The sequence below is a fragment of the Ranitomeya variabilis genome, chromosome 1, assembly GCF_051348905.1.
Source record: "Ranitomeya variabilis isolate aRanVar5 chromosome 1, aRanVar5.hap1, whole genome shotgun sequence".
NCBI classification, from domain to species: domain Eukaryota; kingdom Metazoa; phylum Chordata; class Amphibia; order Anura; family Dendrobatidae; genus Ranitomeya; species Ranitomeya variabilis.
Window position 1 is genome coordinate 736,363,730 of NC_135232.1, and position 72,089 is coordinate 736,435,818.

The window sequence follows — 72,089 nt, forward strand, 5'->3', positions numbered from 1 at the left end:
CCCAGAGCTTCCAGCTAGCAAGGGAATATCATGATAGCAAGCTGGACTAGAAATTAGCAGTACTAAGAAATATATTCAGGAAGCAGTAACAACAAATGAACTAGCAAAGACTTAGCTTCTGCTGGAGTAGACAGGTCCTCAGAGAAGTCCAAGAGAGATCTGAACCAATACTGAAACATTGACAGCTGGCATGAAGTAACGATCTGAGTGGAGTTAAATAGGGAAGCCAGCATAGCAATAAACGAGAGCAGCTGACAAAGCCAACCTCAGTGACCAGCAGTTCCGCTCAAAGCCACCAGAGGGAGTCCAAGAGCAGAACTAACCAAAGTACCATTCATGACCACAGGAGGGAGTCCGAGAACGGAATTCACAACACACCCCGTGTTTCAGGTCGTCCCCTTTATTTGGCTGGAGTCTGAATGAAGGACGCTGGCTGGAATTGCTTGGTTACATGGGCGCATATAAAAGATCACTGCTTCTCCACGTATTTCCAGTGTGACAACCCTTTACTCACAGGACACAGAATATATATCACACAGATACAGAGGGCAGGCCAATTGAAAAGCAGCAGGCCAGACATACATTACAATAGCCGCAGGTGGCCGGAGCCTACCGATATTTACTGTGGGAATTACAAAGTTGGGGGAGGTCAGAAGGGGGATATCTTGTCCCGTCTGCCCAGGGCGCAGCCTGTGGACTGATGCATCTCACATGGAACCTATTATACATACATATAACTGCACAACATATTCTGGGTGCTGGGGGGTTCCGTAACAAAGTGCTTCTTTGCTGCTCTTCTTGACACCGGGCTACCTCCTTAAGCTTTTACCTCACTTTGCATACAGATGCACTGACAACTGCCTGCTGCCATCGCTGAGCAAGGTTTGCACTGGTGAAGAACCGATCCCATAACTAAATCCTCTTTGGGAAACCTTCCAGACCATTTCTGCACATTCTTGGGTCCCTTGAAGACTTCTTCACCTCTTGTTTTGAAGTTCTTGTTGATGCAATTAATGGTTCATTTAAGGACAATCTTACAGGCAGCAATGTACTTGACTGTAAAGCCCTTTTGATGGAAAACAATGATGAATGCAGGTGTTTCCTTGGAAGTAACTATGGTAAACAGAAGACAATGATTTTAAGTACCAACCTCTTTTCAAAGCAACCAGTCTGCTCTTATAATTCGATGACCATGACAGAGTGATATCAGCAGCCTTGTCCTTGTTAACACTTTCTCCTGAGCTAATAAGATCACTGGAATGATGTAAGCAGATCATTTTGTGGTAGGGTTGAAATTTAGTAGAAATTAGGTTTGTATGATTAAGTTATAATAATAATAATGTTATTTCTATGGTGCCAACATATTTCATAGCACTTTACATTACAGAGTAACAATTCAACAGATACCAAAAGGAGCGAGTGCCCTGCTGCTCATAAGCTGCAATCTGTGAGGAAATAGAGAAGACATGAAAGGTGGATGGTAAAAGGAACTTGAATTGTACAGTCCGGCCATCAATATAATCAATAGGCTACTCACATAATGCTACATGAATCGTCACCAGCAAGTATGTGTGCAATTACAGATACAGAGGGCTATTAAGTGCATGGAGGGTGTGTAAATAAATGTCATGAGGGTCCTGATTTGGAATAAAATTTTGTTAGGACAAAATGGGACTAGTTCTGTAAGTGAGATGAGGCGGTAGACTAGTCTAAAGATATTTGTTTTTAGGCCACGCTTAAGATTGTTGGTATTGTAAATTGTCTTGGGTAGTGCATTGCAGAGTTGTGCAGCATGTGAAAAGTCTTGGAGATGGGAATGGAAGGTTCGGATTATTGAGGATGTTAATCTTGAGTAATTAATAGAACAGAAGGCACGTGTAGAGTGATAGAAATGAAGGAGGAGTTATATGGTGGTGCATAACTGTGGTGGACTTTGTAGATGAGAGTGATAAGTTTATATTGGACTCTATAACAGATGGTTAACCAGTACAATGTTTGGCACAGGGTAGAGGCATCAGTGAACTGTCTGGATAGAAATATATTCCTGGCTGCTGCTTTCAGGATGGATTGGAGAGCGGTTAGTTTGGTAAGAGGGAGACTGATCAGTAGAGAGTTGCAATAGTCCAGATGAGAATAAATAAGAGCAACAGTAAAGGCCCCGTCACACACAGCGACGCTGCAGCGATACAGACAACGATGCTGATCGCTGCAGCGTCGCTGTTTTGTCGCTGTGTGGTCGCTGGGGAGCTGTCACACAGACCGCTCTCCAGCGACCAACGATCAGGGGAACGACTTCGGCATCGTTGAAACTGTCTTCAACGATGCCGAAGTCCCCCTGCAGCACCCGGGTAACCAGGGTAAACATCGGGTTACTAAGCGCAGGGCCGCGCTTAGTAACCCGATGTTTACCCTGGTTACCAAAAAAAACAAACAGTACATACTCGCCTTTCGGTGTCCGTCAGGTCCCTTGCCGTCTGCTTCCTGCTCTGACTGAGCCGCCGTACAGTGAGAGCAGAGCGCAGCGGTGACGTCACTGCTGTGCTGCGCTCTCACTGTACGGCCGGATCTCAGTCAGAGCAGGAAGCAGACGGCAAGGGACCTGACGGACATCAGATGGTGAGTATGTACTGTTTGTTTTTTTCTACATTTACGCTGGTAACCAGGGTAAACATCGGGTTACTAAGCGCGGCCCTGCGCTTAGTAACCCGATGTTTACCCTGGTTACCAGTGAAGACATCGCTGGATCGGTGTCACACACACCGATTCAGCGATGTCAGCGGGACCTCAACGACCAAAAAAAGGTCCAGGCCATTCCGACACGACCAGCGATCTCGCAGCAGGGGCCTGATCGCTGGTACGTGTCACACATAGCGAGATCGCTACTGAGGTCGCTGTTGCGTCGCAAAACTTGTGACTCAGCAGCGATCTCGCTAGCGATCTCGCTATGTGAGACGGGTCCTTAAGAGTTTTACAGAGTGAGGAAGGGTCGAATTCTAGAGATATTTTTGAGGTGTGACATGAGCGTGCTAGTGATCGGCTGTGGTGGGTGAATGAAAGATCTGAATCGAATATGACCCAAAGACAGTGAGCGTGCTCCAGGGGAGTAATGGTAGAACTGTAAGTCATGTACCAGGTTTTGTTCTTCAGGATACAGCAAAGTCACGGACAAGAAAACCGACTCCTACACAGTTCACTCACCGTAATTATTTTACTTAGTTGTATGGATGAGTCATCCTGAAAATAGAAAACATTCAAAACATTATATAGACATTCAGCCAGAAGGCAGAAATGCTTATGCTGTACAGCACCCAAACAATCTGTACCTACTATACTTTCTATCAGGGGTATACGTAGAAACCATGGGGCCCCATAGCAAGTTTCCTGAATGAGACCCACCTTCCCTCTCAGCGGAGTAGGCGGGGTCACAGCACACAGGAAGAGTCACAAAATGGCATACCTAAACTTTAAAAGATAGTGAGAAAGACATGTATTGCAGCACATACAGTAATTTTGCTCCTGTTTTCACCCACTACAATATACCTTCTGTGGACCAATGCAGTATAATGTCTCTAAAAATGCATCTAACACACTGCATGTTACCATCACAGTAAATTCCCTGGCATGCACAGTATGATGCCCCAACAGTACATACCCCTGCATAGCATGATCCCCTCACACACAATGAGACACCCAGTATAATGGCCCCACCAGTACAATTCCCCCAAATACTGTATGAGCGCTCCCACAATGGTCTCCATCGCTTCAGAGTATGATGGCCCTATAAGTACTGATGGATAAAGGAAAATTATCACTCATCCGGCCACATTCCACTGTGTAGAGTTTGGTCTGAGGCTCAGTGCAGCAGGCTCCATCTTGTGACGTTATTGCGCCTGCTGTGCTGAGACTTAGGGTACTGTCACACAGTGGCACTTTGATCGCTACGACGGTACGATCCGTGACGTTCCAGCGATATCCATACGATATCGCTGTGTCTGACACGCAGCAGCGATCAGGGACCCTGCTGAGAATCGTACATCGTAGCAGATCGTTTGGAACTTTCTTTCGTCGCTGGATCTCCCGCTGTCATCGCTGGATCGTTGTGTGTGACAGCGATTCAGCGATTCGTTCGCTTGTAACCAGGGTACACATCAGCAGGACTGCGCTTAGTAACCCGATGTTTACCGTGGTTACCAGCGTAAAGGTAAAAAAAACAAAAAAATGTACATACTCACATTCCGGTGTCCTTCAAGTCCCTTGCCGTCTGCTTCCTGCTCTGACTGACTGCCGCCGTACAGTGAGAGCAGAGCGCAGCGGTGACGTCACCGCTGTGATCTGCTTTCACTTTACGGCGGCACTCAGTCAGAGCGGAAAGCAGACGGCAAGGGACCTGAAGGACACCGAAATGTGAGTATGTACGTTTTTTTTTTTTTTTACTTTTACGCTGGTAACCACGGTAAACATCGGGTTACTAAGCGCGGCCCTGCGCTTAGTAACCTGATGTTTACCCTGGTTACCCGTGGACTTCGGCATCGTTGGTCGCTGGAGAGCAGTCTGTGTGACAGCTCCCCAGCGACCACACAACGACTTTCCAACGATCACAGCCAGGTCGTATCGCTGGTCGTGATCGTTGGAAAGTTGCAGAGTGTGACAGTACCCTTAGTGTTAGGTGTCGAGTTCCTGCCGCTGCACAGGGGGAATTTCGAACCATGTCCGCTGCGGTCTCTCATTCTTCTCCAGCCACAGTGGAAACTGCTCATCAGAGACATCGGTCCCAGCGCCTGGCTCGGACAGATACTGCACATTTGGTTACTGCTGCCCTTCCAGGTTCAGCCATTATAACCAGTACTGTTCGGCGGCAAGCAGGCACTCCTGGGACTAAGTCCTGCTTTTCTCCTTCTGAGCATGCCCAAGGGAAGACCTCTCATTGGAGGTCAGGGGTCACATGCTCAGGTCCTGTAGCAGCTCCTATTGGTCCACTAGGAAGGTCCTGGAGAGCTACAACTATAAAAGGTTTGCATGGCCGCATGGCTATGCGCTAGTATCATTTGTGTTTGGCTGTTGCCAGTGGATACTCTACCACTCAGTTCATATGTGGTGTGAGTCTGTTTAGCTTTGGGGCTGTGCACTCAGGCAGGCAGCTTGCATCAGTGGGGGCAATTAGCCTTGGCTTAGCATCTGGTTCCTTCATGTGTGCGGTTAGCACAGAAGAGTTCCAGAGCAAGCACAACCCTAGTTAGGGTATTATTCCATGTGTACAGCGCGACAATGTGAGGCAACAGAACTCGCTTTCATTTCACATGGGGTGAAGTTTAACCCACGTGTGAGCTCAGTGTCCATCCGCCATTACTTTGCAGCAGGTATCTCTGCACAGTGGACCCCAGGCTACAAACACACATCATATCAACCTCTCTATTACTTGGTGCGTTCCGCTAGCCCTAACACTTAGGCTGCCGTCACACTCGCAGTATTTGGTCAGTATTTTACATCAGTATTTGCAAGGCAGAACCAGGAGTGGGTGATAAATACAGAAGTGGTGCATAGGTTTCTATTATACTTTTCCTCGATTTGTCCCACTCCTGGTTTTGGCTTACAAATACTGATGTAAAATACTGACCAAATACTGCTAGTGTGACGGCAGCCATAGACATACAAACTGAATGGGGGAGAAAGGATCAGACAGATGCCTGTTCTACCATTGCATTCATTGTCGGACTGGGGTATATAGGGCCCACAAGCAACATCGATTCTTAGAGCTCACATTTGACCTACATTGACTACAGTGCCCTGTAAGTGTAAAGCAAAGTACAGATCGCTCTAAGCTTCTGATCATACAGATCATTGTAGGTCAGGAAGTAGAAAAGACCTTTGCAGCTATTCGCTCCCGCCATGATGGGATGCAAGCATGTATGTATGGTGTTCAGCTTCTCCTGCTGCCTTACACTGATCATGCAGATCAGAGCCAGGAAGGAGAGATTTGTGCAAATATGAACATCTGAGGAGTAAATGACAGGCAGAATGCACTTTGCCCAATCATTAATGGATGGCAATGCTGTGCACAGGAACTATAAGCTGCACACTTTCAAACAACAGTTTTTTTCTTGCTAAAATGATTTCTTATAGCCATAAAAGTAGATAGTATAGAAAAAAACTATAATAGGGTTGTCCGAAATAATGAAAAGGATGCACGTAGGATGCAATATACTGTATACTCACCCTTACAGTTTGCAGATCTCCAGTGTCATGTCTCCAACGCTTCTATTTACATGGGCGGCAGATGGAACAACATGGACACCCAGGTGGCTTGTCAGTGGTATAGGGCTCAGGATCCTGAAGCAAGGGATCACATGGAGATGTCACATGGGTCATCTGGGCTGAGACGTCTGTAGCCAATGTAGACAGAAGCATCAGGAAATTTGACATTAAAGCCACCAAGAGTTAGGAAGAGGAGTATTTATATGTTTATTAAAGGGATGTCCAGGAAAAAGGTGCTCATTACCAGGAGGCCATACTCTGTAAAAATAACAAAATAAATCCCACTGACCTGCTGTCAACCTCCTGGACCCAGTGCAGGCCGCCCTATGGTCTGAGCCAACATCAATTATGTCACCGTTCCACCAGACACAAGACTTGTGATGAATGTAGTTCAAGTGAAGTTATCTGACCACTGCAGCCCATCACAAGCTGGTCCTGTGTCTGGTAGAATGGTTACATTCTTGCTGCTGGTGCAAATCACAGTCAGTGTGCACTGGACCCAGGAGGGTGACTGCACGTGAGTGGGATTTTTTCTTTTTACAAAATCTAACCCCCATGAGATCCTTTTACCAGATGTATTACTGTCAGTGTGCAGAACTTTCATTATTTAGCAAAATGCGTTTAAAGGGAACCTGAAAGCTGATACCCATCATTCACGGACAGAAAGTGTCCGGCAACGGCTGTATGATCTCAGCCAGGTATGTGAGACTCGATCCTTGTGGAATTTCACAGAATAACATACTTTAAAAGCTGTTGGAGACGGAGTCACAAAGTGAATAAATCGGACAGACGTGACCCGACGGCTTCTCCCACACGGTGACAGTGTCTGACAAGTCTATAGCATTACTGCATGTGTGATTTGAGAGAGAGATCTGTCAGCCAATAGCAGCAGGTGGGAGAAGCCACCGGGTCATGTCTGTCCAAATAGTCCACCATGCGGCTCACTGGAACTCTGCCTTGTTTCGAGCAAGGTGTGTCATCTCTCGGTCACTTTAGGCAGCACTATATCACAGGTGGGTACAGAACATGGACAGATTCGACAGAGGACATACAAAAAACAACCTAAAACACTCAGTATACCTATCTATCTAACTAAAGGCTCTGTTTCAGCCTTGAGTTTTTTTAGCGCCAGAATGTAGTGAGGAGGACACACGGTTATCCACTGCAGTGGCGCAGTGGGCATTAGTTTTCTTACCGACCTGGGTCTGCTTGGTGTATATGGGAAGATGAGGGGCCCTTCCAGCAGGTGAATGGTATAATTAATGCCTGTGGCTTAACGCCACAAGCTAGGTCCAGGCCTTTTGTTTCTCTCAGCAGTGTTCCTGGCAGAAATCTCTTCACATCTGGACAGGTTCTGATTACAGACATGATTAGCTCCAATCCGCCGCTTCCACAAGATGATGTCATTGGATTCCCCTCCACACATCCTCTACCTGTTCTCATTAGCTGCAGACAGCTCTTAGGATAGCGGCACTTCCTCTTCCTGTGTTTCACATCATTCAGATCGTAGCTCCACCTCTGCCATTTTAAAAGTCTCACAGTCTTTCAGCTATGCTTAGGCAACAGTGACATCTTGTGACTAGTGTTGAGCGATACCTTCCGATATTCAAAAGTATCGGTATCGGATTGGATCGGCCGATACCGGCAAAATATCGGATCTCGCCGATACCCGATACCAATACAAGTCAATGGGACACAAATATCGGAAGGTATCCTGGATGGTTCCCAGGGTCTGAAGGAGAGTAAACTCTCCTTCAGGCCCTGGGATCCATATTCATGTAAAAAATAAAGAATAAAAATAAAAAATATGGATATACTCACCCTCGGACGGCCCCTGGCTGTCACCGCTGCAAGCGTCTGCCTCCGTTCCTAAGAATGCAGAGTGAAGGACCTTCGATGACGTCGCGGCTTGTGATTGGTCGCGTGACCGCTCATGTGACCGCTCACGCGACCAATCACAAGCCGCGACGTCATCGCAGGTCCTACACTCACTGCATTCTTAGGAACAGAGGCTGCCGGTTACACCGCTAAGGTCCAGGGTCCGCCGGAGGGGTGAGTATATCCATATTTTTTATTTTTATTCTTTATTTTTTACATGAATATGTATCCTGGGACCTGAAGGAGAGTCTCCTCTCCTCCAGACCCTGGGAACCACACACTGGGAACTTCCGATTCCGATTTCCGATATCACAAAAATATCGGAACTCGGTATCGGAATTCCGATACAGCGAATATCGGCCGATACCCGATATTCGCTGTATCGGAATGCTCAACACTACTTGTGACTGAATAACAACATTACTACAAAGAATAAAATCTATTTACAACAGGTACAGTATTATACTGGTGAGTCGACACACATCTCACAAAACAACACAAGGATATGACAAAATGGGGTTTGGATAGGTTAGTGGAGAGAAGAAACAAGTACCGTTTTTGACAGATTCAGCTTTTGATTGATGGAGGGCATTATTAACCCCTTTGAGACGAAGCCTGTTTTCACCTAAATGACCGGGCCAATTTTTACAATTCTGATCACTGTCACTTTATGTTGTTACAACTCTAGAACCCTTCAGCGTATCTCACTGATTCTGAGATTGTTTTCTCATGACATATTGTACTTTATGATAGCGGTAAAATTTCTTTGATATGACTTGCGTTTATTTGTGATAAAAAAAACAGAAATTTGGTGAAAATTTTGAAAATGTTCAAACTTTTAATTTTCATGCCCTTAAATCAGAGTCATTGTTAGGCGCCGAGTTCCCACCACTGCACAGGGGGAATCTCAAGCCATGTCCTCTGCCGTCTCCCATTTTTCTTCAGCTGCAGAGAAGCCTGTTCAGCAGAGATGTTGGTCCCAGTGTCTTGCTCAGGCTAATGCTGTGCATCTGGTTGCTGCTGCAGTTTCAGGTCCAGCTATAGCAACCAGCATTGGTCAGCGGCGAGCAGACGCTCCTGGGACTAAGTCCTGCTTTTTGCCATCTGCACAAGCCCGTGAGATAACCGCTCATTGGTGGTCGGAGGTCACATGCTCACGTCCTCAAGCGGCTCGGATTGGGCCATCTGCAAGGTCCCGGAGGGCTGTGGCTATAAAAGGATCCCACATCCGCACAGCTGTGCACTAGTATATTCCAGTATGGTGTGTGTGTGCAAGGGTGTATGTATCTGATGACTGCTCCTAATCATTCTCTACCCTCATGTTGTGTCTGAGTCCGGGTGTTTGGAGCTAAGACACAGCGCCTAGTTGTGGCATTGCCAGCACAACACATGTTGGTCAGAGTCCGTTAGTGGCATACGCCTGTGCGACACCACGCGCTCTCCATGCGCTAAATACTTAGTCAGTTTGGTTAGTGGCATTTGCCAGTGCAACATTGCGCTCACTCAGTGCGCTAAATCTATTACTTTAGTGCTCATTCAGGCATTGCTAGCGCAAAGCCGAGCGTCTAGTGGGTCTAGAGAGACTCATACCCCTACGTCCTTGGGGGCAGAGTGATGTGACCTAACACTAGTGCTAATGCCACTTTTCCCTGTGATGGCTAACAGGGTACGGTATCTGTATTCTGCGGTTAAGTAGCTCTGTGAGGTAACAGAGTTTATCGCAACTACACACCGGGTGGCTTTTAACCCACGTGTGTTCAGTGCGTTACCGCCACTTATGTCCGCCATTACCGAGCAGCAGTTACCATCTCTGCACAGTGGACCCAGGGCTGCGAACGTACCTTATTATTATCTTTTTATTTATTTGGTGCGTTCCACCAGCCCTAACAGTCATATCGCACAAAATAGTTAATAAATAACATTTCCCACATGTCTACTTTACATCAGCACAATTTTAGAAATGAAATTATTTTTTGATAGGAAGTTATAAGGGTTAAAAGTTGACCAGCGATCTTATTTTTACGACAAAATTTGCAAAACCATTTTTTTAGGGACCACCTCACATTTGAAGTGACTTTGAGGAGACTATATGACAGGAAATGCTAAAAAATTACACCATTCTAAAAACTGCAGCCCTCAAGGTGCTCAAAACCACATTCAAGAAGTTTATTAACCCTTCAGGTGCTTCACAGGAATTTTTGGAAAGTGGAAGGAAAAAATAAACATTTACTTTTCTTTCACAAAAATTTTCATTTAGAACTAATTTTTTTTTACTTTCGCAAGGGTAACAAGAGAAAATGAACCATAGATTTTGTTGTGCAATTACTCCTGAGCATGCAGATACCCCATATGTGGGGGAAATATACTATTTGGGCGTACGGCAGTACTTGGAAGGGAAAGAGCGCCATTTGATTTTTTGAATGTAAAATATGCTGGAATAATTAGTGGTGGTCATGTCGCGTTTGGAGAGCCCCTGATGTGCCCAAACAGTGGAAACCCCCAACAAGTGACACCATTTTGGAAACTAGACTCCTTTGGGACTGTATCTAGATGTGTATTGAGCACCTTGAACCTACAGCTGTTTCACGGAAGTTTATAGCGTAGAACCGTGGAAATAAAAGAATACATTTTTTCCCAAATAAATCTTTGTAAGCTCCATATTTTGCATTTTCTTAACCCCTTTCTGACCTCGGACGGGATAGTACGTCCGAGGTCAGAAGCCCCGCTTTGATGTGGGCTCTGGCGGTGAGCCCGCATCAAAGCCGGGACATGTCAGCTGTTTTGAACAGCTGACATGTGCCCGTAATAGGCGCGGGCAGAATCACGATCTTCCCGCGCCTATTAACTAGTTAAATGCCACTGTCAAATGCAGACAGCGGCATTTAACCGGCGCTTCCGGCTGCGCGGCCGGAAATGAGCACATCGCCGACCCCCGTCACATGATCGGAGGTCGGCCGAAGCTTCTACATTGTAACCATAGAAGTCCTTGAGAACTCTATGGTTACTGATCCCGGATAGCTGTGAGCGCCACTGTGTGACCACTGGAGGGGGTCTGTAATAAGGTCTGCTCTGGTGGTCAAGGCGAGATGAAGCATAAAAAAAGTCCGTGTGGCATATATGGAGCTTGAATGAGTTATTCCGTTTGAAATAATATTTTCTTTATAGTAATATAATAATAGACTAATTGGCGGTATAAACGCATATATATGTGCAAATTCCGCTGTTTGTAGCTTTATCTTGTGGTAATATCTAAAAAATTAGGAAGTTCCACAACCAAGATGGCGATAATGAATTGATGTGTAGTTGTCACACACAACATGGCGCTTTTAGACGCTACAGCGCATGCGCCGGATGCAAAATACCGCCCTTTGCATCCGATTGGCCCCTAGCCGTTCACATGGCCGTGATGTATGAGGAAATACTGGGACATGCGCAGTGTGCAAGGTAGAACGCTGATGTCCCCCATTACCAGCATGTCTCCTCGTGGGTAAGCAGAAGTGACTGCAGATAAGAACAATAAATCACTGAATATTAGTATGAACACCTAAGCACAGTAGCACTTTATATGAGAATGTATGTTAACATAAGTATAATATGGCACTTTAATTGGATGATGAGAATATCCCTATATATATGCACTAAGATGTAACACTCACTGCTTGAGAAAGGCTCAGTTGAGCCGAAACGTCGCTGAGACATGTGGGTTTATTAAAAGTCCTGCATTTTTTCTGAGAACGGAGTGCTGCCTGCTTTTTTTGTATATTGATTGGAAGACGACCGGTGGACGGGTGGTCTATGGGCATTGCACCCGAAGCTAAGTATAAGAAGTTGTGCTGTTCCATTTTTTGGGGTATTATTATTATGTGAGCGCCACCCTGTCGTCGGCGCTCACAGCACACCTGCATTTCTGCTACACAGCAGCGAACATCAGATCGCTGCTATGTAGCAGAGGCGATCGCGTTGTGCCTGCTTCTAGCCTCCCATGGAGGCTATAGAAGCATGGCAAAAGTAAAAAAAAAAGTAAAAAAAAATGAAAAAAATAAAAAAAATATAAAAGTTTAAATCACCCCCCTTTCGCCCCAATCAAAATAAATCAATTAAAAAAAATCAAACCTACACATATTTGGTATCGCCGCGTTTAGAATCGCCTGATTTATCAATAAAAAAAAGCATTAACCTGATTGCTAAACGGCGTAGCGAGAAAAAAATTCTGAACGCCAGAATTACGTTTTTTTGGTCGCTGCAACATTGCATTAAAATGCAATAACGGGCGATCAAAAGAACATATCGGCACCAAAATGGTATCATTAAAAACGCCAGCTTGGCATGCAAAAAATAAGCCCTCACCTGACCCCAGATCATGAAAAATGGAGATGCTACGAGTATCGGAAAATGGCGCAATTTTTTATTTTTTTTTAGCAAAGTTTGGAATTTTTTTTCACCACTTAGCTAAAAAATAACCTAGTCATGTTAGGTGTCTATGAACTCGTACTGACCTGGAGACTCATAATGGCAGGTCAGTTTTAGCATTTAGTGAACCTAGCAAAAAAGCCAAGCAAAAAACAAGTGTGGGACTGCACTTTTTTTGCAAATTCACCGCACTTGGAATTTTTTTCCCGTTTTCTAGTACACGACATGGTAAAACCAATGATGTCGTTCAAAAGTACAACTCGTTCCGCAAAAAATAAGCCCTCACATGGCTAAATTAAATTGAAAAATAAAAAAGTTATGGCTCTGGGAAGGAGGGGAGCGAAAAACAAACACGGAAAAATGGAAAATCCCAAGGTCATGAAGGGGTTAAGGTTAACAGGAGAAATTGCTCCATACAATCTGTTGTGCCATTTCTCCTGAGTACGCTCATACCTGATATGTGGGGTAAAACCACTGTTTGGGGGCACAGCAGGGCTTGGAAGGGAAGGAGCGCCATTTGACTTTTTGAATGCAAAATTTGATGGAATAATTAGTGGACACCATGTCCTGTTTGAAGAGCTCCTGATGTGCCTAAACAGTAGAAACCCCACACAAGTGACACCATTTTGGAAACCAGACCCCTTTGGTTCCTTATTTAGATGTGTATTGAGCACCTTGAAGCCCCAGGTGCTTCACAGAAGTTTATAGCGTTAAGCCGTAAAAATAAAAAAAATCACATTTTTCCCACAAAAATCTTTTTAGCTACAAATTTTGTATTTTCGCAAGGGTAGAAGAAGAAAATGGCCTAACAAATTTGTTGTGCAATTTCTTCTGAGTTCACCGATACCCTGTATGTGGTCAAAAACTACTTTTGAGGCACAGTGCAAAGCTCAGAAGGGAAGTAGCGCCATATTACAGTGCAGATGTACCCCCAATAAGGGACCCCATTTTGGAAATTATAACCCTTTGGGAATTTATCTACAGATGTAGTGACGATTTTGACTCCTTGGGTGTTTTCCAGAAACAGGCAGCAGTGGATGTTAGAAAGAAGGAATATAAGCCAGCTCACCAGTGGCGTAACTACAAAGTTATGGGCCCCGATGCGAACTTCCAAATGGGCCCCCCCCCGCCATAAAATTCAATGTAACCCCCATAGAATACAATGCAGCCCCCATCATAGTATAATGCAGCCCCTCCATTCAGGGGCAGTGAGAAAGACACGAGCAAATGGTGACGAGGGGGCAGGGGAGAGGGCACAAGGGGGCAAGGAAGACAGACACATGGGGGCTAGGAGGCAGGGGAGAAGGTTACAAGGGGACTAGTGGGCAAGGGAGACTGACACAAGGGGACAATGGAGACTGACACAAGGGGCACACGGGGACAAGTGGGCAAGGGAGACTGACACAAAGGGCACACAGGGACTAGTGGACAAGGGAGACTGGCACACGGGGACACAGGGACTAGTGGGCAAGGGAGACTGACACACGGGGAATAGTGGGCAAGGGAGACTGATACAAGGGGACTAGTGGGCAATGGAGACTGACACAAGGGGACACACGGGGACAAGGGACAAGCACAAGGGGACAAGGGAGACAGGCACAAGGGGACACACAGGGACTAGTGGGCAAGAGACCGACACAAGGGGACAAGGGATACAAGCACAAGGGGACACACAGGGACAAGTGGGAAAGGGAGACTGACACACAGGGACTAGTGGGCAAAGGAGACTGACACAAGCACAAGGGGACAAAGGAGACTGACACAAGCACAAGGGGACATAGGAGACAGGCACATGGGGACACACAGTGACTAATGGGCAAGGGAGACTGGCACACGAGGACACAAGCATAAGGGAGACAGGCTCAAGGGGACACACGGCCCCCTGACCTGCCAGAGCCGCTTGCAGCTGCGACCGTGGTAGTTACGCTGCTGCCTCACACACACACATACTACAGATATCACACACACACACACACACACACACACACATCATACTACAGATATCACACACACATCAGTTATCACACACACACACACACACATATACTACAGATATCTCACACACACACACTACAGATATCACACACATCATATTACAGATATCACACACACACTACAGATATCACACACACACACACACAGACATACTACAGATATCACACACACACTACAGATATCACACACACACATCATACTACAGATATCACACACACATACTACAGTTATCACACACACACTACAGATATCACACACACACACACACATACTACAGATATCACACACACACACCAGAGATACCAGCTCATATACACAACTCACAATCTCCTCTCTGGTACAGGGGTGGCTAATGTAAACCGGCTGCAGCTCCTCAGCTTCTCCTGACTAAAGCGGCTCTGTCCCGCACCTCCCCCCTGCTCTCGCCTTCTGTCCCGGGGTTATTTTGGCTTTCTCTTAAATACGATCTCATTCAGACGTACATGAGATGTATGAGGGGGGAAAAATACAGACTGAGAAGCTGTCTCATCGTGATGACTGGAGCTGCTTCCTGTCTCTCACCTGCCCCGGCTGCCCCCTTCCCCTAGATACACCTCGGACTGTTGCCGTGCAGGAGGAATCTCCTGCACTGCAACATGGTGTTGGGTGCCAGCACAGCCCGCACAGTGGTCTATCCAGCACAGCCCGCACAGTGGTCTATCCAGCACAGCCCGCACAGTGGTCTATCCAGCACAGCCCGCACAGTGGTCTATCCAGCACAGCCCGCACAGTGGTCTATCCAGCACAGCCCGCACAGTGGTCTATCCAGCACAGCCCGCACAGTGGTCTATCCAGCACAGCCCGCACAGTGGTCTATCCCGCACAGCCCGCACAGTGGTCTATCCAGCACAGCCCGCACAGTGGTCTATCCAGCACAGCCCGCACAGTGGTCTATCCAGCACAGCCCGCACAGTGGTATATCCAGCACAGCCCGCACAGTGGTATATACAGCACAGCCCGCATCTCTCGCCCCCCCCCCACTCTCCTTACCTTTCCTCTTGCCAGCGTTGCTTCCTGCTCCAGTCTCAGGCTCGGCTGCAGTCTGCCCAGGATCGCGCACCCGCAGTGTCAGAGGCAGAGCGTGGAATGATGGGAGAGGGAGCGTCTGTAGACGCTCTCTCCTCCGTCATTGCATTCAACTCTACCGGAGTCATAGACGCCGGTATAGTTGAATGCGACGGCAGGGGGGGTGAGTCGACGGTGGCGGGGGGAGGCGGATCGAGCAGCCCATGACTGGCACCGGCTCTTCTGGCATTGGCCAGTCCGGCCCTGCTCTGACCTGCCGGCCCCGGGCCCCTGACCTGCTGGGCCCGGTTGCAATGGTGATCGCTGCAACCGTGGTAGTTACGCCCCTGTCCATACTGTACAATGGCCACACATAGTGCTCCATACTGTACAATGGCCACACATAGTGCTCCATACTGTACAATGGCCACACATGATATTGCCTACAGTATAATGGCCACACAGTTACTCCTACACATGCGGCTGAGCTTCGTACACATTCCACATGCGGCTCCCCTCCGTACACCTCGTACACACACGGCTACGCTCCGTACACCTCGTACACACACGGCTCCGCTCCGTACACCTCGTACACACACGGCTCCGCTCCGTACACCTCGTACACACCCGGCTCCGCTCCGTACACCTCGTACACACACGGCTCCCCTCCGTACACCTCGTACACACACGGCTACGCTCCGTACACCTCGTACACACACGGCTACGCTCCGTACACCTCGTACACACACGGCTCTGCTCCGTACACCTCGTACACACACGGCTCCGCTCCGTACACCTCGTACACACACGGCTCCGCTCCGTACACCTCGTACACACACGGCTCCGCTCCGTACACCTCGTACACACACGGCTCCGCTCCGTACACCTCGTACACACACGGCTCCGCTCCGTACACCTCGTACACACACGGCTCCGCTCCGTACACCTCGTACACACATGGCTCCGCTCCGTACACCTCGTACACACACGGCTCCGCTCCGTACACCTCGTACACACATGGCTCCGCTCCGTACACCTCGTACACACACGGCTCCGCTCCGTACACCTCATACACACACGGCTCCGCCTTGTACACCTCATACACACACGGCTCCGCTCTGTACACCTCATACACACACGGCTCCGCTCCGTACACCTCGTACACACACGGCTCTGCTCCATATACCTCATACACACCCGGCTCCGCCTTGTACACCTCATACACACACGGCTCCGCTCTGTACACCTCGTACACACACGGCTCCGCTCCGTACACCTCATACACACACGGCTCCGCTCCGTACACCTCATACACACACGGCTCCGCTCTGTACACCTCATACACACACTGCTCTGCTACATCCACACAAACCCCTCCTGACCTCACACAAAAGCTTACCCTCCTCCAGCACGATGACGACCAGCACTGCACTACTGTCCTGCACTACACGGAAGCCCTTGATCATGTGACTCCGACTCCTCCCCTCCTGTGACCTCATCAAAGGTCCTGTGCGCACAGAGCAGTGGCAGCTATAGTAGTGGTGTGCGGTTCTCTGCGGTGGAGGGGCTCTGCTGCGGGACAAGTGCAGTCCCACCCGTGATCGCGCATCCACTGAGAGAGTGCACGCGCACCAGGGCCTGTAAAGAAGGTTTATTTAAAGGGCCGCCGGCCCATTTTGTAACTCAGAGTCGGGGCCCCTAAGCACTGTGGGCCCCGTCGCAATTGCGACCCCTGCGACCGCGGTAGTTACGCCCCTGCAGCTCACCCGTGATGCATAAACCAATCCTCGGAGCACGGACCCGCTGTGTCCAGGCGTATAAAGTCCAAAAAAGAAAAGAATGTCCAGCTTCACCGAATCCATGAAAAAGAGTTTTCTTTATTCACAAACTTTAAACATAGAGGATACAGACTTCAGCACGAACCATATGGGTAAGAATCTCGCCCGGGCATAGTTCACCATCTTTCGGGTCCTATCGCGCACGCTCGTGCTCCACCTCCCCGACGGAGCGGGCGAGGCGGGCCGGTGGTGCGTCCGCCGTGTCAACCCCCCGGAGCGGCAGCGGGACCCCACCTCGGTAGGAAGTAGCGCCATATTACAGTGCAGATGTACCCCCAATAAGGGACCCTATTTTGGAAATTATAACCCTTTGGGAATTTATCTACAGATGTAGTGACGATTTTGACTCCATGGGTGTTTTCCAGAAACAGGCAGCAGTGGATGTTGCTGAGTGAAAATTGCAAACTGCCGTTGTAGTGACCAGTACATTGTAGTGACCAGTACATTATGCCCAGCTCATGCTTCTGGAGACAAGCACCTGTAAATTAGGCTGGCTCTCAACAATACAGAAATGCCAAACATGTAGGCACTAAATATTGTTTAGGCACACTGGGGCTCAGAAGGGAGGGGAGCATTTGGATTTGGGAGCCAAGAATTTGCTAAATTTCTTTTGGAGGGTCAGGAGCCATTTCGCTTTTCCAGAGCCTTTGTACTACTAGCAACGTGGAAGCCGCCTACATTTCAATTAACAGATGACAGGTCTGAGTGAGGGCTTGCTTTTTTGTGGATTGAGTGGAAGCTTTTATTGGGAACATTTTACATAACGTTAGGGATCACATTTATCCGGCACTCTACGCTGAGCACTTACTTTGCGGTTTCCATCTAAATCTCTAAGTGACGTGATTCAGATGAAACTCCCGAGGGATACATTCACTATAATGAGGCAGCAGAGTTACTCCGTACTCCATCTGGTCTCTGTTCCGTGGTTTTCTTTTTTTTCAGAAGTGCACAAAACTGTGGCCGATGGCACTTTTATGCAACCCTAAAAGATGGACACCGCCGGATCGCAGGTCCTATGGTGCCCACAAGTACTTCCATCTGCCTCATTATAGGGAATCTTCCGCCAGAGGTTCTGTCTGAATCATGTATTTCAGAGATTTACACGGAAACCCCGGTTTAAGCGCTCAGCACAGAGCGCAGGATAAATGTGCACCATTTATAAGAGGACCCTTCTTTATACCTCTAACTTTTAATAAATGAGATTGAACATGATGGAACTGATGAAAATGCCTCACCAAAGGTTTTAGCTTAGATTAAAACAATACCGGTCCGTCTTATATTCCCTGTCCCGTCACACATTTATTTTGATACTGTTGTTTTTTATGTCATCAATTTTTTAATAATAAAGGATTCTTTGTAATTTTTTCCTGTAAGAAAAGATTTTTCCTTTTTTTATTTTGTGTAATCATGTATTAATAATCCTTATATATTATTTCTAAGCACTCTTTTTCAGTGATTACGTTGTATCTCCGTTCATACTGCACCCACGCACACAAATGATACACCATTTGAAAGGTAAACTTGCCTCCTTCAGCAAGAAAATAGCCAAACAAACCACACATCCACGATGTGATCACAAAATACAGTTTAAACATTAATTTTCATAAATCTGCAGTAAGAAAAAATGACCTGCTGGTGGCACCACACTACGCCAAAGCATATTGCCACAAAGCTGCTTACAAACATCACAAACAAATCCTAACATTTGCCTTGGGGGCTTTCCAGCTTGCCGAACTCCATGCCCAGCATTGGAGGATTGCACACTTCCCTGCAGGTGAGTCACATATGCAAACACATTTGTAAACATGCACTGCCTATTCAATTGCACACTTGCTCCATTTATACTCCACCGACACACAAATGATACACCTTTTCAAAGGTCAAATTACCTGCATGTGGCATTTGCCCTGGGGTCTTTCCAGCTTGCCGAAGTGCTTGCCCAGCCTATTTCAGACAAATTTGAGGATTGCACACTTCACTGCAGGTGAGTCACAGATAAAAAAACACATTTGTAAACAAGCACTGCTTTTTTGGTGATTACTTTGCCCCACACACACAAATAATACACCATTTGAAAGGTAAATTTTCCCCCTTCAGCAAGAAAAGACACAAACAAACCACACATTCACGATTTGATGAATACATACAGTTTAAACATTAATTTTCAGAAACCTGCAGAAAAAAACAATAACCTGCAGGTGGCACCACAACCTCAAGTTTCTCCGTTTATACTCCTGACATGCACAAATGATACACTATTTCAAATGTCAAATTACCTGCAGGTGGCATTTGCCTTGGGGTCTTTCCAGCTTGCCAAAGTGCTTGCCCAGCCTATTTCAGGCAAATTCCAGGATTGCACACTTCACTGCAGGTGACTCACATTTGTGTTGTGAATTCTGCTCTTGGGCTCCCTCCGGTGGTTGTAAGTGGTAGCGCTGCTGTCTCTGAATCACAGCATTTATCAGGTGTGTTCACTTTTTGCAATTTGGACTGGGCTATTTAGTCTTGCTTCACCCTTTAGTTAGTGCCAGTTGTCCATTGTTCCTGGAGGATTCACATCCCTGCCTGGTCTCTTCTGCTTTGCAGTTCTTTTCAACAAAGATAAGTTCTGGCCTTGATTTTGCTGTCCACATGCTGTGGTCTTATTGTTCAGTTCTTTTCTATGTTTTGTCTTGTCAAGCTTGGTCTGTATAAGGATTTTTTTAGCCAAGCTGGTATCTCTGGAGATGCAGATATACCCTCCATATCTTTAGTTAGCTGTGGAGATTTTGTATTTTCTGTGGTGGATGTTTTCTAGTGTTTTAATACTGACCACATAGTGCTCTGTCCTATCCTTTCTATTTAGCTAGAAGTGGCCTCCTTTGCTAAATTCTCATTTCAGTCTGTGTATGGTTTTTTCCCTCTCCTCTCACAGTCAATATTTGTGGGGGGCTGCCTATCCTTTGGGGATTTTCTCTGAGGCAAGATAGTTTTCCCCTTTTCTATCTCTAGGGGTATTTAGTCCTCCGGCTGTGTCGAGATGTCTAGGGAGCGCTAGGTACATTCCACGGCTACTTCTAGTTGCGGTGTTAGTTCAGGGTCTGCGGTCAGTACAGGTACCACCTTCTCCAGAGTACGTCTCATGCTGCTCTTAGGCCACCGGATCATAACACATTTGTAAACATGCACTGTTTTTCAGTGATTACTTCGCCCCCACACACAAATGGTGAGTCACATATGCAAACACATTTGTAAACATGCACTGCTTTTTCGGCAATTATTTTACCCTCCCATACAAATAATACACCAATTGAAAGGTAAACTTGCCCCCTTCAGCAAGAAAAGACACAAACAAACCACACATTCATGATATTATCAATTAATACAGTTTAAACATTAATTTTCAGAGACCTGCAGAAAAAAACAATAACCTGCAGGTGGCACCACAACCTCAAGACATTTTTTTAGCCTCTACTTATCAAACCAGTTTATAGTATTACCAATCTACATATATAAATACCTCTCTGTGTTCATCATCTCATTAAATACATTAACATTTGACCAACTTGATTCTGAAATTGCCTGTGTCCCCGACAACCAATGTGTGAAAATTATGCACAGGCCAACTAGTTGTTAATAAAGTAATAATAGTTTTTACTCTGAATACTTTTTTGGGGGTGATACATTATGTTTGGTATTCTTAGTTTTTTATGATCAATATATGTATGGTATTTCATTTCTATATAGGTGTTTTGTTTAAATTTCATTGAAGGGGTTAACTAGTAGGATAGTTTTATAGAGCAGGTCGTTACGGATGCGGTGATACCAAATATGTGTACTTTTATTGTTTTTTTAATTTACATAAATAAATGTATTTTTTGGAAAAATATTTCTTTATTTTTTCTTTATTTGGGGATTTAAAAAAATATATTTTTACACATTATAATTTTTTTAACTTTATTATATTACTATATTACATCAGATCGCTGATCTGACACTTTGCACAGCCCAGTGTCAGATCAGTGATCTGACAGGCAGGCAGGGAGGCATGCATGCTCACAAGCCACCTTTCGCTGAGGACCCGGAAGAACCCCGCGGCCATCTTGATGGCGGGGGTCTCCATGTAAACCATCAGAGTAATGCGATCACATTGCGTTATTCTGATGGAAGCATGCAGGGAGCCCCCTTCCTGTGCGATGCTTCTCTATGCCGCTGGGACTACTGACAGCGGTATCAGAGGGGTTAAATGCCGTGGCACTCAGCGTGAAGCCACAGCGATCGCTGCACCGTACTAGTACTGCTCTGCGGGAGCTGCATTTGTGCCATGAGCAGTACCAGTACGGTGCCACGATCACCGCGACCTCACGCTGAGCGCCGCGGCGATCGTGTGCGAGTGTCGCGAAGGGTTTCATTTCCATGGCCTGGAATGACAAATTGTTGCTATTCATCTGATCGCTCTTCATAACATTCTAAAGCTAATGCAAATTGCTATAAAAACCGATGCAGAAAACTTAGTGAACAAAACAATTTGTATTCCAAAAGTTTTGACATTGACTGAATATCTTTATGGATATCTACATGTTACATGTGCAGGCTCATGGATTTACCACTATTCCCATAAAAGTAATTTCAAGATTGCAAAGTGCAACATTATATTTTATCTGTAAGAAATACATCAGTTTAGTATTTTTTGACCAGGATCTTGCTTTACATAGGTGAACTTTACAGAGGGATTTTGGTAAAAAGTAGATAGAATAGATGAATTACATACAGTAAATACACATAGAATAGATAGATATACCGATGTCAGTGACATATACAATTAGCACAATGTGTGTGCAGCTTACTGTACATGTATTTGATTATTAAAAAATGATATTTCTGAAAAAAAGGGGGGGTTCTCACATAATTTTCTTAATCAGCAGAGGGAACGCCGATGGCTGTGGCACATGTTTATAGCCTGGGAAGGGGGTAATACCCATGGAGCTTCCCAGGCTATTAATATCAGCTCACAGCTGTATGCTTAGCCTTTACAAGCTATTAAAATGGGGGACCCTGCATCATTCCTTATAATTAATAACCAGCAAAGGCTAGGCAGACAGCTGCGGGCTGATATAAATAGAATAAGAAGGGGGCATGGATATTAGCCCGCTTCAAGCTAAAAACATCAGTTCTCAGCCGCCCAAGAAAAGGCATATATATAAATCTATCATGTGTCTATTCTCTGTCATCTATCTATTCGCTATTATCTATTTATCTATCTATCTATCTATCTATCTATCTATCTATCTATCTATCTATCTATCTATCCATCCATTATCTATTTATCTCATATCTATTATCTATCTATGTATCTATATATATTATCTATCTATCCAATTATGTGCTAAGAGTCTCCATTTTTTATTATTATCTAGAGCAGTAATGCTATTCATAGTTCATATATTTCATATTTACAGGCTTTAGCACTACAGAGTGCAATTTTATTTGACCCTTGTGTATAATGTCACTGGGGTATAATGATAGTTATTTGGTCACCATGTAGTGGTATTATCTATCTATGTAGTGGTAATCTATCTATTATCTATCTATCGATCTATTTATCTATCTATCTGTCTATTGTCTTTCTATCTATTATCTGTCTTTCCAACCTCCTTTCGACTGCTCGATTTCATTTATATTTGTATTGATAGATGTACTGTATATGAGAATGTAATCTTTGTTGCATATTAGAGTTTACTCTCCCAAAATATCAAGAAGAAACAAAATAGTTTTGTCCCAGCGCCATAACGTAAGATAAGGTAAAGTAATGTAAGAGCGCCACTTCCTCCTTCATTCGAGTCTGAGAATCCTGCCGTCGCCATTCATAGCACATGTGCCCCATTATCCATTGACCAAACAGTAAACTAGATGCATTATTATCTCAGGAATTTCTTTCTGGCACTCTCTACAACTTCCCTAGTATCATTATCACATTTTGCGCTCTACAATATATTTTCAGCTGTCTGCAAAGTACATCCAAAGTACATGTAATCTTTTAAAATAGCAAGATCCGTCTGGTGTAATATCGGCTGAGTACTTTTTAATCAAATGTGCTCTACAGCAATCGAGAGGACATAAATTCACCATTTGGAATAAAATATGAAAATGTTTGAATTTGATAAGTAGTAACATCGCTCTTTCAAGTACTAGCAGCGCCCGGACGATCTATAAAGTCTGCATGTGATTGGCAGATGATCTAACTTTTAATAAAGGTTTCCTTGAGCCTGAAGTTGGATCTGAAGAGGATGATTTGGAGCTCAGCTGCTTTCCGGATTTTCAGACTGATATTATTACATACTTTTGGTGACTTATCTGGGTAATTACCACCATTCTCATAATTTCTGCTGTGCCTCCAGTTGGTAATGATCAACAAAGTAATATTACAAGACTGTGTGCACCTGTTCCTGCAACACCTCCTAGCGCTGCCCGGCACCTCATTGACTTTATGGGCAGCAGTGACAGCTGGAGCGGCAGTGGTGACATCATGGCCAGCAACCAGGCGCTCCGCTAACAGCTCCTCAGAAAAGGAAACTGTGCTTATAACAGCCATAAATACTAATGCATCTAAACATCTTAAAGGGAATGTCCAGGACTTAGATTTTGATGTTTACTCCATAGCATAGGTAACAAATAGAAGATGGATAAGGGTCCGACAACCAACGCCTTTATCGACCAGCTGCTGCCAGGTCCCATGGCTGCCATCAGGGGGTACAGAGCAAGTTCAGCACAGTGCCATACACTGACTCGTGTCCGTTCTTGGGTACTGCATCTGCATTCCCCTTGAAGTGAATGCACCCTGAGTTCCCAGTAGCTACAGGACTTGGTAAGAGTTGATCTTGGGACTACCTCTTCCAATCTGATATTAATGACCAATGAAATAACGTAGCCTTGGGTAACTTTATTAAAAAAATAATCTGTCTGCCAATCACTATGGCAAGGCAATGGACCAATAAGAGGGTTAGCTGGGCAGCCATTGGCCGCACACCATCCCTATTTAATTCCTTATTGCAGTTATTGCAAAGTATTGCTTACTAGCGCTAGTTCACTCATTGGATTGAGTCAGTCTAATGTTTTGACCCAACTTTTTCCTCGTGCCTCTATTGTTTGATCCCTTGGATGTCCTTCAGCTTATGATGCTGGACTGTCCGTTTAGTCTTCTGCCTGACATTTTGGACCTAATTCCTGACTACATAACCTTTAGACAATTCAATAATGGTCCCTTATCCTTTGGGTCTGACCCAGCCTACTGGTACATCTGTCTTCCTTTAAAAAAATAAGTTGAGCAGCAGCCTCTCATAGACACAACGTGGGGGCCCCTGTGCAAAGGCCAGATCTCTACAGAAAGGAGATAGGTTGAAAACGAGAGCGTTCTTTAGCACTTTCTTAGCAAAATCGCTTGTATCAATTCTGTGAAAATCCTTTTGAAACAATGGATTAATTGCAGAAAAGTTATTAAAAAAAACAAGTCCGTTTATTTTTTGCAATGTTTGACCTGCTTCAATGTGTTACTAATATGATGCAATATATACACGTAAAAGCAAACCTATAAATGGAGAAATTGCCCAATATAGTAAATGTTGCTCGATTCCCAATTGGGAATGGGTCGGTTGAAATGTGTTCATTTTGCTAAAATACACAACGAAGGGCAATAAAATGGTATTCTAATTTATATATGGCATTAAATCACAGCGGCGGAGGTTTATATTCAGGACCATGCTCTGAGTCTAATGACATTGGTTGCTATGAGACTCAGGGACAGAAATGTTAATAAAATCGTGATTTGGTGGTTTCGTCTTACAAGATAAGTGATGAATTATACAAAAGGCTGAATACATTTTTCTCTCCTATTTTCGAGGGTTTGTTCTGGCCACGAATATTTCAGTAAACACTCCTCAAATCTGTAAGCTCTGCCTCTGTGGCGGCTTCTAAGCAGCTAAATGACTTAGGGGTATACAGTAAAATTAGCTGAATTTAATATCACATGGGGAAAGTAGCGTAAATTGCAAGTAACAGATTCCCCTAGGGCTGTCCACAAAGAGTTCTCACTCCAAAAAAGAAATGGAAATGTACAGAGAATTTCAAGGTAGAATATAAAATTCCATCTACATATATAGAAAAAGTAGCATTATATCAGTTATATTCTTGTACATAGGATGATATGAGCAGTATTACAGTAGTTATATTCTTGTACATGTGGGCAGTATTAAAGTAGTTATATTCTTGTACATAGGAGCAGTGTTATAGTAGATATATTCTTGTCCGTAGGGGCAGTATTATAGTAGTTATATTCTTGTACATAGGAGGCAGTATTATAGTAGTTATATTCTTGTACATAGGAGGCAGTATTATAGTAGTTATATTCTTGTACATAGGAGCAGTATTATAGTAGATATATTCTTGTCTGTAGGGGCAGTATTATAGTAGTTATATTCTTGTACACAGGAGGCAGTATTATAGTAGTTATATTCTTGTACATAGGAGGCAGTATCATAGTAGTTATATTCATGTACATAGGAGCAGTATTATAGTAGTTATATTCTTGTACATAGGGAGCAATATTATAGTTGTTATATTCTTGTACATAGGAGGCAGTATCATAGTAGTTATATTCATGTACATAGGAGCAGTATTATAGTAGTTATATTCTTGTACACATGAGGCAGTATTATAGTAGTTATATTCTTGTACATAGGAGGCAGTATCATAGTAGTTATATTCATGTACATAGGAGCAGTATTATAGTAGTTATATTCTTGTACACAGGAGGCAGTATTATAGTAGTTATATTCTTGTACATAGGAGGCAGTATCATAGAAGTTATATTCTTGTACATAGGGAGCAATATTATAGTTGTTATATTCTTGTACATAGGAGGCAGTATTATAGTAGCTATATTCTTGTACACAGGAGGCAGTATTATAGTAGTTATATTCTTGTACATAGGAGGCAGTATCATAGTAGTTATATTCTTGTACATAGGAGCAGTATTATAGTAGTTATATTCTTGTACACAGGAGGCAGTATTGTAGTAGTTATATTCTTGTACATAAGAGGCAGTATCATAGTAGTTATATTCTTGTACATAGGAGCAGTATTATAGTAGTTATATTCTTGTACACAGGAGGCAGTATTATAGTAGTTATATTCTTGTACATAGGAGGCAGTATCATAGAAGTTATATTCTTGTACATAGGGACCAATATTATAGTTGTTATATTCTTGTACATAGGAGGCAGTATTATAGTAGCTATATTCTTGTACACAGGAGGCAGTATTATAGTAGTTATATTCTTGTACATAGGAGGCAGTATCATAGAAGTTATATTCATGTACATAGGAGCAGTATTATAGTAGTAATATTCTTGTACATAGGAGCAGTATTATAGCAGTTATATTCTTGTACATAGGAGGCAGTATCATAGTAGTTATATTCATGTACATAGGAGCAGTATTATAGTAGTTATATTCTTGTACACAGGAGGCAGTACTATAGTAGTTATATTCCTGTACATAGGAGGCAGTATCATAGTAGTTATATTCATGTACATAGGAGCAGTATTATAGTAGTTATATTCTTGTACATAGGGAGCAATATTATAGTTGTTATATTCTTGTACATAGGAGGCAGTATCATAGTAGTTATATTCATGTATATAGGGAGCAATATTATAGTTGTTATATTCTTGTACATAGGAGGCAGTATTATAGTAGCTATATTCTTGTACACAGGAGGCAGTATTATAGTAGTTATATTCCTGTATATAGGAGGCAGTATCATAGTAGTTATATTCTTATACATAGGAGCAGTATTATAGTAGTTATATTCTTGTACATAGAAGGCAGTATTATAGTAGCTATATTCTTGTACACAGGAGGCAGTATTGTAGTTATATTCTTGTACATAGGAGGCAGTATCATAGTAGTTATATTCATGTACATAGGAGCAGTATTATAATAATTATATTCTTCTACATAGGGAGCAATATTATAGTAGCTATATTCTTGTACACAGGAGGCAGTATTATAGTAGTTATATTCTTGTACATAGGAGGCAGTATCATAGTAGTTATATTCATGTACATAGGAGCAGTATTATAGTGGTTATATTCATGTACTGTACATAGGAGCAGTATTATAGTAGTTATATTCTTGTACACAGGAGGCAGTATTGTAGTAGTTATATTCTTGTACATAAGAGGCAGTATCATAGTAGTTATATTCTTGTACATAGGAGCAGTATTATAGTAGTTATATTCTTGTACACAGGAGTCAGTATTATAGTAGTTATATTCTTGTACATAGGAGGCAGTATCATAGAAGTTATATTCTTGTACATAGGGAGCAATATTATAGTTGTTATATTCTTGTACATAGGAGGCAGTATTATAGTAGCTATATTCTTGTACACAGGAGGCAGTATTATAGTAGTTATATTCTTGTACATATTAAGCAGTATCATAGTAGTTATGTTCCTATACATAGGAGCAGTATTATAGTAGTTATATTCTTGTACATAGGAGGCAGTATTATAGTAGCTATATTCTTGTACACAGGAGGCAGTATTATAGTAGATATATTCTTGTCTGTAGGGGCAGTATTATAGTAGTTATATTCTTGTACACAGGAGGCAGTATTATAGTAGTTATATTCTTGTACATAGGAGGCAGTATCATAGTAGTTATATTCATGTACATAGGAGCAGTATTATAGTAGTTATATTCTTGTACATAGGGAGCAATATTATAGTTGTTATATTCTTGTACATAGGAGGCAGTATCATAGTAGTTATATTCATGTACATAGGAGCAGTATTATAGTAGTTATATTCTTGTACACATGAGGCAGTATTATAGTAGTTAGATTCTTGTACATAGGAGGCAGTATCATAGTAGTTATATTCTTATACATAGGAGCAGTATTATAGTAGTTATATTCTTGTACATAGGAGGCAGTATTATAGTAGCTATATTCTTGTACACAGGAGGCAGTATTATAGTAGATATATTCTTGTCTGTAGGGGCAGTATTATAGTAGTTATATTCTTGTACACAGGAGGCAGTATTATAGTAGTTATATTCTTGTACATAGGAGGCAGTATCATAGTAGTTATATTCATGTACATAGGAGCAGTATTATAGTAGTTATATTCTTGTACATAGGGAGCAATATTATAGTTGTTATATTCTTGTACATAGGAGGCAGTATCATAGTAGTTATATTCATGTACATAGGAGCAGTATTATAGTAGTTATATTCTTGTACACATGAGGCAGTATTATAGTAGTTATATTCTTGTACATAGGTGGCAGTATCATAGTAGTTATATTCATGTACATAGGAGCAGTATTATAGTAGTTATATTCTTGTACACAGGAGGCAGTATTATAGTAGTTATATTCTTGTACATAGGAGGCAGTATCATAGAAGTTATATTCTTGTACATAGGGAGCAATATTATAGTTGTTATATTCTTGTACATAGGAGGCAGTATTATAGTAGCTATATTCTTGTACACAGGAGGCAGTATTATAGTAGTTATATTCTTGTACATATTAAGCAGTATCATAGTAGTTATATTCTTATACATAGGAGCAGTATTATAGTAGTTATATTCTTGTACATAGGAGGCAGTATCATAGAAGTTATATTCTTGTACATAGGGAGCAATATTATAGTTGTTATATTCTTGTACATAGGAGGCAGTATTATAGTAGCTATATTCTTGTACACAGGAGGCAGTATTATAGTAGTTATATTCTTGTACATATTAAGCAGTATCATAGTAGTTATATTCTTATACATAGGAGCAGTATTATAGTAGTTATATTCTTGTACATAGGAGGCAGTATTATAGTAGCTATATTCTTGTACACAGGAGGCAGTATTATAGTAGATATATTCTTGTCTGTAGGGGCAGTATTATAGTAGTTATATTCTTGTACACAGGAGGCAGTATTATAGTAGTTATATTCTTGTACATAGGAGGCAGTATCATAGTAGTTATATTCATGTACATAGGAGCAGTATTATAGTAGTTATATTCTTGTACATAGGGAGCAATATTATAGTTGTTATATTCTTGTACATAGGAGGCAGTATCATAGTAGTTATATTCATGTACATAGGAGCAGTATTATAGTAGTTATATTCTTGTACACATGAGGCAGTATTATAGTAGTTATATTCTTGTACATAGGAGGCAGTATCATAGTAGTTATATTCTTATACATAGGAGCAGTATTATAGTAGTTATATTCTTGTACATAGGAGGCAGTATTATAGTAGCTATATTCTTGTACACAGGAGGCAGTATTATAGTAGATATATTCTTGTCTGTAGGGGCAGTATTATAGTAGTTATATACTTGTACACAGGAGGCAGTATTATAGTAGTTATATTCTTGTACATAGGAGGCAGTATCATAGTAGTTATATTCATGTACATAGGAGCAGTATTATAGTAGTTATATTCTTGTACATAGGGAGCAATATTATAGTTGTTATATTCTTGTACATAGGAGGCAGTATCATAGTAGTTATATTCATGTACATAGGAGCAGTATTATAGTAGTTATATTCTTGTACACATGAGGCAGTATTATAGTAGTTATATTCTTGTACATAGGTGGCAGTATCATAGTAGTTATATTCATGTACATAGGAGCAGTATTATAGTAGTTATATTCTTGTACACAGGAGGCAGTATTATAGTAGTTATATTCTTGTACATAGGAGGCAGTATCATAGAAGTTATATTCTTGTACATAGGGAGCAATATTATAGTTGTTATATTCTTGTACATAGGAGGCAGTATTATAGTAGCTATATTCTTGTACACAGGAGGCAGTATTATAGTAGTTATATTCTTGTACATAGGAGGCAGTATCATAGTAGTTATATTCTTGTACATAGGAGCAGTATTATAGTAGTTATATTCTTGTACACAGGAGGCAGTATTGTAGTAGTTATATTCTTGTACATAAGAGGCAGTATCATAGTAGTTATATTCTTGTACATAGGAGCAGTATTATAGTAGTTATATTCTTGTACACAGGAGGCAGTATTATAGTAGTTATATTCTTGTACATAGGAGGCAGTATCATAGAAGTTATATTCTTGTACATAGGGACCAATATTATAGTTGTTATATTGTTGTACATAGGAGGCAGTATTATAGTAGCTATATTCTTGTACACAGGAGGCAGTATTATAGTAGTTATATTCTTGTACATAGGAGGCAGTATCATAGAAGTTATATTCATGTACATAGGAGCAGTATTATAGTAGTAATATTCTTGTACATAGGAGCAGTATTATAGCAGTTATATTCTTGTACATAGGAGGCAGTATCATAGTAGTTATATTCATGTACATAGGAGCAGTATTATAGTAGTTATATTCTTGTACACAGGAGGCAGTATTATAGTAGTTATATTCCTGTACATAGGAGGCAGTATCATAGTAGTTATATTCATGTACATAGGAGCAGTATTATAGTAGTTATATTCTTGTACATAGGGAGCAATATTATAGTTGTTATATTCTTGTACATAGGAGGCAGTATCATAGTAGTTATATTCATGTATATAGGAGCAGTATTATAGTAGTTTAATTCTTGTACACAGGAGGCAGTATTATAGTAGTTATATTCTTGTACATAGGTGGCAGTATCATAGTGGTTATATTCATGTACATAGGAGCAGTATTATAGTAGTTATATTCTTGTACACAGGAGGCAGTATTATAGTAGTTATATTCTTGTACATAAGAGGCAGTATCGTAGTAGTTATATTCTTGTACATAGGAGCAGTATTATAGTAGTTATATTCTTGTACACAGGAGGAAGTATTATAGTAGTTATATTCTTGTACATAGGAGGCAGTATCATAGAAGTTATATTCTTGTACATAGGGAGCAATATTATAGTTGTTATATTCTTGTACATAGGAGGCAGTATTATTGTAGCTATATTCTTGTACACAGGAGGCAGTATTATAGTAGTTATATTCCTGTATATAGGAGGCAGTATCATAGTAGTTATATTCTTATACATGGGAGCAGTATTATAGTAGTTATATTCTTGTACATAGGAGGCAGTATTATAGCAGCTATATTCTTGTACACAGGAGGCAGTATTATAGTAGTTATATTCTTGTACATAGGAGGCAGTATCATAGTAGTTATATTCTTGTACATAGGAGCAGTATTATAGTAGTTATATTCTTGTACACAGGAGGCAGTATTGTAGTAGTTATATTCTTGTACATAAGAGGCAGTATCATAGTAGTTATATTCTTGTACATAGGAGCAGTATTATAGCAGTTATATTCTTGTACACAGGAGGCAGTATTATAGTAGTTATATTCTTGTACATAGGAGGCAGTATTATAGTAGCTATATTCTTGTACACAGGAGGCAGTATTATAGTAGTTATATTCTTGTACATAGGAGGCAGTATCATAGTAGTTATATTCTTATACATAGGAGCAGTATTATAGTAGTTATATTCTTGTACATAGAAGGCAGTATTATAGTAGCTATATTCTTGTACACAGGAGGCAGTATTATAGTAGTTATATTCTTGTACATAGGAGGCAGTATCATAGTAGTTATATTCATGTACATAGGAGCAGTATTATAATAGTTATATTCTTCTACATAGGGAGCAATATTATAGTAGCTATATTCTTGTACACAGGAGGCAGTATTATAGTAGTTATATTCTTGTACATAGGAGGCAGTATCATAGTAGTTATATTCATGTACATAGGAGCAGTATTATAGTAGTTTAATTCTTGTACACAGGAGGCAGTATTATAGTAGTTATATTCTTGTACATAGGAGGCAGTATCATAGTGGTTATATTCATGTACTGTACATAGGAGCAGTATTATAGTAGTTATATTCTTGTACACAGGAGGCAGTATTGTAGTAGTTATATTCTTGTACATAAGAGGCAGTATCATAGTAGTTATATTCTTGTACATAGGAGCAGTATTATAGTAGTTATATTCTTGTACACAGGAGGCAGTATTATAGTAGTTATATTCTTGTACATAGGAGGCAGTATCATAGAAGTTATATTCTTGTACATAGGGAGCAATATTATAGTTGTTATATTCTTGTACATAGGAGGCAGTATTATAGTAGCTATATTCTTGTACACAGGAGGCAGTATTATAGTAGTTATATTCTTGTACATAGGAAGCAGTATCATAGTAGTTATATTCTTATACATAGGAGCAGTATTATAGTAGTTATATTCTTGTACATAGGAGGCAGTATTATAGTAGCTATATTCTTGTACACAGGAGGCAGTATTATAGTAGTTATATTCTTGTACATAGGAGGCAGTATCATAGTAGTTATATTCTTGTACATAGGAGCAGTATTATAGTAGTTATATTTTTGTACACAGGAGGCAGTATTGTAGTAGTTATATTCTTGTACATAAGAGGCAGTGTCATAGTAGTTATATTCTTGTACATAGGAGCAGTATTATAGTAGTTATATTCTTGTACACAGGAGGCAGTATTGTAGACTGTGTCATGATGTGTCTATGTTTCTCAATACCATGATTCATCAATGTAGTGCCATGATTTTTTGTATATACTTTATTTCTCATCGATTTATATATTATTTTCATAATTTGTAATTTACAGTAACTGATGAAGGTCATGTGTTTATGACTGAAACGTTTTGCTGTTACTGCATTGCTGTTACTGCACTTCCGCTTGGAATAAAAAAAACACCTCTATAAATGTTGAGTGCCAGGTTTTATTATACGTATCACTAAGGTTTTGGAACCTACCTGGGCACCATTATATAGAGCTGTGCACACGCTTTTTTGTTGATTTATGGCAGAGTGGCCCAACAGAAGCCTCTCCTCAGTGCAAGACATACGATAGCCCACATACAGTTTGCTAGAAAACACAAGACGGACTCCCAGACTATGAGAAATAAGATTCTCTGGTCTGATGAGACGAAAATGGAACTTTTTGTTGATAATCTAAGCGGTATGTGTGGAGAAAAACAGGCATTGCTCCTCACCTGCCCAATACAATCCCAACAGTGAAACATGGTGGTGGCAGCATCATGCTATGGGGGTGTTTTTCAGCTGCATGGACAGGATGACTGGTTGCAATTGAAGGAAACATGAATGTGGCCAAATACCGAGATATCATGGATGAAAACCTCTTCCAGAGTGCTCTGGACCTCAGACTTAGCTGAAGGTTCACCTTCCAACAAGACAATGACCCTAAGCACACAGCTAAAATAACAAAGGAGTGCCTTCAGAACACTTCTGTGACCATTCTTGACTGACCAAGCCAGAGCCCTGACCTAAACCCAATTGAGCATCTCTGAAGAGACCTGAAAATGGCTGTACACCAACGTTCACCATCCAACCTGACGGAACTGGAGAGGGTCTGCAAGGAAGAATGGCAGAAGATCCCCAAATCCAGGTGTGAAAAACTTGTTGCATCATTCCCAAGAAGACTCATGGCTGTACTAGCTCAAAAGGTGCTTTTACTCAATACTGAGCAAAGGGTCTGAATACTTATGACCATGTGATATTTCATGTGTTTTTCTTTTTTAATAAATTTGCAAAAATATCTACATTTCTGTTTTTTTCCGTCAAGATGGGGTGCAGAGTGTACATTAATGAGAAATGAACTTTTCAGAATTTACCAAATGGCTGCAATGAAACAAAGAGTGAAAAATTTAACCCCTTTACCCCCAAGGGTGGTTCGCACGTTAATGACCGGGCCAATTTTTACATTTCTGACCACTGTCCCTTTATGAGGTTATAACTCTGGAACGCTCCAACGGATCCTGATGATTCTGAAACTGTTTTCTCGTTACATATTGTACTTCATGATATAGGTAACATTTCTTTGATATTACCTGCATTTATTTGTGAAAAAATTGGAAATTTGGCGAAAATTTAAAAAATTTTGCAATTTTCCAAATTTGAATTTTTATGCCCTTAAATCACAGAGATATGTCACAAAAAATACTTAATAAGTAACATTTTCCACATGTCTACTTTACATCAGCACAATTTTGGAACCAAAATTTTTTTTGTAAGGGAGTTATAAGGGTTAAAATTTGACCAGCAATTTCTCATTTTTACAACACCATTTTTTTTAGGGACCGCATCACATTTGAAGTCATTTTGAGGGGTCTCTATGATAGAAAATAACCAAGAATGACACCATTCTAAAAACTGCACCCCTCAAGGTGCTCAAAATCACATTCAAGAAGTTTATTAACCTTTTAGGTGTTTCACAGGAATTTTTGGAATGTTTAAAAAAATGAACATTTAACTTTTTTTCACAAAAAATACTTCAGCTCTAATTTGTTTTATTTTACCAAGGGTAACAGGAGAAAATGGACCCCAAAAGTTGTTGTACAATTTGTGCTGAGTACGCCGATACCCCATATGTGGGGGTAAACTACTGTTTGGGCGCATGGCAGAGCTTGGAAGAGAAGGAGCGCCATTTGACTTTTTCAATGCAAAATTGACTGGAATTGAGATGGGACACCATGTTGCGTTTGGAGAGCCCCTGATGTGCCTTAACATTGAAACCCCCCACAAGTGACACCATTTTGGAAATTAGACCCCCTAAGGAACTTATCTAGATGTGTGGTGAGCACTTTGACCCACCAAGTGCTTCACAGAAGTTTATAATGCAGAGCCATAAAAATAAAAAATCATTTTTTCACAAAAATGATTTTTCGCCCCCAATTTTTTATTTTCCCAAGGGTAAGAGAAGAAATTGGACCACAAAAGTTGTTGTGCAATTTGTCCTGAGTATGCTGATACCCCATATGTGGGAGTAAACCACTGTTTGGGCTCATGGCAGAGCTCGGAAGGAGCGCCATTTGACTTTTCAATGCAAAATTGACTGGAATTGAGATGGGACACTATGTTGCGTTTGGAGAGCCCCTGATGTGCCTAAACAGTGGAAACTCCGAATTTTAACTGAAAACCTAACCCAAACACCCCCTAACCCTAATCCCAACCACACCCCTAACCCCAACCACACCCCTAACCCCAACACACCCCTAACCCTAATCCCAACCCTAACTGCACCCCAACCCTAATCCCAACCATAACCCTAACCACACCCCTTACCCTGACACACCCCTAACCCTAATCCCAACCATAAATGTAATCCAAACCCTAACTCTAACCTTAACCCTAGCCCCAACCCTAGCCCTAACCCTAGCCCTAACCCTAGCCCTAACCCTAACCCTAGCCCTAACACTAACCCTAGCCCTAACACTAACCCTAGCCTTAGCCCTAACCCTAACCCTAGCCTTAGCCCTAACCCTAACCCTAGCCCTAAACCTAACCCTAGTAGAATCAGCTGTGGAGGATATATAATTTTTCCATATTTTGGTCCACAGAGTCATGTGAGATTTTGTTTGTTGTGGGACGAGTTGACGTTTTTATTGGTAACATTTTCGGGCACGTGACATTTTTTGATCGCTTTTATTCCGATTTTTGTGAGGCAGAATGACCAAAAACCAGCTATTCATGAATTTCTTTTGGGGGGGCTTTATACCGTTCCGCATTTGGTAAAATGGATAAAGCAGTTTTATTCTTCGGGTCAGTACAATTACAGCAATACCTCATTTATATCATTTTTTTTATGTTTTGGCGCTTTTATACGATAAAAACTATTTTATAGAAAAAATAATTATTTTTGCATCGCTTTATTCTGAGGACTATAACGTTTTTATTTTTTTGCTGATGATGCTGTATGGCAGCTTGTTTTTTGCGGGACAAGATGACGTTTTCAGCGGTACCATATTTATTTATATCCGTCTTTCTGATCGCGTGTTATTACACTTTTTGTTCGGCAGTATGACAATAAAGCATTGTTTTTTGCCTCATAATTTTTTTTTTTTCTTACGGTGTTTACTGAAGGGGTTGACTAGTGGGACAGTTTTATAGGTCGGGTCGTTACGGACGCAGCGATACTAAATATGTGTACCTTTATGTTTTTTTTTTCTTATTTAGATACAGAAATGTATTTATGGGAACAATATATTCTTTTTTTTTTATTTAGGAATTTTTTTTTTATTTTTTTTTTTACACATCTGAATATTTTTTTTTACACTATAACATTGCCCCCGGGGGGGGCATCATGTTACAGTATAAGATCACCGATCTGACACTTTGCAGAGCACTGTGTCAGATCAGTGATCTGACATGCACTGCAGAGAGGCTTCCCGGCGTTGGTAAGCCACCTCCCTGCAGAACCTGGATGCAGCCCCGCGGTCATTTTGGATCTGGGGCCTGCAGGGAGGAGATGCTACCTACCCTATGTCCCCGAAATACTGCGATCATGTTTGATCGCAGTGTTTCGGGGTTAATGTGCCAGGAGCGGTCCGTGACCGCTCCTGGCACATAGTGCCGTATGTCAGCTGTGATAGTCAGCTGACACCCGGCCGCGATCGGTCGCGCTTCCCCCGTGAGCGCGGCCAATCGCTATGACGTACTATCCCGTCGGTGGGCATACGGGCCCACCCCACCTCGACGGGATAGTATGTCACATGTCAGAAAGGGGTTAAAGGGGTCTGAATACTTTCCTTACCCACTGTAGGAGCAGTATTATAGTAGTTATATTCTTGTACATAGGAGCAGTATTATAGTAGTTATATTCTTGGACATAGGAGCAGTATTATAGTAGTTATTTTCTTGTACATAGGATCAGTATTATAGTAGTTATATTCTTGTATATAGGGACAGTATTATATTAGTTATATTCTTGTACATATGGGCAGTATTATAGTAGTTATATTCTTGTGCCAAGGGGGCAGTAGTTTAGTAGTTATATTCTTGTACATAGGGGCAGTATTATAGTAGTTATATTATTGTACATAGGGGACAGTATTATAGTATTTATATTCTTGTACATAGGGGCAGTATTATAGTAGTTATATTCTTGTACATAGGGGGCAGTATTATACTAGTTATATTCTTGTGCAAAGGGGGCAGTAGTTTAGTAGTTATATTCTAGTACATAGGGACAGTATTATAGTAGTTATATTATTGTACGTAGGGGACAGTATTATAGTAGTTACATTCTTGTACCTAGGGGCAGTATTATAGTAGTTACATTCTTGTACCTAGGGGCAGTATTATAGTAGTCATATTCTTGTACATAGGAGTAGTATTATAGTAGTTATATTATTGTACATAAGGGCAGTATTATGGGGTTGACGCGACACACTGACCTCTGAGGTAATACCCGTATGAGATACCACTGGTGGATATAGTTAGTCACTATGTTCATACTAATGGATGCTGGTGGATAGGAGTGCAGCGCCCCAGAGTCCTGGTCGTTGCAGTAATGTCGCTCCTCCACCAGGGGGAGCAATATTACGTCTGATGGTACTAAAGGAGTTCACCTTGCCAGGTATCACAAGTCACACACTACACTTCACACTCCAGTCCACCAGGGGGAGCCTTGCTCCTATCTATTAGGGCACTCCTCGCATTAGGGTAAAACTGGTGGGTTGGTTAGGAAGTTAGTCAGAAGCTGACTGGGCTCGGCCCAGGCAACACCTGTCAGGCAGACAGGGGGAAAGGAGGAACATCTGAGCTGCAGACAGAGGTCCCTGTCAGGGGTGGGATCCTGACAGAGGCCAAGCACGAGACAGAAAGACACGGAGCTGCGCCTGCCCCACATGCGGCAGCATCCTAAGAAAGGACACGAAGAGAATTGTATTATAGAGAGTGAGAAACAAAGTCACAGCACAAGGAGATAATACCGGGAGGAGTTCTGCCCCGAGATCGGCAGCCTCCTTCTGAGGCGCGTAGCCGGTGGCCGGAACACCGATGGAGTAATTGACTCTACGCATTACTTCAGAGACCGGCAGGACAGTCAATTCCAAGTTGGCTGCCCGACCTTAATACCTAAGAAGACAACGGAGGCAAATTGTGGGGGTCGGGGAGTCTCTAGGGTCCCTACAAACAAGCCCTAGGCCATCCCAGTCATACGGGTTGTCCTATCCATACCATCTGGGGGACAGAGAGGAAGAAATAACATCAAGAACATTTACAAAGGTTGTGAGGACTATCCTGTGGTGCTCAGCAGGGAGTTACTACAACACACAGGCGCTAGTAGGAAGGCTACTGATTTCCACCTGGATAAGGGAACTCTGGATGTGCCTTCGGACCGGCTGGACTCTGCCTGCCCTGTGATCAGTGCTCTGGACTGTGGATGCTGAAGTCTTTAGTAAAGGTAAAGAGACTGCACCCTTTGTGTCCTCGTTATTCACTGCGCCTTACATCGTCCACCATCACTATCTACACTGCTGGGAGGCCCTGGGGATACACTTCACCTGTGGGAAGGTATATCATCTAGCTGCCATTCCATCTCCCCAGCGGACCCCTAAGCAGCGTCGGTCACCCTGACCGAATACCACAGGTGGCGTCACGAACAATTCCCTTATATATAAACTCTTTTACTGGACGTCCCTCAAAGGGCCACGGACTGGGTCGGGCCACCGTGACATCCCCAGAACAGAGAGAGAGACCTGGTACCGAGTACCCCATTGCCCTTAATGTGGGGGCGATGCAGGAGTAGCTGGGACTATGTTAATAGGAGATTTTCTGTTTATACTGCTTATCTAAAATGGTGCACAGCACAAGAGGTGACCAAATTTTAGGCATAATATATAGATATGCGGCATATATATATTTCTGTGGCATTTATTATCCAGCTACACATCAGAATATATGGAGGTGCCTCTCTATTGGTTCATCAACCATCTAGATGGTGGGTGTTAATCCGCTTCTACTCACTCACCCCTTGCTTGAGTCTTGAGTTACTGATCCGGTTAAATGTCCAAGACATTAGCAGGCATGCTTTGATTAATAGTATCACTGAATACTGAGTGAAATGATGCTGCTATATACCATTTTCTTTGTTCTATAAGGGCAGTATTATAGTAGTTATATTCTTGCACATAGGAGCAATATTATAGTAGTTATATTCTTGTGCATAGGGGCAGTATTATTGCAGCGCCCCAGAGTCCTGGTCGTTGCAGTACTGTCGCTCCGCCACTAAAGGGAGTAATGGTATGTCTGATGGCACTAAAGGAGTTCACCCGACCAGGTATCACAGACACACTCCTCACACTTGGGTAAAACTGGGGGTTGGATAGGAAGTGAGGGAGAAAGGAGCTAGGGAGAGCTCGAGAAAGGACTTGTCAGGGGTGGGATCCTGGCAGAGCCCTAGGAAAGGACAGATCGTTACGGAGCCGTGCCTGTGCCTTATAGCGGCAGACTCCTAAGAAAGGACACGAAGCGAAGCATATTGTGGAGAAGTGAGAAACGGGATCACAGCACAAAGGAGATAGAACCAGAAGGAGTCGTGCACTAAGATCAGCAACATCCTTCCGAGGCGCTAGCCGGCGGCCGGAATGCCGAGGAAGTAAGAGACTCTACGCATTACTTTGAACTACGGCCGGGCAGTTAACTTTAGGTTGGCTGTCTCACCTTTACACCTAACGAAGACAATGGAGGCAATTGAGGGAGAGGGGCGTCTCTAGGGTCCCTATAAAATAACTCCAGGCCTACCCCGTCATACGGGTGCGTCCTATCCATATCATCTGGGGGACGGAGAGAAAGAACCAGTTGTGAGGACTATCCCGTGGTGCTCAGCAGGGAGGTACTACAACACACAGGCGCTGGTAGGAAGGACACTGATTTCCACCTGTAAAGGGAACTCTGGATGTGCCTTTGGACTGGCCGGTCTCAGCCAGCCCTGTTAGCAGTGCTCTGGATTGCGGATGCCGAAGCCTTCAGTAAAGCGGTAAAGAGACTGCAACCCTGTGTCCTCGTTATTTACTGCGACCTACACCACCACCAACACCTTTTATTGGGCGCCCCTTAGCAGGACCACGGACCGGGTCGGGCCACCGTGACATCCTCAGAACTGATAGACCCGGTACCGAGTACCCCGCCGTCCTGCGTCTGGGGGCCGCTCCATTATAGTAGTTATATTTTTGTACATAGGAAGCAGTATTATAGTAGTTATATTCTTGTACATAGGGGCAGTATTATAGTAGTTATATTCTTGTACATAGGGGCAGTATTATAGTAGTTATATTCTTGTACACAGGGGGCAGTATTATAGTAGCTATATTTTTGTACATGGGGGCAGTATTATAGTAGTTATATTCTTGTACATGGGAGCAGTATTATAGTAGTTATATTCTTGTACATAGGAGCAGTATTATAGTAGTTATTTTCTTGTACGTAGGAGCAGTATTATAGTAGTTATATTCTTGTACATGGGGCAGCATTATAGTAGTTATATTCTTGTACATAGTGGCAGTATTATAGTAGTTATATTCTTGTACATGGGGCAGCATTATAGAAGTTATATTCTTGTACATAGGACAGTATTATAGTAGTTATATTCTTGTACATGGGGCAGCATTATAGTAGTTATATTCTTGTACATAGTGGCAGTATTATAGTAGTTATATTCTTGTACATGGGGCAGCATTATAGAAGTTATATTCTTGTACATAGGAGCAGTATTATAGTAGTTATATTCTTGTACATAGAGGCAGTGTTATGGTAGTTATATTCTTGTACATAGGACAGTATTATAGTAGTTATATTCTTGTACATAGGGGGCAGTATTATAGTAGTTATATTCTTCTACATAGGGGCAGTATTATAGTAGTTATATTCTTTTACATAGGGGAAGTATTATAGACGTTATATTCTTGTACATAGGGGCAGTATTATAGCAGCGGTATGAAAGTTTTTTTTGATGTATAGGAGATGCATAATAGGCTATAAATTACACACTTTCTATATTGTGTAGGTCAATATACATCACGCATTAAGTCTGTCTTGTTTTTCAGAATGAGCTGCTTCTGCTCTATAAAATCTAATGATATAATTGTATATCTACGGAATCAATATCCGGTTCCTTCTGATTAATCCTTTTCTTGTCAGGAATGTCTTCATAATGAAATACCTGAAATCTAAGATTTCCAGCGGTAAACAACCTGTAATATCTATAAGTAATTCAGTATACACCAGCAATAAAGTATTGCCCCGGGGGGAACACTGACTTCCCACTGCTGATTGTTACTATTATGTTCAAAAATAGATGTCCTTTTCAGTGACTTTCATAGGAAAACTGTCACTATTAGTACTGGATGCAGCTCTCCACTGTCTCATGGGGAAACATATCAGGATTGTTTACCATGACCAAGATGAGAAAAATGTATTAGTCTTCATGGGCTTCGGGTTGAAGAGTAACAGATGTAACGTAATTCTCCATGAATGGGGTATACAGCCTGTGTGCTTGTTCGGCGGTTGTAGAATATTATTTTATTGCATTATTTAATAGTCGTGGCTTGGAATATGAATACAGATATTAGAAATTTATAAAAGAAGATGGAAAGATGCCGTGCTATACATCACCTGCAGCAGTAGTGTCCATCCTGTGTCTTCTCAGCCCTTGAGAAACGACCACTACCAGCGAGTGCTGACAGCCGCTGTGATCGGTTTTCCATGGCTGAATGCAGGTAATCTATTGTCTCAGCTCACAGAGGAGAGTCAAGCAAAGAAAATAGAAAATCCAGTAGGGCACTACACTTAGTTGATCACAGCAGAGAGGTTATGATCTTTCCAGTATGATACAGTAGATGGATACATCAATAAAAAGATACAGATAGCTACATACATAGAGGGGTGGAAAACTGGCAGTGAGACACAGTCAGGAAGCTAATATCTTATGCACTTGGCTTTATAGACTGTTCGGTACATGCCACAGACTCTGCTCCACATTTACCATCCTGTCTTACATAAGACAGTAATGAGGAAGGCAGAAACACTAACAGTGAGCCACAGGCTGCACTATATGCATGAGATCATTTTCTCTGTCAAAAAATCACAATAGCATTATATTCTACAGACAGGATAAACTGATTTAACCTCATTATTTGTATATAGCTACAGTGATGTAAGTCTAGGAGATGAAGGTTCCAGCAACAGTAGGTTGCTGAGACGTTTTTAATGGGTCCCAGTTTTGGATCCAGGTTTTAGGAGGGACCAGAAGAGTTCGGGTGTGAATGGTCGCTCCCTCATCTCCAGTCCAGGCATTCCAGGTGCTTTATAAGGCAGTTGAGCAGATTCAGAGCGGTCTGTTTGTAGGAGGAAAGGACCTTTTTGTGCTTGTTCGTCTCTACCAATGGGAGAGATTGGACTTTATTTTAAAGATAGGGGTCGGCCTATATCTGCTATGTGAACTATTTAGTGTATTTTGATACATTTGACTAGAAAAGGCTGCTTTTGTTTGTTTGTGAGTTGTGATCGTTTATGGACTTTTCATAAACGCTCACTGTTTGGACCCAAGAACTAGATCCCTGTGTGTACTCTACCGGCTGCCAAAGAGTGTGAATCCCTATATTACAAATATTGCAATTAGGTTTTTTATAACATTTGTCTTGTAATAAAAGTTTATATAATGTAATGCTTACATATCTGGAAAATTGAATGGCTCCTGGACTCCTATCATATGGAAACGTTAGGGCTTCCTGCAATGAATGCAGAATGGAGAGAAAAAAATAAAAACATCCTGAAAAGTACAGAACCAAAACCAAAAAGATTACATCTCAAACTTTGCTGTATATTGCTGCCTCCTTCTAAGGGTTTGTTTGGTCACACGTGGTAGATTTAGAGCATTGGGGTATTCATTGTATGTGTAATGTGTATACATGAGAGATATGAATGTGTGCAATGTGTATACATGAGAGATGTGTATGTGTGTGTAATGTGTATACATGAGACATATGAATGTGTGTCATGTGTATACATGAGAGATGTGTATGTGTGTGTAATGTATATACATGAGAGATGTGTATGTGTGTAATGTGTATACATGAGAGATGTGTATGTGTGTGTAATGTGTATACATGAGAGATGTGTCTGTGTGTATATGTGTATACATGAGAGATGTGTCTGTGTGTGTAGTGTGTATACATGAAAGATGTATATGTGTATGTAATGTGCATACATGAGAGATGTGTATGTGTGTGTAATGTGTATACATGAGAGATATGAATGTGTGTAATGTGTATACATGAGAGATGTGTATGTGTGTGTAATGTATATACATGAGAGATATGAATGTGTGTAATGTGTATACATGAGAGATGTGTATGTGTGTGTAATGTGTATACATGAGAGATATGAATGTGTGTAATGTGTGTACATGAGAGATGTGTACATGTGTGTAATGTGTATACATGAGAGATGTGTATGTGTGTGTAATGTGTATACATGAGAGATGTGTATGTGTGTGTAATGTGTATACATGAGAGATATGAATGTGTGTAATGTGTATACATGAGAGATGTGTATGTGTGTGTAATGTATACACATGAGAGATATGAATGTGTGTAATGTGTATACATGAGAGATGTGTATGTGTGTGTAATGTGTATACATGAGAGATATGAATGTGTGTAATGTGCATACATGAGAGATGTGTACATGTGTGTAATGTGTATACATGAGAGATGTGTATGTGTGTGTAATGTGTATACATGAGAGATGTGTATGTGTGTGTAATGTGTATACATGAGAGATATGAATGTGTGTAATGTGTATACATGAGAGATGTGTATGTGTGTGTAATGTATATACATGAGAGATATGAATGTGTGTAATGTGTATACATGAGAGATGTGTATGTGTGTGTAATGTGTATACATGAGAGATATGAATGTGTGTAATGTGTATACATGAGAGATGTGTACATGTGTGTAATGTGTATACATGAGAGATGTGTATGTGTGTGTAATGTGTATACATGAGAGATGTGTCTGTGTGTGTAGTGTGTATACATGAAAGATGTATATGTGTATGTAATGTGCATACATGAGAGATGTGTATGTGTGTGTAATGTGTATACGTGAGATGTGTAAATGTGTGTCATGTGTATACATGAGAGATATGAATGTGTGTAATGTGTATACATGAGAGATGTGTCTGTGTGTGTATATGTGTATACATGAGAGATGTGTACATGTGTGTAATGTGTACACAGGAGAGATCTGTGTATGTGTATATACATGAGAGATGTGTATGTGTAATGTGTATACATGAGAGATGCGTATATGTGTGTAATATGTACACATAAGATGTGTATGTGTGTGTAGTGTGTATACATGAAAGATGTATATGTGTGTGTAATGTGCATACATGAGAGATGTGTATGTGTGTGTAATGTGTATACATGAGAGATGTGTATGTGTGTGTAATGTGTATACATGAGAGATGTGTATGTGTGTGTAATGTGTATACATGAGAGATGTGTATGTGTGTAATGTGTATACATGAGAGATGTGTATGTGTGTGTAATGTGCATACATGAGAGATGTGTATGTGTGTGTAATGTGTATACATAAGAGATGTGTATGTGTGTTTAATGTGTATACATGAAAGATGTGTAAATGTGTGTCATGTGTATACATGAGAGATGTGTACATGTATGTACTGTGTATACATGAGAGATGTGTACATGTGTGTAATGTGTATACATGAGAGATGTAAATACTGTATACAGTATGTGTAATGTGTATACATGAGAGATGTGTATGTTTGTGTAATGTGTATATATGAGATGTGTATATGTGTGTAATGTGTATACATAAGAGATATGTATGTGTGTAATGTGTATACGAGAGATGTGTATATGTGTAATGTGTAATGTGTATGTGTGTGTAATGTGTATACATGAGAGATCTGTGTATGTGTGTAATGTGTATATAAGAGAGATGTGTATATGTGTATAATGTGTATACATGAGAGATGTGGATATGTGTAATGTGTGTACATGAGAGATCTGTATATGTGTGTAATGTGCATACATGAGAGATGTGTATACAGTATGTGTATAATGTGTATACATGAGAGATGTGTATATGTGTGTAATGTGTATACATGTGAGATGTGTATAAGTGTGTAATGTGTATTGTGAGAGAGCGCTTACTGCTTGTGTTGGGGGACACTCGCTTAGCAACGGGACTCAGTCACACAGGCACGTTTTTCTCACAAAAACAGTCCGTCCTGTTTATTTTAGGCAGCATAAACTGCACTGCAGGCCAAGTTGCACATCACAGGCCTAACACATAGTTCATTTATATACATTTTAACTTTGATACTTCATATACGGCTTTGATGCACAGTCACTAAACACGCCGGACCACTTTGTCCAGTTACTGTGGCCGACCGCACACCGAACAGTTCATTAATGTCCATGGCGCACAACAGGCACCAACACACGACATTAGGTTGCAGTCTATAAACATGCTGGACCTTACTCCGTCCAGTTACCAAGGGAGACCACACAATTCATTACTGACCCCCTGTCAGTGCACACAGTTCCCTATACTCTGGGTTACCTTCCAGGAGCTCCTGCTTCACGCGCTAACTCCTGTTAGTCCTCTCTCCTCCAGGAAAACTGCCGAACCAGGATCACCAACTTGCCTGGCAGGCAGATGTCAGTTAGTCCAGATCCTCAGATGGGCTGTAGCTCCCCCAACGCAATGCCATCACAGACTCTGTATAAACTTTCTCATATGTTCTCTTCAGGAAGTCCTACTTCGTGGATCTTTCAACACAGATTGTGCTATTCAGGAAGCCTGCTCCCAGGACTTCCAACACAGGTCACTCAGTGCGCTATTCAGGACGTTCGTCCCCACCTGGAACGGTCCAACACACAAGTCTCTAAGTGCACTGTTCAGGGATCCATTCCTACTCCCAGGTTCTCCCAACACTCCAGGTCTTCAGATCCACGGCCTCATAGTATGCTATTCAGGGATCCAGTCCACACTCAGGACCTCCCAACACACAAGTCATCCAGGATCACATAGTCTCCATTACAGAGACCACTCAGGTCCATAAACAGGAACCACTCCGTACTCCATTGCAGCAACCATGTGACCTACACCCTGGTCATATTATGTAGTTGTAACCACTCCCATAGATGGGTGGTGTTTGTGTGTGGCTAGTCCAACCCACCCAGCTCTCGAACTAGCCCAATAAGCATCCCTTCATAACTATACAAACACTTGTGAGACTACAGGTCCCAGAACAACATTACATCAGGTTTACAGCGCAGACTCCCTCTGCGACACACACCGGCCATTTACAATTCTGCCAGTCACTGTTTCACTATCATTACAACCACAGATATGCCTCCATGCATATCCTGAGGAGCACACCAGCACCCCCTAGCTGCAACGGGGGTCACTGCATCACAGTATATATGAGAGATGTGTATGTTTGTGTAATGTGCATATATGAGTGATGTGTATATGTGTGTAATGTGTATACATGAGATATGTATGTGTGTAATGTGTATACATGAGAGATGTGTACATGTGTGTAATGTGTATACATGAGAGATGTGTATGTGTGTAATGTGTATACATGAGAGATCTGGATCTGTGTGTACTGTGTATACATGAAAGATAAGTATGTGTGTAATGTGTATATATGAGATGTGTATAAGTGTGTAATGTGTATACATGAAATATATGTATGTGTGTAATGTGTATACATGAGAGATCTGTATATGTGTGTAATGTGTATACATGATAGATGTGTATTTGTGTGTAATGTGTATGAGAGATGTGTATATGTGTGTAATGTGTGTACATCAGAGATGTGTATATGTGTGTACTATGTATAGACGAGAGATGTGTATATGTGTATAATGTGTATATGTGTGTAATGTGTGTACATGAGAGATGTGTATATGTGTGTAATGTGTATACATGAAAGATATGTATGTGTGTAATGTGTATACATGAGAGATCTGTATATGTGTGTAATGTGTATACATGATAGATGTGTATTTGTGTGTAATGTGTATGAGAGATGTGTATATGTGTGTAATGTGTGTACATCAGAGATGTGTATATGTGTGTACTATGTATAGACGAGAGATGTGTATATGTGTATAATGTGTATATGTGTGTAATGTGTGTACATGAGATGTGTATATGTGTGTAATGTGTATACATGAAAGATATGTATGTGTGTAATGTGTATACATGAGAGATCTGTATATGTGTGTAATGTGTATACATGTGAGATGTGTATATGTGTGTAATGTGTATACATGAGATATGTATGTGTGTAATGTGTATACATGAGAGATGTGTATATGTGTGTACATGAGAGATGTGTATTTGTGTGTAATGTATATACATGAGAGATATGTACATATGTGTAATGTGTATACATGAGAGATGTGTATGTGTGTGTAATGTGTATACGTGAGAGATCTGCATATGTGTGTAATGTGTATATATGAGAGATGTGTATATGTGTGTAATGTGTATAAATGAGAGATGTGTATATGTGTGTAATGTGTGTACATCAGAGATGTGTATATGTGTGTAATATGTATACACGAGAGATGTGTATATGTGTATAATGTGTATACATGAGAGATGTGTATGTGTGTAATTTGTATACATGAGAGATGTGAATGTGTGTGTAATGTGTATACATGAGAGATGTGTATGTGTGTAATGTGTGTACATAAGAGATATGTGTATGTGTGTAATGTGTATATATGAGAGATGTGTATGTATGTAATGTGTATAAATGAGAGATGTGTATGCGTGTGTTATTATTATTATTATTATTTATTGTTATAGCGCCATTTATTCCATGGCGCTTTACATGTGAGGAGGGGTATACATAATAAAAACAAGTACAGTAATCTTAAACAATACAAGTCATAACTGGTACAGGAGGAGAGAGGACCCTGCCTGCGAAGGCTCACAATCTACAAGGGATGGGTGAGGATATAGTAGGCGAGGATAGAGCTGGTCATGCAGCGGTTTGGTCGATCGGTGGTTACTGCAGGTTGTAGGCTTGTCGGAAGAGGTGGGTCTTCAGGATCTTTTTGAAGGTTTCGATGGTAGGCGAGAGTCTGATGTGTTGTGGTAGAGGGTTCCAGAGTAGGGGTGATACGCGAGAGAAATCTTGTATACGATTGTGGGAAGAGATAAGAGGGGAGTAGAGAAGGAGATCTTGTGAGTATCGGAGGTTGCGTGTAGGTAAGTACTGGGAGACGAGGTCACAGATGTATGGAGGAAACAGGTTGTGGATGGCTTTGTACGTCATGGTTAGGGTTTTGTACTGGAGTCTCTGGGCAATGGGGAGCCAGTGAAGGGATTGACAGAGGGGGGAGGCTGGGGAATTGCGGGGGGACAGGTGGATTAGTCGGGCAGCAGACTTTAGAATAGATTGGAGGGGTGCGAGAGTGTAAAGGTACCGTCACATTAAGCGACGCTGCAGCGATAGCGACAGCGATGCCGATCGCTGCAGCGTCGCTGTTTGGTCGCTGGAGAGCTGTCACACAGACCGCTCTCCAGCGACCAACGATGCCGAGGTCCCCGGGTAACCAGGGTAAACATCGGGTTGCTAAGCGCAGGGCCGCGCTTAGTAACCCGATGTTTACCCTGGTTACCAGCGTAAAAGTTAAAAAAACAAACAGCACATACTCACCAGCGCGTCCCCCAGCCTCTGCTTCCTGACACTGACTGAGCTCCGGCCCTAACAGCACAGTGGTGACGTCACCGCTGTGCTTTCACTTTCAGTTTAGGGCCGGCGCTCAGTCAGTGTCAGGAAGCAGATGCTGGGGGACGCGCTGGTGAGTATGTGCTGTTTGTTTTTTTAACTTTTACGCTGGTAACCAGGGTAAACATCGGGTTACTAAGCGCGGCCCTGCGCTTAGTAACCCGATGTTTACCCTGGTTACCAGTGTAAAATATCGCTGGTATCCTTGCTTTTGCTGTCAAACACGGCGATACACGGCGACCTAGCGACCAAATAAAGTGCAGACCTTCTAGCAGCGACCAGCAATTTCACAGCGGGATCCAGATCGCTGCTGCGTGTCAAATACAGCGATATCGCTATCCAGGTCGCTGCAACGTCACGGATCGCTGGCGATATCGCCTAGTGTGACGGTACCTTTAGAGGGGAGGCCACAGAGCAGGAGGTTGCAGTAGTCAAGGCGAGAGATGATGAGGGCATGGACTAGGGTTTTTGCAGATTCTTGGTTGAGAAATGTACGGATTCGTGAAATATTTTTGAGTTGAAGTCAGCAGGAAGTGGAAAGGGCTTGGATATGTGGTTTGAAGGAGAGATCAGCGTCAAGGAATACTCCGAGGCAGCGAGCTTGTGGGACTTGGGAGAGTGGGAAGCCATTTATTGTAATGGATAGGTTCGTTGGGGGGGTCGCGTGAGATGGGGAAAGATAATGAATTCTGTTTTGTCCATGTTAAGTTTCAGAAATCTAGCGGAGAAGAAGGATGAAATAGTGGACAGACATTGAGGGATTCTGGTTAGTAGGGAGGTGATATCTGGTCCAGAGATGTAGATCTGTGTGTCATCGGCATAGAGGTGATACTGAAAGCCATGAGATTCTATGAGCTGTCCCAGGCCAAAGGTGTAAATGGAGAAGAGCAGGGTCCCTAGGACTGAACCTTGTGGGACTCCGACAGATAGGGGGTGAGGTGAGGAGGTGGTGTGTGAGTGGGAGACGCTGAATGTCCGGTCTGTTAGGTATGATGAGATCCAGGATAGGGCCAAGTCTGTGATGCCAAGGGATGAGAGGGTCTGTAATAATAAGGAATGGTCCACTGTGTCAAAGGCAGCCCACAGGTCAAGGAGGAGGAGGACAGAGTAGTGTCGCTTGCTCTTGGTGGTGTGTGAGTGGGAGACGCTGAATGTCCGGTCTGTTAGGTATGATGAGATCCAGGATAGGGCCAAGTCTGTGATGCCAAGGGATGAGAGGGTCTGTAATAATAAGGAATGGTCCACTGTGTCAAAGGCAGCCCACAGGTCAAGGAGGAGGAGGACAGAGTAGTGTCGCTTGCTCTTGGTGGTTAAGAGGTCATTGGTGACCTTAGTTAGGGCAGTTTCAGTGGAATGGTGTGACTGGAAGCCAGATTGTAAGCGCTCAAAGAGGGAGCAAGAAGAGAGATGGGAGGACAGTTCAAGGTAGATGTGTTGTTCCAGTAGTTTGGAGGCATAGGGGAGAAGTGATATAGGGCGATAGCTAGATACAGAGGATGGGTCAAGAGAAGGCTTTTTGAGGATAGGTGTGATGGAGGCATGTTTAAAGCTTGAGGGGAAAACACCAGTTGTTAGTGATAGGTTGAAGAGATGGGTTAGGGTTGGGATGAAGACTGTTGTGAGGTTTGGGATGAAGTGGGATGGGAGCGGGTCAAGTGCACAGGTGGTGAGATGTGATCTTGAGAGTAGAGTGGAGAGTTCATCTTCTGTAATGGTGGAGAAGTTGGTTTTGGAGGTGGAGGGCTGGGAAGTCGGGAGGAAGGGCTCTGGGGGTTGTTGACCAAAACTGTCTCTGATGTTATCAATCTTCTTCTTGAAAAATGAGGCAAAGTCTTCAGCTGAGATAAGTGGGGAGGGAGGAGGTGCTGGGGGACGGAGGAGAGAATTGAAGGTGTTAAATAACTGTTTAGGGTTGTGAGACAGGAAGGATATGAGAGATGAGAAGTAGACTTGTTTAGCTGTGGCGAGCGTGGTCTTGAAAGTAGTGAGGGACTGTTTGAATGCGATGAATTACTCATTGGAGTGGGATATTTTCCATCTGCGCTCAGCAGCCCTAGAAGCTTGCCTCAGTTCTTTGGTCAGGCTGGTGTGCCAGGGCAGTCTGTTGATTTTGCGAGCTTTGGTATGTGTAAGTGGGGCAGCAGATTCCAAAGCTACAACTATTGTGGTGTTATATAGAGCAGCAGCGTCATCCGCATTTTGCAAGGAACATATATCTGTGAGAGGGAGGAGGGATTCAGAAAATGAATGTAGGTCAAGATGTTTATGATTTCTGAGAGGGTGTGAAAGTTTGTGGGGTGGGGATTGTAGACATAGAGGGAAGAGAATGTGAGAAGGTTGTGTTCAGAGAGAGGAAGAGGTGAGTTAGAGAGGTTAGATAGGGAACAGAGGCGGGTGAAGATGAGGTCCAGTGTGTGACCATCTTTGTGGGTGGCTGTAGAAGACCATTGAGTGAGGCCGAAGGAGGTAGTGAAAGATATAAGTTTAGTGGCAGCTGAGAGGGAAGTGTCAATGGGGATGTTGAAGTCGCCCATGATGATAGTGGGGATGTCCACGGAAAGGAAATGAAGTAGCCAGGTGGTGAAGTGGTCAAAAAAGGTGGTGGCTGGCCCTGGGGGGTGGTAAATGACAGCCAGTTAGAGGTTGGAGGGGGAGTAGATGCACACAGAGTGCACTTCAAAGGAAGGGAGGGTAACAGGGGGTGGCAGTGGGATTGGGGTGAAGGAGCAGTTATCTGACAGGAGAAAACTAACTCCTCCGCCATGTTTGCTGCTGGGGCGGGGTGTGTGAGAAAGGTGGAAGCCACCGTAAGAGAGTGCAGCAGAGGAGGCTGTGTCAGAAGGGGTGAGGCAGGTTTCGGTGATGGCGAGGAAGGAAAGTTTGGTAGTAACAAAAAGATCATGAATGTAGGAAAGCTTGTTGCAGACAGAGCGAGCGTTCCACAGAGCTCCTGTTAGTGGGACTGGGGAAGCGGGGGCTGGGTGAATGGGTATAAGGTGTTGTGAATTCTGTTTGTGGGCTCCCCCGGTGGTGTTTTATGGTAGTGCCACTTATTTGCCTTCTTCTATCCTTGATCACCTGTTGACACCCATTAGGGGAGTTTCCTATTTAAGGCTGCTTGGCTGCTGGTCCGATGCCGGCCAACAATGTATCAGTAGCATTCTGTTGCATTCTCCTGCCTCAAGATCCTGTTCAGCTAAGTTGAATTTTGTTTCTAGTTAATGCTAGTTTTGTCCAGCTATTTGCAATGTGACTCTCTGTAGCTGGAAGCTCTCGTGGACTGAAATTGCCACTCGAGTGGCATGAGTTGTCACTGGAGTTTTAAAGTAATTTCAGGATGGTGTTTTTGAGTAGTGTTTTGAAGTTGACCGTGAAGTGACTCTTTCCTGTACTTCTGCTATCTAGTAAGCGGACCTCACTGTGCTAAATCTGCTGTTCATCCTACGTATGTCTTTTCCTCTTGACTCACCGTCAATATCTGTGGGGGGCTGCTATCTCCTTTTGGGGTTCATCTCTGGAGGTAAGGCAGGCCTGTATATTCCTCTGATAGGGGTAGTTAGATCTCCGGCTGGCGCGTGGTGTCTAGGGCATCGTAGGAAACACTCCCCGGCTACTTCCAGTGTTGTGTCAGGTTCAGGTCACGGTCACTTTAGTTCCCATCACCAGAGAGCTAGTCCGTTGTTATTTTGATTTCCCTGCCATTGGGAAAATCATAACAGTTTGGCCGGCCACATGTGTTAAAACTATGCACTAAAGCAGGAAAGGATATGAAAAGGTTTTTTTTTTTTTCCTTCTGTGTTTGGAAAGTGCACCTTAGTGCTTATTTGTACTCCTTGCTTAAACTGCAGTCTTCAGCCTTTTTTTTTTTCCTCTCCTCTTAATCTCTGAATGGCTTTGGTTACACCTGTTTGAATCATGGATCCACAGAGTTTGGTTGCAGGTCTGAATAACCTGGCTACAAAGGTCCAGAACTTACAAGATTTTGTTATACGTGCTCCAATGTCTGAACCTAAGATCCCTATGCCTGAATTTTTTACCGGAGACAGATCCCGTTTTTTGAATTTCAGAGAGAATTGTAAATTGTTTTTGTCTCTGAAATCTCACTCTGCTGGTGATCCTGCGCAACAGGTTAAAATTGTTATTTCTCTATTGCGGGGTGACCCACAAAGTTGGGCATTTGCATTGTCGCCAGGGGATCCTGCGTTATTAAATGTTGATGCGTTTTTTCTGGCTTTGGGGTTGCTTTATGAAGAACCTAATTTAGAGATTTTGGCTGAGAAAGCCTTGATAGCTCTTTCCCAAGGGCAAGATGAAGCTGAGATATACTGCCAAAAATTTCGTAAATGGTCGGTGCTTACTAAATGGAATGAGTGCGCTCTAGCAGCTAATTTCAGAGAAGGTCTCTCTGATGCCGTGAAGGATGTCATGGTGGGGTTCCCTGTGCCTACAGGTCTGAATGATGCCATGAAATTGGCTATCCAGATTGATCGGCGTTTACGGGAGCGCAAATCTGTGCACCATATGGCGGTATCTTCTGAGCAAAAATCTGTGCACCATATGGCGGTATCTTTTGAGCAAAAACCTGTGCACCATATGGCGGTATCCTCTGAGCAAAAACCTGTGCACCATATGGCGGTATCTTCTGAGCAAAAACCTGTGCACCATTTGGCGGTGACCTCTGAAAAGGCACCAGAGCATATGCAATGCGATAGTGTATTGTCTAGAGGCGAACGACAGAATTACAGGCGCAAAAATGGGTTGTGCTTCTATTGTGGAGATCCAGCTCATGTTATATCAGCATGCTCTAAACGCATAAAGAAGGTTGATAAAAAGGTTGATAAATCTTTTTCTATGGGTACCTTGCAGTCTAAATTTCTTTTGTCCGTGACATTGATTTGTACTTTATCATCTGTTACTGTGGATGCTTATGTGGATTCTGGCGCCGCTCTGAGTCTCATGGATTGGTCCTTTGCCAAGCGTTGTGGGTTTGATTTAGAGCCTCTGGAGGTTTCTATTCCCTTAAAGGGTATTGATTCTACACCTTTGGCTAGCAATAAACCACAATATTGGACACAAGTGACTATGCATCTTTCCCCAGACCATCAGGAGATTATTCGTTTCCTTGTGTTATATAATCTACATGACGTATTAGTACTTGGATTACCATGGTTACAAATTCATAATCCAGTCTTGGACTGGAGATCAATGTCTGTGCTGAGCTGGGGATGTCGGGGGATTCATGGGGATGCACCTTTGGTTCCCATTTCTTCATCTACCCCCTCTGAGATCCCAGCATTTCTGTCAGATTTTTATGATGTCTTTCAGGAGCCTAAAACTGATTCTCTCCCCCCTCACAGAGAGTGTGACTGCGCTATTGAGTTGATTCCCGGTAGTAAATTTCCTAAGGGTCGCTTGTTTAATTTGTCTGTACCTGAACATACTGCTATGCGGGAGTATATCAGAGAATCTTTGGAAAAGGGTCATATTCGCCCCTCTTTGTCTCCACTGGGGGCAGGGTTTTTCTTTGTGGGTAAAAAGGATGGTTCATTGAGACCTTGTATCGACTATCGACTTCTGAATAAGATTACAGTTAAATACCAGTACCCGTTACCTTTACTGACTGATCTTTTTGCTCGCATAAAGGGGGCGAAGTGGTTCACTAAGATCGATCTACGTGGTACGTATAATTTGGTGCGGATTAAGCAGGGGGATGAGTGGAAGACCGCATTTAATACGCCTGAAGGCCATTTTGAGTATTTGGTAATGCCTTTCGGTCTCGCGAATGCCCCTTCCGTTTTTCAGTCCTTTATGCACGATATTTTCCGTGAATATCTGGATAAATTTATGATTGTGTATTTGGATGATATTTTGATTTTTTCGGAGGACTGGGAATCTCATGTTCAACAGGTCAGGAGAGTTTTTCAGGTTTTACGAGCTAATTCTCTATTTGTGAAGGGCTCAAAGTGTATTTTTGGGGTTCAGAGAATTTCCTTTTTGGGATATATTTTTTCCCCTTCATCTATGGAGATGGACCCTGTTAAGGTTCAGGCTATTTGTGATTGGATACAACCTACTTCTCTAAAGAGTCTTCAGAAATTCTTGGGATTTGCTAATTTCTATCGCCGATTCATAGCGGGTTTTTCTGCCATTGCTAAACCTTTGACTGATTTGACCAAGAAGGGTGCTGATGTTGCTAATTGGTCCTCTGCGGCTGTGGAGGCCTTTCGGGAGCTTAAGCGCCGCTTTTCTTCTGCTCCTGTGTTGCGCCAGCCTGATGTTTCGCTCCCGTTCCAGGTTGAAGTAGATGCTTCCGAGATCGGAGCAGGTGCAGTTTTGTCGCAGAAAGGTCCTGACTGCTCAGTGATGAGACCATGTGCGTTTTTCTCTCGAAAGTTTTCGCCCGCTGAGCGAAATTATGATGTTGGAAATCGGGAGCTCTTGGCCATGAAGTGGGCATTTGAGGAGTGGCGTCATTGGCTTGAGGGTGCTAGACACCAGGTGGTGGTCTTGACTGACCACAAAAATCTAATTTATCTTGAGTCAGCCAGGCGTCTGAATCCTAGACAGGCGCGCTGGTCGTTGTTTTTCTCTCGATTTAACTTTGTGGTTTCATATCTGCCTGGGTCTAAGAATGTGAGGGCGGATGCCCTCTCTAGGAGTTTTGAGCCTGACTCGCCTGGTGATTCCGAACCTACTGGCATCCTGAAGGATGGGGTGATATTGTCAGCTGTCTCCCCAGACCTGCGGCGCTCTTTGCAGGAGTTTCAGGTGGATAGGCCTGATCGCTGTCTGCCTGGTAGACTGTTTGTCCCTGATGACTGGACCAGTAGAGTTATTTCGGAGGTTCACTCTTCCGCGTTGGCAGGTCATCCTGGAATTTTTGGCACCAGGGATCTGGTGTCTAGGTCCTTCTGGTGGCCTTCCTTGTCTCGATATGTACGTATTTTTGTGCAGTCTTGTGATGTTTGTGCTCGGGCTAAGCCCTGCTGTTCCCGGGCCAGCGGGTTGTTGTTGCCCTTGCCTATTCCTAAGAGGCCTTGGACGCACATCTCTATGGACTTTATTTCTGACCTTCCTGTTTCTCGTAGGATGTCCGTCATCTGGGTGGTGTGTGACCGTTTTTCCAAGATGGTTCACTTGGTACCTTTGCCCAAATTGCCCTCCTCCTCTGAGCTGGTCCCTCTATTTTTTCAGAATGTTGTGCGTTTGCATGGTATTCCTGAGAATATAGTGTCTGACAGGGGTACTCAGTTTGTGTCTAGATTTTGGCGGGCGTTCTGTGCCAGGATGGGCATCGACTTGTCTTTTTCGTCTGCAATCCATCCTCAGACTAATGGCCAGACTGAGCGTACTAATCAGACCTTGGAGACTTACTTGAGGTGTTTTGTGTCCGCTGATCAGGACGATTGGCTTGATTTTTTGCCATTGGCAGAGTTTGCCCTTAACAATCGGGCCAGTTCTGCCACTTTGGTTTCTCCATTTTTTTGTAATTCAGGGTTTCACCCTCGCTTTTCGTCCGGTCAATTGGAGTCTTCGGATTGTCCTGGAGTAGATGCTGTGGTTGATAGAATGCATCAGATTTGGGGACAGGTTGTGGACAATCTGAAGTTGTCCCAGGAGAAGACTCAACAGTTCACTAATCGTCATCGGCGTGTCGGTCCTCGTCTTTGTGTTGGGGACCTGGTTTGGTTGTCTTCTCGATTTGTTCCTATGAAGGTCTCGTCTCCTAAGTTTAAGCCTCGGTTTATCGGCCCTTATAGGATTCTGGAGGTTCTCAATCCTGTGTCCTTTCGTTTGGACCTCCCAGCATCTTTTACTATTCATAATGTTTTTCATCGGTCATTGTTGCGGAGGTATGAGGTGCCGGTTGTTCCGTCTGCTGATCCTCCTGCTCCTGTGCTGGTTGAGGGTGAGTTGGAGTATGTGGTGGAAAAGATCTTGGACTCCCGTGTTTCCAGACGGAAACTTCAGTATCTGGTTAAGTGGAAAGGCTATGGTCAGGAGGATAATTCTTGGGTGACAGCATCTGATGTTCATGCTCCTGATTTGGTTCGTGCATTTCATTGTGCTCATCCAGATCGCCCTGGTGGTTCTGGTGAGGGTTCGGTGCCCCCTCCTTAAGGGGGGGGTACTGTTGTGAATTCTGTTTGTGGGCTCCCCCGGTGGTGTTTTATGGTAGTGCCACTTATTTGCCTTCTTCTATCCTTGATCACCTGTTGACACCCATTAGGGGAGTTTCCTATTTAAGGCTGCTTGGCTGCTGGTCCGATGCCGGCCAACAATGTATCAGTAGCATTCTGTTGCATTCTCCTGCCTCAAGATCCTGTTCAGCTAAGTTGAATTTTGTTTCTAGTTAATGCTAGTTTTGTCCAGCTATTTGCAATGTGACTCTCTGTAGCTGGAAGCTCTCGTGGACTGAAATTGCCACTCCAGTGGCATGAGTTGTCACTGGAGTTTTAAAGTAATTTCAGGATGGTGTTTTTGAGTAGTGTTTTGAAGTTGACCGTGAAGTGACTCTTTCCTGTACTTCTGCTATCTAGTAAGCGGACCTCACTGTGCTAAATCTGCTGTTCATCCTACGTATGTCTTTTCCTCTTGACTCACCGTCAATATCTGTGGGGGGCTGCTATCTCCTTTTGGGGTTCATCTCTGGAGGTAAGGCAGGCCTGTATATTCCTCTGATAGGGGTAGTTAGATCTCCGGCTGGCGCGTGGTGTCTAGGGCATCGTAGGAAACACTCCCCGGCTACTTCCAGTGTTGTGTCAGGTTCAGGTCACGGTCACTTTAGTTCCCATCACCCGAGAGCTAGTCCGTTGTTATTTTGATTTCCCTGCCATTGGGAAAATCAAAACAATAAGGTTAGAGAGGTTACGGAAGTTTGTGATAGAGCATGGATGGGAGGTAGAAATGACTGTGGGAATGTGGTGAGGAAGACCAGGATTTGGAGAGATATCACCAGCAGTGAAAAGGAGCAGAGAAAGTGTTAGCAAGTGGGAGCAGGAGAGGGCTGTCTGTGTTTGGAGGCAGAGGATTGTAGGTTAAGGAACAGTTCTGAGGAGGAGGTGAGATGGATGGGGAGGATTGAAGCAGAGATAAACAGTTCCTTACTTGGTGTGGGGATTAGGGGAGGTAGCATAAAGTGAAGGATTATAGGGGTGAGAGTGAAAATAAACAGAAACATTGTAAACTTTACAGTGACTGGCCAGTTACCTTCAGTTCCCTTCAGGTTCAATTCAGGTTTTAATTCTACTGTAATCTTCACACTTCTAGGAAACACTTAGAGGAATCACACTGCAGACTGAAGTCTATGCAGACTTGAGCTATGCAATGTATGTAAAACTAAGTGCGCTCAGGTGTGAAGCAGAGAGGAGTGGTCTCTGCTCATCATGGTCAGAGAATTCAGAGTGGACCAGATGCATACAATCAAGCCAGAGTAAACAACGTCATAAATAACACAGGTGGGGTAAAGCTGGGGTTAGCTGAAAGGCATACCGTGTGAATGCTAGATGCAGAGGCGAGTCTATGTGCTAGGCTGGGTGATGTACTATATGCACTTCATAGACAGACAGCAGGAGAGCAGGAGAGCTGGGTGGATGAACATACCATGTGAATGCTAGGTGCAGAGGCGAGTCTATGTGCAAAGCTGGGTGATGTACTATGTGCACTTCATAGACAGACAGCAGGAGAGCAGGAGAGCTGGGTGGATGAACATACAATGTGAATGCTAGGTGCAGAGGCGAGTCTATGTCCAAAGCTGGGTGATGTACTATGTGCACTTCATAGACAGACAGCAGGAGAGCTGGGTGGATGAACATATATGTCGGAATAGAGATGCTTGTTAGAGTGCGATGGTGGCAGGTAGCAGGGCACAGTCTGTATACATCTTTCAGGTTTTAATTGTACTGTAATCTTCACACTTCTAGGTCACACTTATAGGAATCACACTGCAGACTGAAGTCTATGCAGACTTGAGCTATGCAATATAATATATGTGTAATGTGTATACAGCTCTGGTAAACATTAAGAGATCACCACATCAAAACCCTGTCATGGGCAGCCCAATCTCCAGACCTGAACCCCATTGAAAACCTCTGGAATGTAATCAAGAGGATGATGGATAGTCACAAGCCATCAAACAAAGAAGAACTGCTTACATTTTTGCGCCAGAAGCAGTGTGAAAGACTGGTGGAAAGCATGCCAAGACACATGAAAGCTGTGATTAACAATCATGGTTATTCCACAAAATATTGATTTCTGAACTCTTCCTGAGTTAAAACATTAGTATTGTTGTTTCTAAATGATTATGAACTGGTTTTCTGTGCATTATTTGAGGTCTGAAAGCACTGTTTGTTTGTTTTTATTTTTGACCATTTCTCCTTTTCAGAAAAAAAATACAAAATTTATTGCTTGGAAATTCAGAGACATGTTGTCAGAAATTTATAGAATAATAGAACAATTTACATTTTACTCAAAAATATACGTACATATAAAGAGAAAAATCAGACAAACTGAACATTTTTCAGTGGTCTCTTAATTTTTGCCAGAGCTGTATGTGTGTAATGTGTATAAATGTGTAATGTGTATACATGAGAGATGTGTACATGAGTGTAATGTGTGTACATGAGAGATGTGTATATTTGTGTGTAATGTACTGTATATGTTTGACAAAATGTGTATGTGCGCAATGTCTTGATGCAAAAAGTCTTTGTGTCATATGTATGTGTGCTATACATATGTGTGTGTGTAATATGTACATATGTCTATATGATGTGTGTTTGTATGTACATTTGTATGACACGTTAGTAAAAATGTGTATTGTACGAGTATATATTAGTGATAAGCAAGTCTGAGATTTTGGAATTTCATTTGAATTTTCTAAGAAAGTTTGATTCTCAACTAAATGTATTTGATGCAAATTGAATATTACCCAGGATCTCCTCTGACCACAAAGCATATTAAAAGTAGGGTGTAAAATAAAAAAAAATAATCTTACCGATCCCCTCAGCGTCACAGTCCACTGTCCAGCCTCTTCTTTCCTCTGGTGTGTATTGTCGTCTTTGGGCATCCTGATTCTGTGCCATGGCTTCTGGCGGAATATAATCTTGTATATGATGTCACAACGCGTGTCATCCGAGACCTAGTCAGTTCGACTTTACCACTTGCTGGACAAAGAAGGGGCAAAGTGCGTGGAAAAAAAATAATCCTTTTCTGACCCTTTAGAGTTCAGGAAAATAGTCACCGTCCACAAAATGAATCGCAAGAAAAATCAGATTCAGGAGAATGTGAATATTTTGTTTCAACTTAATTCACTGGTAACTATTTCTATCATTTCTAGCATGTGTGTATTCATAATGTGCATGTGTAATGTGTATGATCTCACATGATGGATGATTAATGGTCGTGTAGCATATATACATGTGTATGTATGGGTGTGTGATGCCGCTGGCATATATGCATGTGTATGTGTTTATTTTATATATTTTCCACTGTATGCCGGAGCGGGATGACTTAAGTGGACAAGATAGATAACTGCATATCTGTCCGCACCAGGATAGATAAATGTGACAGACATTAAAGCGCACAAGATACAAGATAGGTAACATTCACATTTGCGTTGTTGGGCGCAGCGTCGTCGACGGATACCGACGCATGCGTCATGCGCCCCTATCTTTAACATGGGGGGCGCATGGACATGCGCCGGTATGCGTTGTCAAGCGTTTTGTGACGCATGCGTCATTTGGGCGCAACAGTCAGGCCACAGCCGACGCTACATGACGCAGTTTTTTGAGCGTCAAATTTCATGTAAACGTCGGACGCATGGGTCACAAAACGCTGCGTTGTGCATGCGTTTTGCGTTGCGTCGCCGACGCTGCGTCCAACAACGCAAATGTGAACGTAGCCATAGAATTAAAAGTGAAATAATTTTTTCTATATGAAAGACTGCTGGCAAAGCAAAAAATGGATAGGTGACAGGTTCGCTTACTAGTGCGCTACAGCAAATGACGAGATAAAATATGCATAATGTCAGACGAGCTCGCTGTATACTATACACAGTATTGTGGGTCAGGACAGGAGATCAGAGGCGACTCGTATGTAAAGATGATCAGATTGCAAATTGGATGAGTGCAGTCAGGATACAGAATCCACAGTGAGGCCAGATACCCAGAGTGAGCAGGAAAAGACATAATTACAATCTTGTTCTTAATATTGGCAAACTCAGGTATTAATATTATTCTTTAGATCTTCATTTCCTCTTTACTTTGAAAAAAGCTGATCTCTGTGTTCATTGCCAGTACTTGCTGAGCAAAACCATCTGATCCATCTGCAGGAAGAAGGGAAAAGGAGACTAGCAAATGCTCAAAATCGAAGCTGATCAAAAAATGGTGCATTCAGAGGTGTAGCTAGGTTTTCTGGCACCCAGGGCAAGAATTCAGCTTGGTGCTCCTTCCCCCTCCAGCACATACGTGATTTGCACACTTAGTCCAGTGCAGAACAGCTGCTCGCCCTTATTCAATGGTATGTGAAAAACTGAGAGAAGCAGAAGAGAAGCTCGTCTTGTGACCGTAAGGCCGGGGTCACAAGACGAGCTGTCAATTGGGCGTTTAAATACCTGTAACACAAGTGGTGAGTGATCCCACGTGTGAGCGCATCCAAAGCCGGAGGCGGAAGCAACAGAACGTACCAGACGTCTCCGTCCTTACTGTCAAGTGCGCACGTGCCGGAAAATTAAGACCAGCGTGGCGTATCTGACAAGTGCGCACGCGCTGGCAAATGAAGCCTTCATGGCGCATCCGACCAGTTACCCTGTTTCCCTGAAAATAGGGCGCCCCCCGAAAGTAAGGCATGCTAGGGGGAGCACTGTGCCTGCTAATATAAGGCACCCCCCGAAAATAAGGTATACCTTGTTCTGTGCATGGGGCATGCAGTTTGGCTCGCTCCCGCTGTCCCCGCTGTCCAGTGCCCTCCGGTGCCCGCCACTGCAGCTGCGCTGTTCGCAGGAGTTAATCACAGCCTTGGAGCTGTGTGCTGATCTCTGCCCATGAGCCCTGCACCAATCACAGCGCAGGAACCATGGGCCTGCTGACGTCATCCATAGCCACTGATTGTTCCTGGGCTGTGATTGGCTCAGGGCTCCTGCGCTCTGATTGGCCCAGGGCTCCTGCGCTCTGATTGGCCCAGGGCTCCTGCACCACCAAAGCACTGAAAGCAGCACCGCGGAGGAAACCAGTAAGAAAGTGAAAGTGTGGGTGTGTGTCTGTGTATGGGTGTGTGGTGTGTGTGTCTGTGTAAGGGTGTGTGTGTACGGTACACACATGGGAGGCTGCAGTGGGATACTGTGATAATGGGAGGCTGCAGTGGGATAACGGAATGATGGGAGGCTGCAGTGGGATGATGGGAGGCTGCAATACTGTACTGTAGAATGATGGGGGCTGTAATGGAATGATGGGGGTGCTGTATTGGGGACTGTAAGGGGATGATGAGGGCTGCAATGGGATGATGGGAATATTTGGGGCTGCAAAATGATGATGGGGCTGCTACGGTAAAGGAACTGCTATGGGTGATTGTTACGGTAACGGAGCAGTAGCAGTGTCCAGAAAGTGTGTGGGAGCCATTTTAGAGCCCTTATGTTTTGTGGCCCTGTGTGGGAGTCAGGCAATTCCAGTACCGTACTGTAGTGTGTTACTTTGATTTGTTGTCTGCTTTTCTGCTGAATGGTCTACCGTAAAGTATCGTACAGTAAAAGAAATACCGTAAACAATGGTGATACGGTATATTTTTACCCCTAGACATGAGAGCTAAAAGAAACAGCTATTCAGTCGAGTACAAAAAAGGAATCGTGGAAGAATCTTGGGGCAAAAATATTACTGAATTCTGCAAAGAGAAAATGTTGAGTGTCCAAATGGTCCAAAAATGGCGAGCAGATTACGGTAACCCCAGTCAACAAGTGGACAGCGGAAATGCTGAAAAGCGCAGGTTGGATCTGGTCGGCAACCATTATATTCCGAGCTGGAAGACTTGATCTGTGAGTGGGTTGCTGACAGGAGCGCAAAGACATTGGTTGTGACTAGGGCTAAGATTCAAGAATTTGCCCTTGCAATGGCACCACAGTTTGAAATTGCCCCAGAAGAATTCAAGGCATCACAATACTGGCTGGATAACTTCCTTCAACGAAGTGAACTGTCTTTGAGAAGATCCACAACATTCTTTAGGCTGGAAGATGCTGAAATTATTAAACGCGCATTTGCATTCAAGACCTTTGTTGATGACGCTGACTTCTCTAAATACAATCTATCCAACATGATTGCCAAGGATGAAACTGCACTGTTTATGGGCCAAGCATCTCAAACAACAATTGAACAACGAGGTGCCTCCTCAGTGTACGTTCCCTCCACTGCTAATGAAAGTGCACGTGTTACCTTTATTTTGGTGATGCGTCTGGATGGCACTAAAGTCCCACCTTTACTCATTTTAAAGGGCAAGAAAGAAAAGATTGAACGTGTTTCAGGCATTTAAATTCTTGAAACTGAAAAAGCCTGGGCCACACAAGCAGTTATAAGGAAGTGGGTCGATTTTAATGCTGCCGCTTGTTATGCGAGGGAGCCAAAGAGGAATGCTGATCTGGGAGGCAGCCAGCACACACCGCGCCAAAGACATGAAGAACTTCCTTCATGAGAGAAAAATAGATCAAATAATGATTCCTGCAGGAATGACGGCTTATCTCCAGTCTCTTGATATCACCATTAACATCCATTCAAGGACAATTTGCGTGTGGAAATCAATGACTACAATAAAAATAAAATGAAGAGAAATCAACATGGAAACTTTGTGAAACCTAAACTGCCAGAGATTGTGACTTGGGTGAAGAATTCATGGGAGAAAATCACTGACACTTGCATTGCAAATGCACTACGAGCAGGCTACCTTGACAAGAAGTGCTCATTTAAGGACAGTGCTATTGCTAGACATGAGAGATATGGGCCAATGATTCTGAAAGAAATGGGGTCGCAAGAAATTCCACAGGAACTTCAGAGTTTAGATTGTTATGATGATGTTCCAGAAGATGATGACATGGTTGTCATTGAATAATTCTGGTTTTGTGTTATTAAATATTGAGATCAGTAAATGAACCACTGTTGGTTGTTTTACATGTTGTACATGGAAATACCGTAATTATACGGTAGTAACAAGAAATTCTTGATACGATTCACAGTTTATTTGATTCTACTGTTTTGTGATTACTACTGTTCTGCAAACGCTGGTATGTTAATAAATGTTAATTTTTTTGTTCAAAAAAATTTTGTCAATTCTTTTTCTTGAGAAAATAAGACACCCCCCAAAAATAAGACATGGTGCAACTTTCGGAGCAAAAATTAATATGAGACGGTGTCTTATTTTCGGGGAAACAGGGTAGAAAGAATAATGGCGCATGTGCTGCTCCTGGGAGCAAGGATAGAGACATAGGAGGCAGAATGAAGCCACGAAAAAGCAGAGAAAGCTTGCTACCTATAAATTTGGATTGCCAATACGTGAATGGAGGCAAAAAGACAGGGCAAACTTTAAATACTTGCATTGCCTGTATTATGAAGGCCATTCAAAGGCACAATGGATTAATGAAAATGGAAATAAACATGGAAGAATGAATACACAAACATGGAAGAATGAATACACAAAAAAACCAAAGTACGCGTGAAAAAGGATGAATAATTAAACAAACATTATAGAATAAAACATAAAGTACACAAAATTACATGCAAAAAAGTGATAATATTGACTAAGACAAACAATTATAATGAAGACTCCAGCTTTATTGATGAATGTATAGCTGAATGTACCCATTGCATAATATCCTCTGAATGATAGAAGAAAACGAAGAAAAATGGAGAGTATGCTGTTATATGAAGAACCTACAGGCAAAAATCCAAGGGATCCGCTATGAGTGTCTGGGCCGTACATTGGTAATGCCACAGTTAGGTGTCATTAAAGTTCATGAAATACATCACAATAAACACGGAAGCCCATGTATAATCCAGCATTGCACCAGCTATCCTACTCCTACACTACGGTGGTATCCTTAACCTAAGTTGTCACAGGAGGTCATGACTAGGGTAAAGATCCCATGAAAATCCCATGTTGCAAGTCCTTGTATCCAAGGACTATTAGCCAGAGGGTATATACCCATTGATACAAAGGTCGCCACTATACAAGACGATAATGGAAAGTCCATGCGCATTCATGGTATTCTCAATATCCTCTCATATATGCAAAAAATGGACCTGATCCAGACGTAGATGAATCAAGAAAGGTCCCAATCCTCCGGACAGTCCTTCGTGTGTGCTATGGAGATGAAGATAATAAAGCATCCAAGGGAAATCCAAAATATCCAATTATTACGAGGGTCATCATTACTCAGGCCACAAGATGGCATAAATTGAGAAGGTCTTTCCCCTGGGTGTCACCCCAAAAAGCCTGTAAATAAAAGATCTTTGTTAATGCCAGAAGGTGCCGTAGAGTGAAGTACAAAAATCCACCGAGATTCTGCCTGTAGTAGTTTTTTATCTAAGGGCCCAGCTCTGCCAGATCACCTTATATGTTCCAAACCCACAACCGTGGTATTGGAACACCTGCCCGCATGGTGAGTTAGATAGTGGGATGCCACCGTGGTAAGTGTCTTACCTTTGCGAACATCCACAGAGGCCGTATTGATTGTGGAAAAATGTCTTTGAATTTTTGGCGTAATTCCTGCATTGTCTGGCCTACATAAACCTGCGGGCATGGGCAGATAATTGCATAAATCACATTAGTCGTTTTGCAATTAATATACGCCTTCAATCGATGTTGCTCTTGATCAGTGGGATTACAAAAAATGTTCCGTGTGGGGTGCATATATTGGCAAATATTGCAATCCCCACATGGGAAAGAACCCCTTAGAATGATGCCTCGGTTTAATTTCTTTGTTGGCCTGGTGTAATGACTCCTTGTAAGGATGTCCCTTAGATTGAGTGCTCTTCTGGCGGTGACCAGTGGCCGTGTACTGACAACCCGAGACGTCTGTAGATCGATAGTTAGAAATGTTTTTGTAAGATGTTTCTTACCTGTGGCCACTGAGTGTTGAAATCCGTGATAAAGCGAATATGATCATCCGATGTTTTCTTGGTTGGAGTCAGTTGCGATGCTTGTGACTGCAGATTAGCCCTCTGATAAGCACGGGAAATACATTTATTGGGATAACTCCTTTTCTTGAATCTTTTAGTGAGATCACAAGCTTCTCTTCGAAAGTCCTCATCCCTTGTGCAGTTACGCCTGGTCCTCAGGAATTGTCCAACCGGAACACCATACTTCACCATCTTCCATCTACACACCGGGAGCCCTGGAGACACACTTCACCTGTGGGAAGATATACCATCTAGCTGCTATAACATCACCCCAGAGGACCCCTTAAAGCAACGTCAGTCCCCACTGACCGAATGCCGCAGGTGGCGTCACGAACATAAACTTTATTTCCTTTAAAGACCTTTCCCCTTTTACATGGGCGCCCTGGGCCACAGACCGAGTTGTCACCGTGACATCCCCCTGTGAACTCAGGGCCCGGTACCTGGCGGGGCGACTCACCCACACACAGTAAATAAACCTCCACACACAGTAATACCCCCCCACACAGTAAATACCACCAAGGCAGTAAAAAACCCTCAGCCCCGTTACACTAAGTTCCACCCCCATCTTCTGTGTCTGCAGAGAATGCTCTCTGTGCTGGAGAGTAACGTTAGCAGAGTGATCACATGACCTGGTCATGATGCTGATGTTGCTCTGATGTAAATGTCCCCCCACACCCTAGATATGTACAAGAATATAACTACTATAACACTGCTCCTATGTATAAAAATATAACTTCTATAATACTGCTCCTATGTACAAGAATATTACTACTACAATATATTACTGCTCCTATCTACAAGAATATAACTACTATAATACTGCCCCCTATGTACAAGAATATAACTACTATAAGACTGCTCCTATGTACAAGAATATAACTACTATAATACTGCCCTCTATGTACAAGAATATAACTACTATAATACTGCCCCTTATGTACAAGAATATAACTACTATAATACTGCCCTCTATGTACAAGAATATAACTACTATAATACTGCCCCTTATGTACAAGAATATAACTACTATAATACTGCCCTCTATGTACAAGAATATAACTACTATAATAATGTCCCTATTTACAAGAATATGACTACTACAATACTGCCCCCATATACAAGAATATAACCACTTTAATACTGCTTCTATGTACAAGGAAATAACCACTATAACACTGCTCCTATGTACAAGAATAAAAATACTATAATACTGCCCCAATGTGCAAGAATATAACTACTACAATACTGCCCTTTTTAAAAGAATATACAGTAACTACTATAATACTGCTCCTATGTTTTAAAAGAATATAACTACTATAATACTGCTCCTATGTAGACTATTCTAACTATTATAATACTGCCCATATGTACAAGAATATTACTACTATAATACTGCTTCTATGTACAAGAAAATACAGTATTATAATATTGCTTCTATGTAGTGTTGAGCGATACCGTCCGATACTTGAAAGTATCGGTATCGGATAGTATCGGCCGATACCCGAAAAATATCGGATATCGCCGATACCGATACCCGATACCTATGCATTTCAATGGGACGCAAAGTATCGGAATGGTTCCCAGGGTCTGAAGGAGAGGAAACTCTCCTTCAGGCCCTGGGATCCATATTCATGTGTAAAATAAAGAATTAAAATAAAAAATATGGATATACTCACCTCTCCGGTGGCCCCTGGATCTTACCGCTGTAACCGGGAGCCTCCGTTTTTAAGAATGAGCGCGTGAAGGGCCTTCGATGACGTCGCGGCTTCTGATTGGTCGCGTGACCGCTCATGTGACCGCTCACGCGACCAATCAGAAGCCGCGACGTCAGCCGCGACGTCATCGAAGGTCCTTCACGGGCTCATTCTTAGGAACGGAGGCTCCCGGTTACAGCGGTAAGGTCCAGGGGCCGCCGGAGAGGTGAGTATATGGATATATATGGATATACTCACCTCTCCGGTGGCCCCTGGACCTTACCGCTGTAACCGGGAGCCTCCGTTCCTAAGAATGAGCCCGTGAAGGACCTTCGGTGACGTCGCGGCTGACGTCGCGGCTTCTGATTGGTCGCGTGAGCGGTCACATGAGCGGTCACACGACCAATCAGAAGCCGCGACGTCATCGAAGGCCCTTCACGCGCTCATTCTTACGAACGGAGGCTCCCGGTTACAGCGGTAAGATCCAGGGGCCACCGGAGAGGTGAGTATATCCATATTTTTTATTTTAATTCTTTATTTTACACATGAATATGGTTCCGATACCGATTCCCGATACCACAAAAGTATCGGAGCTCGGTATCGGAATTCCGATACCGCAAGTATCGGCCGATACCCGATACTTGCGGTATCGGAATGCTCAACACTACTTCTATGTGTAAGAATAAAACTGCTTTAATACGGTTCCTATGTACAAGAATATAACTACTATAATACTGCTCATATGTACAAGAATATAATTACTATAATATTGCCCCCTATGTACAAGAATATAACTATTATAATACTGCCCCTTTGTACAAGAATATAACTACTATAATACTGCTCCTTTGTACAAAAATATAGCTACTATAATACTGCCCATAAGTACGAGAATATTACTACTATAATACTGCTCCTATGTACAAGAATATACTATAATATTGCTTCTACAAAACTACTATAATATTGCCCCCTACATACAAGAATATAACTACTATAATACTGCCCCTATGTACAACAATATAATTACTATAATACTGCTCCTATGTACAACAATATAACTACTATAATACTGCTCCTATGTGCAGGAATATAACTACTATAATACTGCTCCTTTGTACAAGACTATAACTACTATAATACTGCTCCTATGTACAAGACTATAACTACTATAATATTGCTCCTATGTAAAAGACTATAACTACTATAATACTGCCCATATGCACAAGAAAATAACTACTACAATACTTCTCCTATATAAAAAAAAATATAACTACTATAATACTGCCCCTATGTACAAGAATATAGCTATTATGATACTGCCCTTTTTTGCAAGAATATACCTAATATATATATATATATATATATATATATATATATATATATATATATATATATATATATATATATATATATACTAGCTGTACTACCCGGCTTCGCCCGGGGTAATGACTGCTGTTAGCAAAATAGATTGTGTTAACAAAAATTTATTCTGCACAAAAAAACCACAAAACAAATAGATAGAAATGTAATTATTAAAAGGCAAAAACTAAGCTAATAGAAGCATTTTACAACATATATTTCAACACCAGAGATATTCCACACAGATTTAACTAAATTGGCCAAGTAATGTGAAGTAATCTTCTACTACTTATTCGAGAGCCTTTTGATAAACGACATTCTTAGTTTTTCCTTCAGGTGCAAAGACAAACAGATTTTTGGCTGTTCCAACTCTTGAACAGGCCACATAAAGTTGACCATGAGAAAAGCATGGAGATTGTAAATCTAAGCTAGCTGAAGAGCCCGGCGTTGCCTGGGCATAGTAAATATCTGTGGTTAGTTATAGCACCTCACTTCTCTTATTTTCCCATCACGCCTCTCATTTTCCCCATCACATCTTTCATTTTCCCCCTCACATCTCTCATTTTCTCCCTCACACCCCTCATTTTCCCCCTCACTACTCTTATTTTCCCCCTCACTCCTCTCATTCCCCCCTAACACTTGTCATTTCGACCTCACATCATTTTCCGATCACTCCACTATTTTCCCTCACTCCTCTCATTTTGCACTCACACCTTTTCATTTTCACCTCACACCTCTCATTTTCACCTCAGTATATACATGTTTGTCATCTCCCTTATATATAGTATACACCTGTATGTCATCTCCTGTATATAGTATATACCTGTATGTCATCTCCCCTGTATATAGTATATACCTGCTGTGTCATCTCCCCTGTATAAAGTATATACCTGTATGTCATCTCCTCCTATATATAGTATATACCTGTATGTAATCTCCTCCTGTATATAGTATATACCTGTGTGTCATCTCACCTATATATAGTATATATCTGTGTGTCATCTCCTCCTGTGTATAGTATATACTTGTATGTCTTCTCCTCCTATACATAGCATATACCTGTATGTCATCTCCTCCTGTATATACTATATACCTGTAGGTAATCTGCTCCTGTATATAGTATATACCTGTGTGTCATCTCCTTCTGTATATAGTATATACCTGTATGTCATCTCCTGCTGTATGTTGCATGTACCTGTATGTCATCTCCTCCTCTATATAGTATATACCTGTGTGTCATCTCTCCTGTATATAGTATATATCTGTGTGTCATCTCCTCCTGCATATAGTATATACCTGTGTGTCATCTCCCCTGTAAATAGTATATATCTGTATGTCATCTCCTCCTGTATTAGACCTCGTTCACACGTTATTTGGTCAGTATTTTTACCTCAGTATTTGTAAGCTAAATTGGCAGCCTGATAAATCTCCAGCCAACAGTAAGCCCACCCCCTGGCAGTATATATTAGCTCACAAATACACATAATAGACTGGTCATGTGACTGACAGCTGCCGGATTCCTATATGGTACATTTGTTGCTCTTGTAGTTTTTCAGCTTATTAATCAGATTTTTATTTTTGAAGGATAATACCAGACTTGTGTGTGTTTTAGGGCGAGTTTCGTGCGTCAAGTTGTGTGTGTTGAGTTGCGTGTGGCGACATGCATGTAGCGACTTTTGTGAGATGAGTTTTGTGTGGCGACATGCGTGTAGCAACTTTTTGTGTGTCGAGTTGCATGTGACAGGTTAGTGTAGCAAGTTGTGTGCAGCAAGTTTTGCGCATGGCGAGTTTTGCGCGTGGCGAGTTTTATGTGTGGTGCCTTTTGAGTATGTGCAAGTTTTGTGTGAGGCAACTTTTGCATGTGTTGCAACTTTTGTGCATGTGGCAATTTTTCCGCGTGTGCAAGTTATGTGTGTGGCGAGTTTTCCATGAGGTGAGTTTTGCACGTGTGGCGAGTTTTGCATGTGGAGAGTTTTGCGCGTGGCGAGTTTTGAGCGGCGACTTTTGTGTTTCGACTTTTATGTGGCGAGGTTGGTGTATGTGTGGTGAAATGTGCGCTGAGGGTGGTATATGTGTTCGAGCACGTGGTAGTGTGTGGCGCATTTTGTGTGTTCATATCCCCGTGGTGGTGTGGTGATTATCCCATGTCGGGGCCCCACCTTAGCAACTGTACAGTATATACTCTTTGGCGCCATCGCTCTCATTCTTTAAGTCCCCCTTGTTCACATCTGGCAGCTGTTAATTTGCCTCCAACACTTTTCCTTTCATTTTTTCCCCATTATGTAGATAGGGGCAAAATTGTTTGGTGAATTGGAAAGCGCGGGGTTAAAATTTCACCTCACAACATAGCTTTGACGCTCTCGGGGTCCAGACGTGTGACTGTGCAAAATTTATATATATATATATATACACTGCGTGCAGAATTATTAGGCAAGTTGTTTTTTGGATCACATGATACTTTTTATACATGCTGTCCCACTCCAAGCTGTTCAGGCTTGAGAGCCAGCTACCAATTAAGTAAATCAGGTGATGTGCATCTCTGTAATGAGGAGGGGTGTTGTCTAATGACATCACCACCCTATATAAGGTGTGCTTAATTATTAGGCAACTTTCTTTCCTTTGGCAAAATGGGTCAGAAGAGAGATTTGACGGGCTCTGAAAAGTCCAAAATTGTGAGATGTCTTGCAGAGGCATGCAGCGGTCTTGAAACTGCCAAACTTTTGAAGTGTGATCACCGAACAATCAAGCGTTTCATGGCAAATAGCCAACAGGGTCACAAGAAGCGTGTTGGG

The 72,089-nt window shown here is 42.5% G+C and overlaps 1 long non-coding RNA gene across 1 annotated transcript; it reads right to left on the bottom strand.

Moving 5' to 3' along the window:
• Nucleotides 1–467: 467 nt before the first annotated feature.
• Nucleotides 468–41,981, bottom strand: LOC143764806 (uncharacterized). Its single transcript, XR_013213283.1, has 3 exons — nucleotides 41,907–41,981; nucleotides 3,199–3,234; nucleotides 468–1,113 (listed from the first exon to the last, which is right to left on the bottom strand). It is a non-coding gene; the product is annotated as an uncharacterized LOC143764806 (long non-coding RNA).
• Between the last annotated feature and the right edge of the window lie 30,108 nt (nucleotides 41,982–72,089).